At 40.3% G+C, this 72,089-nt stretch overlaps 1 protein-coding gene, 1 non-coding gene and 1 pseudogene across 2 annotated transcripts in view; 1 reads left to right on the top strand and 2 right to left on the bottom strand.

Annotated features, from left to right (window-relative positions):
* LOC119867260 overlaps positions 1-70 on the bottom strand; it is a 104-nt gene extending 34 nt beyond the window's left edge. Inside the window, exon 1 of the small nuclear RNA XR_005382995.1 lies at positions 1-70. This exon is cut by the window's left edge and continues 34 nt beyond it. This is a non-coding gene — a small nuclear RNA (U6 spliceosomal RNA).
* Positions 71-14,159: 14,089 nt separating this feature from the next.
* On the bottom strand, positions 14,160-33,674 carry LOC478441 (annotated as a pseudogene).
* An 11,510-nt stretch (positions 33,675-45,184) lies between these two features.
* On the top strand, positions 45,185-53,902 carry CCNG2 (cyclin G2). Its single transcript, XM_038582356.1, has 8 exons — positions 45,185-45,315; positions 45,989-46,126; positions 46,946-47,083; positions 48,160-48,410; positions 48,585-48,663; positions 48,749-48,847; positions 51,047-51,252; positions 52,478-53,902. Exons 2-8 carry the CDS (start codon positions 45,989-45,991, stop codon positions 52,596-52,598), a joined length of 1,032 nt encoding a protein of 343 aa, XP_038438284.1. The 5' UTR covers positions 45,185-45,315; the 3' UTR covers positions 52,599-53,902.
* Positions 53,903-72,089: the final 18,187 nt, after the last annotated feature.

The raw sequence follows: 72,089 nt of genomic DNA, 5'->3' as shown, positions 1-72,089 counted from the left end.
TCCTTGTGCAGAAGGCATGTTAATCTCTGTATTGTTCCAATTTTAGTACATGGGCTGCTGAAACGAGCACTAGAATTGTTGAATCACTATATTGGACACCAAAACTAATATAACACTCTATGTTAACGTATTGGAATTAAAATAAAAACTAAAATTTTTTTTAAAGATTCTACCCATCCCATTTGACAGAGAGAGAGAGAGAGAGAGAGAGCAAGTGAGCACAAGCAGGGGGAGTAGCAGAGGGAGAGGGAGAAGCAGGTCCCCCACTGAGCAGGGAATCTGACATGGGGCTTGATCTCAGAACCCTGAGATCATGACCCAAGCTGAAGGCAGATGCTTTACTGAGCCACCCAGGTGCCCCAAAACAGAATTTTTAAAAAAGGAAATTTTCTCCTTTATTGGCTCTTCTTGCATACTTTAACTCCAGATGTTTCCAAATTTTGATGTCCCAAAATTTTTTTGAAAGAAGAAAACTTATCAATTTGTACTTCTTTGTCACTTTCATTCAGATAATTTTTCAAATATATACTTGCTTTCCTATTTGTTTAACTAAACTCTGGTACTCTCCAATCAAACTTTAAATAATTTACATGGATTTCCAATTATTTCCTCAAATGTAATATCATTTCATCCTTCCTCTCACCTTCCCCTCGGTTGGATTTTCTTCCATTTCCTATATCTGTTTCTAATGGTTTTTATATTCTTTTGGGCTCAAGAGTTTAAAATATTCTTGTGCCCCTCAACTGCAGTTACTTCCTAAATTCTATGTTTTTTTCTTTTTCTTTTTCTTTTTTTTTTTTAAGATTTTATTTATTTATTCATGATAGACATAGAGAGAGAGCGAGGCAGAGACACAGGCAGAGGGAGAAGCAGGCTCCATGCAGGGAGCCCAATGCCGGACTTGATCCCGGGTCTCCAGGATTACACCCTGGGCCGAAGGCAGGCGCTAAACCGCTGAGCCACCCACGGATCCCCTATGTTTTTTTTCTTAAACTAATTTCTCAGAGTTTGTTTTTTTCACTCTCACTGTTCTATTCAATGTCTTTTATATTTTAGGCCAAAATTATTTCAATAGTCACCTAACTTGCCTTCAAATTCCAGGTTCTCCCATTCCTACACAGAATTAATATTTCTAGAATATTGCTAATGTCGTGAGGTGTTATAATATGATTGCAGTTAATAATTACACCGAAAACTAACTGAGTACTCGCTAGGTGCCGCCCACTGCACTAAATTCTTTTTATTTTAATCCTCAGAGGAATCCTATAAATATATAATTATACAGTTGGAAGATGTATTTGTTTATTTATCTCTACAATTCAAATTTATTAGATCTGTCCACAGTCAGCCATGATGATCTTCTTACTAATCTTGCCATTTCTGGACCCAAAGCACTCCATGGCTTCCCCAGTATTCATGCTTTCTTTCACCTTGCCAAAGACTCATCCAAACACTCAGTCTCAGTACAGATGAAAAGTTGGTTTGGCTTGGGTTCAGCATTTGCCATGTACAAGATCAAGACCAGTGTGATTCAGGATGAAATTCTATTCATCAAATTTCTCCCAATAGAGGGGCTTACTTCCAGTGCCATTATGAAATGAAGTCACCACCTGGCACATAAAACCCAGAATTTTGTTTCTGTCAAAAAAAAAAATTCTTTCTCCCCAGTGCTCACGACATGAAAGTTTTCTATCTTTGGAAATTCGTTTGCAAATGACCAGAAGGAGATACAGCCCCAGAGCTCGCCATCGATGCCGCATCAGAGAACGTGGTAGGGTTGAGCACGGCTGGATGGCACAGGCACCCCAGGAGTGATAGCAGAAAGAATTTTAGAACATTTCTGTAAGGCAGGAAGAATTTTAGAACATTTAGAAAACTCCCAGGTCACCCAACTACTGGTGGTTCTGGGATGGGAACTCCACATGAAACTAGAAGTCTACTCTTAACCTTTTTTTCTATGCTATCCACATTCCTCAACATGATTTCTAAAGCATGCCACAAATTGCTCTCACTCTTCTGAGCCAATGTCAGCTTTTATTTCAATATTACACTGAATTCACTAATACACTCTAAGCACAGCATGTTCATTTCAATTGTTTGCCTTTACTTTTGCACCTGTAGCTTTTCTCTTGACATCAAATCAAATCTCTTCTTGAGTTAAGGTCTCACTCCAGAGCACAATGAAGTCTTCACAAATGCTATAGTGCATCTGGATCTTTTCTTGGAACCTCTAAAACCACTTATTGTCTGCAACATTAATTTTCACATTCGGTTATGGAGCACCTTACATTTTTATTTAACTGATATATGTACCGTTACTATTTATTCATCCTGGAAGAAAATACTGAGCCCTTGTTATTTGCCAGGTACTGTGTAAAGGATGGAATACAAAGATGGGTAAGATTCAGTCTCTGAAGGAGTTTAATCCAGGGGAGCAGTAGTTATGTTAGCTAAAATATTACAATACAATCTAAGTGATAATATTGGAGCATTGTGTTGCATAATGATCTAGCACATGAGTTTCAGAGTTGTCCAGATATATGTACTACATTTCCCAGCTCTGCTCTTCAATAGCTAAGTGAGATTTACGTAGCCTCCGTAAGCTTTTGTTTCCTCATTTGCAAAATGGAGATACTAATAGTACTTATGTTCTTTTTTTTTAATAAGCTTTTTTTAAATTTTTATTTATTTATGTATGATAGTCACTGAGAGAGAGAGAGAGGCAGAGACACAGGCAGAGGGAGAAGCAGGCTCCATGCAGAGAGCCCGATGTGGGATTCGATCCTGGGTCTCCAGGATCACACCCTGAGCTGAAGGCGGCGCTAAACCACTGAGCCACCCGGGTTGCCCCAATCAGTATTTTCTAAGGTAAATGCAAACTAAAGGTAAAATTAATCTAGAAAACATAAAATTTGGAATATAAATGGCCTGTTATAAAACCATTCTAATATATGGTGTACTTCTAAAAAAATACTTATTTGTAGATCATTCTTATCTTTTTTACTCTGTTATGTTGACAGATTCATCTAATTCTCTCAAATTTGTTTTCATTTTATGTAATTTGAAGCTATGGTAATAATGTTATGTTACTGGTGAAGTGAATTTTTCAAGTGTCTCTTTTATTTCTAATATTGCTTTTTAATCCTAAAGTCTATTTCAGTATAGTGACATCAGCTTTTTTTTGTTGTTGTTATTTGCATGCTATACCATTTTCAGCCTTTTGTTTTCAGCCTTTCAGTGTTACTATGTTTTAGGTGTGTCTCCTATTGTGAGTCAGGATTCTGATAGGAAATAAATGGACAATGCACTCAAAATGTTCACTGAAGAGAGTTTAATAAGAAATTCTTTATTTTTTAATTTTTATTTATTTATGATAGTCACACACACAGAGAGAGAGAGGCAGAGACATAGGCAGAGGGAGAAGCAGGCTCCATGCACCGGGAGCCCGATGTGGGATTCGATCCCGGGTCTCCAGGATCGCGCCCTGGGCCAAAGGCAGGCGCCAAACCGCTGCACCACCCAGGGATCCCCAAGAAATTCTTTAGAGAGGTATAGACAGCATTAAGAGAGCCAACAAGAGATGGTGAAATACTCAGACATTAGAAACAGGGAAAAACATTTACACCCTACCTCTGAAGGGTCAAAGAGAGTGAACATTGTTAGTAGAACCCAACATAAGCTGTTGCTGGTAAAGGGGGCACCTGCAGGATCTGTGATCTTTAGTAGAGATAACACAACCACTAAAAACTTTGGCCCAGCAGTGAGGGAAACTGGGGGAATTAACACCCCTATTTCTCTATCCTCCCACCCCATGATCTCCTGCCACTATCAGCTACTGGCCAAACGCAACCAGAAGTTAGAGAGCAAAGGAGTTTGGGAATGCAGAGCATAGAGCTAGGACTTGAGCCAGATAGAGAAGAGTAGAGAAGAGCCAGCACACATGTAAACCAGTCTAATAGTTTTCTTTTTAATGGCGCATTTAGTTAATTTACTTATATTTATTGAGATTACTTGTGTAATTTATTTTTAAGATTTTATGTCCCACATTATCTGTTTCTTTTCTTCTGCCATGATTACTTTTTGATTATTTGAGCGTTTTTTCTCATTTCATGCATTCCATCTCTTTATTTTAGTGGTTACTTTAGAAATTTATACTATCTTTAACTTCCTCCTAAACAATAGGGAGATCTTTGGAACACTTTTTGCTCTGATTATCTCTCTCTTGACTTATATACAATTGTTGAATTTTTTTAACCCAATAACACATTATTATTATTTTCTGTCTGTATATGTTAAATTTAGATTTAACATAACTATATATTTATAATATGTTTAAATATATAGTTACATTTGTTTATAACATATAGTCAATATTTATTTAGATTTATCCACTTTCTTTGCTCATCATTCATCTTTGTATTCTAGAATTTCCACCTTGAATCACTTTCCTTCTTTTAGTCTTTTGGAACATTCTTTTTTAAGATCTATTGGTGATAAACTCTGCATTTTCTTGTTTCTGAAAATATCTTAATTTCACCCTTTGCTAGATATATAAATTTAGGTTGACATATTTGAGGGTATTATTCTATTGACTTAGGGTTTTCATATATCTGTTGAATATCTGTTAAGAAGTCTGATGGCAGCATAATTGTCATTCCTTGGAAGGATATATTTTAAAATATTTTTTTTGTTTGTGAATTGCAGTTTCTTTCTTTTTAAAGATTTTATTTATTTATTCATGAACAACACAGAGAGAGGCAGAGACATAGGCAGAGGGAGAAGCAGGTTCCTTACAGAAAGCCTGATGCGGGACTCCATCCTAGGACCCCAGGATCACAACCTGAACCAAAGGCAGATGCTCAACTACTGAGCCACCTAGGTTCCCTGTGAATTGCAGTTTCATTATAGTATGTCTAGGTGTGGATTTCCTCATATACATCCTGCTTAGGATTCATAGATAACTCTAAAGCTGTTGATTGGTGTCTTTCATTGGTTTATAAAATTATCAGATTTTATCACTTCAAATACTGCTTCTACCTTATTCTCTCCTTTTTGAATAGGTATATATATTAGAGCTTTTCCTCTATCCTTCATGTTGATCTCTCTTTTATATTTCACATCCATTACTTTAACTCTTTGTGCTACATTCTCCATAGTTTCCTCAAATCTGTTTTCCAGTTTATGATTTTTTTAATGGTGGCTAATTTGATGTTTAACTTGCCCATTGAGTTTTAAATTCTAATCCTCATATTTTTCATTTTTAGAAATTCTCATTGGCTCCTTTTCAAATCTGCTTTGTCACTTTAAATGGTATTTTCTTCCATTTTCATATTTTATAATCTTTCTTTTATTCCTTTGAACACATTAAACATATTTTACTTCCTGTGTCTAATAACTCCAGTATACGACAGTTTGTGGGTCTGATTCTTCTGTTGGTTGTTTCTGCTAGCTCTTGCATAAAATGCCTTTTTAAATAAATTTTATGTATTTTGTGGTTCTGGTCCTGCTATTCTTTGGAACTTTATCTAGAGAAATACTTTAAATTCTGAGTTGAAAAATGCTCTTCTGGAAAGAATTTGCATATACTTTTGGACAATGGATTGTATGTTCCAAAGATGGTATGACAATAGTATCTTGCATCCCACGTACTCTTCTTACAATGTGACATTGACATTCCTCCCATTGAGAAGCAGGGTCTATGTTCTCGCTCTTTGAACCTGGGAGATCTTGTGACTAGAGTGGAAGTGATTTTCTGGAAATTCCAAAGGTGGGAGATAAAAGGCAAGACAGGTTCCCTCTGGTTCTCTTGGGAGGCTTTGCCCTTGGAACCAGCAACCATGCTATGAGAGAGCCCATGTAGTCACATGGAAAGGCCATATGCAGTATTCTTACTGATACCCTTAGCTGAAGTCCTAGCCAACAGGCTGCATCTGCCACCAGACAGGAGAGTAAACTAGTTTACTAATTCCAGGTTCCAGCCCCTGAATGACCTCCTGATCTCAAAGTCTTCTCAGGTAGGTTCCAGACACAATGGAGCAAATACAAGTTGTCCCTGTTGTGCACTTTCCAAATTCTTGATCCACAGAATCCATGAGTATAATACTAAATTTGGAGGAGTGCGGGTTCTTCTTATTCATCAGCCATCAATGACCAGAATAATTCTGCCGGATACCTGGGGACAAGACTAATATAAGACATTAACTTAAATTCTAAGCTTTAGAATTTTTTGGGCAACACAAATAGTGTAATCTGGCTACAAAACTGCTTGAGGATGGTAGAAGAGATATTTCCCCCTCTGCTCAATATCATGGTTCAAGAGTGGCAGCTTCCATGTGGTTCCATCCATGATTTAATGGTATAGGTAGGGAACAGATTTATTTCTAGCTCACCCTTACACTGAATGCTTACGCCTTTGGTTTAAGGGAGCTTTTATTAGGTTTCTCATTCTGGGTAGGTCTTGTGTTTCATTTCCTGTTCTCTGCTCTTGTAAATTAAAAAAATTAAATTGTAAATTAAAAAACAAAAACAAAAAACTGACACATTCACCAGGTTTTGGCAAGTGCTCTCAAAGTGAATCCAGTTTCACTGCTCCCTTTATTTACCTAGTTTCCCACTTTAGTTTTTGGCCTGTGTGTTTAAATATCTATTTTTTCTCTCAGCTCCTTGATGCATATGAAAGGATGCTTTGCATATTATAAATGGAATTTTTGGTGGTTTTCAGCAGGTGGCTTGCTTGGAACTTCGTTATAAATTTTGTGGGGGACACAGTTCAGCTCATATGTTGAAGTCCTAATCCCCAGTAACTCAAAACATGACTGTAATTGAAAATAGAGTCTTTAAATAGGTGACTAAGTTAAGATGAACCATTAGAATGGGTTCTAATTCAACATGACTAGTGCCCTTTTAAGAAGAGGAAGTTAGAACTACAATGAAATATCACCTCACACCTGTCAGAATGACTAAAATAAAAAACATGAGAAACAACAAGTGTTGGTGAGGGTGTTAGGAAAAAAAACTCTCTTGCGCTTTTGGTAAGAATGTAAACTGGTGTAGCCACTCTGGAAAACAGTATGGAGGTTCCTCAAAAAGTTAATAAGAGAAATACCCTACAATCTAGCAATCACACTACTGGGTATTTATCCAAAGGATACCAAAACAATAATTCAAAGGGATACATGTACCCCTGTTTACTGCAGCATTATTTACAATAGCCAAACTGTGGAAGCAGCCCAGGTGTCCATGGATAGATGAATGTATAAAGAAGATATCACACACACATGCATACACACACACACTCACACACACTCACACACACACACACACACGCACTGGAATATTACTCAGCCCATTAAAAAGATGACATCTTGCCATTTGCAATGATAATGGAGTTCAGTATAGTGCTGAACAAAGTAAGTTCAATCAGGAAAAGCAAAGGAAAAAAAGGGAGACAAACCCAGAAATAGACTCTTAACTATAGAGAACAAACTGGTGATTAGTAAAGGGGAGATGAGTAAGAGGATGGGTGCAATAGGTGAGGGAGATTAAGAGTACACTTATCACGATGAGCACTGAGTGATGTATAGAATTGTTGAATCATCATATTGTACACCTGAAACTAACATAACGCTGTGTGTTAACTAGAATTAGAAATAAAAACTTAATTAAAAAAGTAAAGAAAATTAGGACACAGAGATGTACAGCGGGAAGACGATATAAAGACACAAGGAGAAGACAGCCATCTACAAGGCAAAAGAGAGGCCTCAAGAAGAAACCAACCCTGCCAACACTTTGATCTCAGACTTCTAACCTCCAGAACTGTGAGAAAAGAAAATCTTGCTTGAGCCATCTAGTCTGTCGTACTTTGCTGTTGCTGCCCTAGCAGACTAAGACAGGAACTACTCCCCATTCATTTATTTAATCAATAGTTGAGAGCACCATGATTTATTGAGTGACTGATTATTGAATTTGGGTTTTTTTTGAAACTTCAGTGTTTCTTCTGATTTCTCCTCTGCTGTCTCCCTTTTGACCATTTCATTGCTCTTCAACACTCACCTGTACCATATAAGAGGAAAACAGAGGCAAGAAAACCCCACTTCTTCTGTTGTATTTTCCAGTTCACATCTTAGGCTATTAGTGTGATGTTGGGGGGCAGGGAGAAAATTTTAGGCCAGGTCAAGTTTTTTACATAAGTCTACTATTCGGTGTGACTCCACATATTTTAATAATACAGCCTCTTGTTCTGTTCATTATAAATGACACTACATAGGTCAATGTGTAATCTATGAAAAAACAAAATTCAGTTGAGTAAATTTTAAAAATCAAACTGAAACTGCTTAAAAGCATAAAGTTGAACGAAAATCAAAAATCAAATCACTGATGCTTGATTTTAAAGTAACCCTTTTCCTCTCTTCCACAAACCTCCCCTTCTCCCTTCTTAGCCAGGAACCCCATTTCACCCTGAAAATGACCGACCAGGCTGGCAACACATACATAATTCCTTTAGAAACCAGCTAGATCCTGTATTTCCCTACAAAACCTGTCAGCCCATTCCTCTGGGTGGGCTTGCAATTTTTGAAGGCATAGCCTACTACAGCCTCCTTTGCCCAGCAAAGCAATAAAGCTATTGTTCCTCTTTATCCCAAACTCAGTCGAGTTTTATTTTGGCTCTGAAACAGAGGTCAGTTTTCAAACATTATTGGCTTTATTTAATAATTCATAAATTGAGCAGCAACCAGAAAGGAGCTCTGAGGAGCTCTACAAAATGAAAGACTTTTACAGACAGATGGGAGTTGGAACAAGGAGGTTATACTAGACAAAAAAGCTAATGGTTATGGCAAGTTCACTTTCCTTTAGGGGATGGCGGGGGTCTACCAGGCAGATTACCTAACAAGTGATTTCTAATTGATTGGTTTAAGATTCTATTTCTGGGAGAGCTAAAACTCTAAGGGTCAGTTTGGTGAATGAGGCTTGGCATTAAGTGACTCCATTCTGGGCCTATTGTCTTGTTTTTAACATCTACAGTATATTGTATATTGCCCAAGATTCATAGGTTTTAAGCTACTCAAATAATATAGCAAAGTAAAGTTGCAACAGGGAAACCATCAGGGTGGTTATAACAAGTAGTTATATTTTTCAGATATTTTAAATTAAAAAAAAAAAACACCCATTAGTCCATCTAATTTTTAGAATTTTAGTTCCAAAAATAAATACTTAGAAAATTTAAAGAATCATTTATTACTTAAATTAGTTCAAATTTTATAACACAGGCAATGAATGGATTTTCCTCCATGGAACTCTTTTTTTTTTAATTTTTATTTATTTATGATAGTCACACACAGAGAGAGACAGGCAGAGGGAGAAACAGGCTCCACACACCGGAAGCCCGACGTGGGATTCGATCCCGGGTCTCCAGGATCACTCCTTGGGCCAAAGGCAGGCGCCAAACCACTGCACCACCCAGGGATCCCTCTCCGTGGAAATCTTATGCAGGCTTTTCTAAAAATTTTATATTATTTTTTAGAGATAATAAGACATAACACAGAAACAGATGAAGAATCAAAAGCAAATACTTGTTTTAGCAAAGTAAGTTGGAATGGGGTTTAAGTACCAAGTGAGTCACAGTATCTGTTCTTTCAGACCAGTTTAACTTCATTATAATTATTCAGGCTTAATGAAATAGTAGTCTTCACCACATGTGTGTAATACTATGACTTATAAGAAATATATTTTGGTCATCTGAATAACCAAAATATATTTCTTTTTTTCTTTTTTTTTTTTAAAGGTTTTATTTATTTTTTCATGAGAGACACAGAGAAAGAGGCAGAGACATAGAGGGAGAAGCAGGCTCCATGTAGGGAGCCTGAAGTGGGACTTGATCCACAGACTCCAGGATCACCCCTGGGCCAAGGGCAGGCACTCAACCTCTGAGCCACCCAGGCATCCCCAAAATATATTTCTTATATCTGTTTGGTCTTCCATAGTTCTTGGCTCCTGCAATTGCCTAAACCCTTGTCAGTTCCTCAGTGTTGAGAAGGATCAGGGTGACTTTTATTATGTTAATGAAGCGTCTTCTGGAAAGTATTGAAGGAAAAAGGTACATTGCCAGGAGAAGCAGCCATATGATTAGACGCATAAAACTTTCAGTCCCCTGACGCCTGGCTGGCTCAGCGGTTGAGTGGTTGAGTCTGCCTTTGGCTCAGGGCGTGATCCTGGAGTCGGGGGATCGAGTCCCACATCGGGCTCCCTGCATGGAGCCTACTTCTCCCTCGGCCTGTGTCTCTGCCTCTCTCTGTGTGTCTCTCATAAATAAATAAAATCTTAAAATAAAATTTATTTAAAAAGCTCCCACAAACCTTTCAGTCCCATGCCCTGACCACCAGGAGAGCAGCTGGAAGTTGAATCAATCCAATGGCTAATGATTTAATTAGTTGCACTTACATATGGAAGCCTCTATAAAAACCCAAAAGGATGGGGTTCAAAGGGCTTCTGGGTTGATGAACACACAGGTATTTGGGGAGAGCATTGTGCTTGGAGAGGGCGTGTATGTTCTGTCTCCTTTCCCCACACTTTGCCCTTTGCATCTCTTTCATCTGGCTAATCCTGGGTTACATCTTTTTACAACAAACCTGTGATCTAGTAAATAAAATTTTCCTCTGAATTTCGTGAACCACTCTAGCAAATTAATGGAACTCAAGGGGAGGATTGTGGGAACCTCCAATCTGTAGCCAATGGATCTGAATTACAGGTAATTACCTAGGCTTGCAGTTGGCACATGTGTGGGAAGGGTAGTCTCAGAGGACTTGGAATCTGATGCTGTCTCCAGGTAGGTAGGGCAAAATTGCTTGTTGGCATGTGGGGAACCCACACACATTGAAATTGGTACCAGGACCAATTTTAATGTGAAAAAGATGTGATGACACATGTACACACTTGTTTCGGGAATTTTGAGATTCTAGGCCCTCTAATAATGGATTCTCAAATGAGGCTTTAAAAAATATAACAATCTGGGACAGCTGGGGTTGGCTCAGTGGTTTAGTGCTGCCTTCAGCCTACGGCCTGATCCTGGAGTCCAGGATCAATTCCCACATCAGGCTCCCTGCATGGAGCCTGCTTCTCCCTCTGCCTGTCTCTCTGCCTCTCTCTCTCTCTCTTTCTGTCTCTCATGAATAAATAAATAAAATCTTAAAAAATATATAACAATCTCATTCTTCTATATTCTTAGTAATTTAGGACATTTCTTTATTAAGTCAGAGCATTCCAAAATTTCAGAAAAGAGAAATTTCAGGAAATATATAATAAAATATTTCCAAAATGAAAATAAAATCAGATTTCCTAGAAAAAGTAAACTGCATCTCAGTTCTTAAGAACATAGGAAGGAGACATGTTAACATTTGGAAATAGGGAAGGCAGTGGAAACTCCTGCTCAGCCAGCAGAGAGAGGGGAGGTCCAGGAGCTAGAAGAAGGGGTGTTCTAGAGAGATCATATGAGGGTAAGGCAGGGTCCAGGGTGGGGAGATAACTTGGTTACCACTGAGGACTCCTGGGGACAGGTCTCCCAGAAGCCTATCAGATCTTCCTGTATGATATGAGAGTAGGGTGCCTTTTAAGGGGAGACTCACAGAGCTGTGATTAAAAAAAAAAAAAAGATTTATTTTATTTATTTGAGAGAGAGAAAGCTCCCATGCGTGAGTGGGGGGAGGGGCAGAGGGAAAAAGAATCTTCAAGCAGACTCCACTCTGAGAGCTCAACCAACTGAGCCATCCAGGCACTCCCAGAGCTGTGATATATATATATATATATTTATTTATTTATTTATTTATTTATTTATTTATTTATTTATTTATTTATATTTTTTATTTATTTTTATTTATTTTTTATTTATTTATTTATTTTTTTTGTGATCTTTTTTTAAACCTTCACCCCACAAACATGAAATGATCCTGATTACCTCCCATTTCTGGGCCACCCTACTAATAATCCCTTGTGATTTCATAGGCCCTTTATCCCCAAACATTCTGAATATTGATGTGTAAAAATCCCTTTAATGGGTCCCTTTAATAGCTTTATGGCTCCATATAAGTAGAGATAAAAGACTTACAGGGAAAATTCCCGGTTGTGGTAACTTGCTGAGAGAAATTTATTCCTACCTTAGTGTGAGTAGTTAATCAACTAAGGAGAAGAAATGACTGATTAGAGCAGTTGGCATAGTTTGGGGAAGATGGAATTCAGTGTAGACAGCAGAGAGGTTTAGTGGGCAGAGGTGAGGAAGGAGAGCTTCAGGGTTCACATCTCTCTGGGCCTCTGTCTCTTCAATGCTTACTGACGAATAAAAGTGTCTGTGAAGGTATTTTTACGTGAGAAACTTGGGAGCATTGCCTCTAAGCCCCACAGTGCTACCAAGGTTGGGAAGCAGAATTTATGATGCTGATGTTATTGTCTAATTCAGTTGCTAATGCCACCAACAGTATTAACACAGAAGGTCATTTTTTTTTAATTTTTATTTATTTATGATAGTCACAGAGAGAGAGAGAGAGAGAAAGAGAGAGAGAGGCAGAGACACAGGCAGAGGGAGAAGCAGGCTCCATGCACCGGGAGCCCGACGTGGGATTCGATCCCGGGTCTCCAGGATCCCGCCCTGGGCCAAAGGCAGGCGCCAAACCGCTGCGCCACCCAGGGATCCCCACAGAAGGTCATTTTCACAGGGTCCAGTGAACTGATGTCTCATGGAATACATTCAAACTAACTTCTCTAATTTCTTGGGCTTTACTCAAAAAGTAATCCTAGTTTTTTAACAACTCAGCAGTGCTTAGTAGGTACGATCTTATTTTATTTTATATCCTACCTCCTCCCACAAGGCCTTTTAGGCCGCAATCAGGAAGTACACTTTATCAATGGAAATCCTTTCATTTTGCTTAAGAAGTTTTAGGTCTCGGTGCTCATCACTGTGAGGGAACAAAAAGCCAGAGTCAACCAATGGAGTAAGTTTTCTACATCATCAACCTGCCAAATGAAGTACACCCGAGGCCCAGTGACAAATAAACCAGCTTTGTGATTCAAATCATACCAATCCAGGAACTCACTTTGTTTACGCTGCCTCACTGAGTCATTTTTTTTTTTTTAAATGGGCACTTGGTAACCCAAATAAATCTTTCTCTAAGTGGAGGAAACATTTTTGAGGGATGTGGAAGTCTTCCAAATTCCTCATTATGAAGCCTTCATAAAGTTGCCCAGAGACTTTTTTGGGTAACTTTTTATTTTTAAAGTTGCAGAGGAAGTACATTTTTACTGTAAAAATACAAAAGCAGACAGATATTGAAGCCCACCTTCACTGAAGAATTTTTATGCCTTTTCTAGAATAGAGGCCCTTTCTTTGTGGCTCTGGAAAATGGTGGAGAGAGCAGGGCTGGGTATAGATACGTCCTTGCATCTGTTTCTTCATCTTTTTCTTTTTGAGTGAGGAGAGGCTCTGACGTGTTGCAGCGATAAACAAACCCTAACCCCTCACTCAACTCACTCACTCCTGCAAACTGTACTGTAGGTCCAGTAGCTTTTCAGGGCAGCTCCCCTCCAGGTGAAGACTTAGGAATCAGGTTGCTTTTATCTTACAGCTGCTCTACCTGAAACACAAGACCTCCAGCAACACCGAAGCAGGGGATAAGCAAAAGTGAGAACACATGTGTGCTAGGAAATAACATAAGTCACTCAATTCATTGGTCAGAGCTCATGCATGGCCCCTACTTAAGTTCAAGGGAGGCTGGAAAGTGTTTCTGTATGCCCAAGACCAAGAGGGAAACTAATTATGATGAGCACTACTAAGGTTCTACCATATTTTCTCTTTTCCTAATGTCTCTTCTATCCCAGCACCCGGGCACACAACAGTGATGACCCCAAATGTCCTCAACTTGTTTGTAGCAATCTCTATACCCATTCCCGAGGACTATCCTTAAGAGGAAACTATCTGAGGCAGGTTAGAGGCTAAAGAAGGAGAGGGTTTGGACACTGGGTGTGATATATGTGAGGAACTAAATCTTTCCGTGGATCAGATTCTCATGTTTGAGAAGAGAGAAACCAGTAGAAACCAATTTTCCTTGCCCCAAACTCATTTGCCATCTAGCCCTATCATGGTATGATAATGGGGTAGTAGATTTCTCCATCTGACCCTACCACTGTGTAATGACGGAATTGTTCAGTTTTCTCCCATGAGCATCAATTTCCAGAGAGGAAAATCTGATTTCTACTTGGTCTGTGAGAGGACAATAGACAACCGTATAGGAAACTTTTTGAAATGCTTAGAGATGTAAGAACTTTGTTTTCTTGCTTGCAAAGTACCCTATTTCTATTTACCCCTAACTCCACAAACCTAGCTTTCCCTCTGACTTCACAATGCAGTTATTTACACTTGCAGTAAAAACACACACAATATGCAGAGTCAACTTCAGAAATTCTCTCTCTAAATCAGTTTCCAAAGCCTTCCGTGTTTCTACCCGCAAGTCCTCAGCCCTGGTGAAGCCAGATGATGATTTTTGAGTTAAATATTTGGCATAATTTGTGGTTATAGAAGCCTTTATTAATTCATAATTGTGTAATTTATGAGCAAACATTTTAATTAGGCTATTCCATTAGCATTTGGGTTTATATATCTTATGCAATAAGATTTTGTACTTTTCTGATTGGCCTTTATTCCCTAATTTTCTCTGATTTAAGGCCTTCAGTTACATAATTTCTGTACAATATTTTGCCCAACCTATTTCCATTCCCTCAAAAAATTAGGACTTTCTTGAATGTGATCTGGCCCCCCCACTCTGTAGGCATGCATAGTCAGATGATTATAGAAAGGGAGAAAGTGATCACCAGACAGTTTCTATAGGTCTAAGAAAGAGGATGGACAAAACCCAAAGCATAGTCTAAGAGGCCCGGTGCTCTTGCTAGTGAGGGAACAATGCCTCCTTGGCAGTAACCTCATCAGATTCACGACTCCGATCTCTCTGCCTGCCCTCTACATATATACATACAGAATGAAGCCAGTTTGTCCATGTGCATTAAGGTGGATAAGCAAAGACAAGCTCATCTTAGCTCTTCTCTATCCACAACAGAGAACACATAAGATATTTTAAGTTTCCAGGGATGTGTTTTCTAAACATTAGAGCTTCTAGACTCCTCTCTTCTGTAGAAAGGTGTTTAAAATAGTTCTCATTCATGGTGTATAACATAAAAAGGGTTAACAAAAAAGGGACATTCGAAAGATGTAGTTAATCTGAAGTAAAACAGATCATTTTAAGGATTTATTACTCTCCCTTCCCAAAACTGGAGGTTTTGAGAGGTTCATCAACTTCACTAAGACATCCAATAAAAGAGAGGCAATGCTAGAATCTCTGGGTTCTCAAGTTACTCTTCCAACCACAAGACCACATTTCCTTCCTCTCTTACTGATATGTAGAGAACAATGTGAAATGTCAGCAGCTGGGGTGGTAACAAGGACATGAAGGAAACACCACAATGTTACTTAGCAAGTGTGCAAAATAAAATCTGAATTTAAATGACTTTTTTAAGACATTGCTTTATAAATTCGATAGGCTACTCTCACTATATAATTTAAATCAATGAAACAATTTATTAAAAACCTTCCATAGTTAAGCACTGTGATAAGTACCAGGGATACAAAGCAGGCACAAAATGAAGCCCCTTACTGTCATGTGCTACAAACCGTCACTGAAGAACAGTGAGGTAGGGATCCCTGGGTGGTGCAGTGGTTTGGCGCCTGCCTTTGGCCCAGGGCGCGATCCTGGAGACCCGGGATCGAATCCCACGTCAGGCTGCTGGTGCATGGAGCCTGCTTCTCCCTCTGCCTATGTCTCTGTCTCTCTGTGTGTGTGTGTGTGTGTGTGTGTGTGACTATCATAAATAAATAAAAAATTTAAAAAAAAAAAGAAGAACAGTGAGGTAGATGTTCCCAGCCCAGATCCCCCCCCCTTTTTTTTTAAGATTTTATTTATTTATTCATGAGAGACACAGAGAGAGAGGGAGAGGCAGAGACATAGGCAGAGGGAGAAGCAGGCTCCCTGTGGGGAGACTGATGTGGGACTCGATCCCAGGGCCCTGGGATCATGACCTGAGCCAAAGGCAGACACTCAACCATGGAGCCACCTAGATGCCCCCAGTTCCCCTTTTTATAGGCTGGGGCAGCCATCCTTCAACTGTGAGTGCCTTGGCCAACAGCTTATAGCTGTGACTTTCTCCAGAGACTTGACCTGTGCTAAGTAGGACTATTTTACTGGAGACTCCTGAGAAGTTATACCCTCCCTTCTCCAAGGGTAATCAAAGACTGACTCATTTTCACTCTTTCATACTTTTCCTAGATTTAACCTGGCACCACAGTCTTATTCAGGTCTTTTCTATGCTGCTTCTTCCCCTCCTTACATTCAGGTTTTTCCTAAAGAGTATCCACTCAATAAACTATACATATCAGAACCCCTTCTCAGGGTGTGCATCTACAAAACCCAAGGTGTTTTAGGTACTGAATAGTTTCCTAGATGCATTGTCTAGGGTAGGATTAGTGACATTATGTAGGTCTGTAAAAGTTTTAATAGAGACCCCAAAATTTAACATGCTGCCTCATATCCCCTCTATTTTTCTTCTAAAGACTAAACAGTCTAGTTTTTCAATGTGACCTTTTAATATTTTTTGGCACTTCGAGATATTCCTTGGGGAGTGATCTAACAGAACAGTAAATATGTATGTATCTACCTGAATGATATGTGTTTTAGCACTTTCCCACAATTGTGTGGTCATTAAAAGCCATTCAGTCAAGAAATATTTTTCCATGCTCCTTACAGAATAATAGAATAGAGCCTCTCTAGGGGGAAACTGGTAGCCTTCCTACTGAGGCAATCATCTTTAGAAAACTTCTAACAAGGTATTGAGGAATTTAGCTATTGTATTCCTTATTCATGCATCTCAAACAAGTGAGTTTGTGACCATAATAAAGAACAGTATCAATGGAAACTTTATTAAAATTAAAATTATTTTTATTTTGCCAGTTTTTTCTGGTGTAGGTAATTCCTTCTGTCCATTCTCCTAACTCTCACAGGCTGGTCCCTATAAGCAATCACACACTCCTTTTCAAGTTTCTATGTAGTTAAGGTATAACCATTGCACTACTAAATCCTAAATGTTAACAAGTTGGGTTAAATTATCAGAGACAAATGAAATTAGAGGCATTTTGGAAATGTGTCTCTTCTCCCACATTGCACAAAGATGATTGATTATTTAAAGACAAAAACAGGATGCTGTTAAGGAAAAAAACTCTTCCTGACACTTGTTAGAGACAGGAAGGTAGATTTTACCTAAGTGGGAGTGACCTCAGTGGAGGTCTGTAGTAGAGGAGATAGATCTGACTCAACTCTGACTCCATTAAGGACAAGCCAAGGAAGGTGAAGGAGTCAGTAGGTGGCAAATTATGGGTTAAGTAGGAGTCTTGCTAGCAGGTTCAATAGAATTCTTGCTACAGCCAGGCCCAGGAAATAAGGTATCGGTATGAGATTTAGCAGAATTCTTGTTCAAACTGGATTCTTCTACAAGGACAAAGAGGGAAACCAAGGTCTGGCCCAGCAGAGAACTTATAGAAAGCTGGTTAAAATTAGGTCAAGGAGTCTTCATCAGCAGTAACCGAGTCAGTGGAGGTTATACAGTTAGTGCAATAGTAACCCTTAGTATGGCCAATGCTATTCTAAGAGCTTCATAATGTTAATTAATCTTTACAATAATCATGAGTGGATAGTGTTATTATTCCCATTTTTCAGGTGAGGAAACTGAGGCACAGAAAGTTTAAGTAACTTTCCCTAAGCCTCCCAACTATTGACTGAAGGGTTTAAGTCTAGGAAGCCTGATTATGAGTCCATGGTCCAACCAATAAGACATACTGTCTTTTTGTGCTAGAAATAAATAGAATTGAAGTCTACGATCTGCAAATAGATTTTATAGTTGACAGAATGAGCTGGAAGCTCTGACAGAGTAATGTATAATCTCCTTTCATTGGTTACTGTATTAAAGTTACAGACAGAATTTTAGATTAAGTAGATCAGTTTCTAAGATGATTTATAGCCCCTTAAGTGAGAAGGATGCTGAAAGTATGGATAATACTTATTAAAATGCATGTAAACACCAATGTCTCTTTTTAAAAAACCAGTTCTTACTGGACCTTTGTATATTTGCATTTTAAGAGGACAAACTGCAAATTTTGGAAAACTCCTATCTTTGAAAACTCTCTTAGGGCTCATTAAAAACTGAATTTGTTCATTCCTTATGATGTTAGAAGGTATTACACAGACACAGATTCCTTGGGACTTTGCATGCAGTGCCTCTGGTTTATAATATTATTTATCCTGTAGAGAACACAGTGTGATGGCTAAGATGTGCAAACACAGACACAACAATTACAAAGTAGGTCTAGAAAACAAGACTACTGTTTGGAATGCAAACAGAAGGAAAGGTCAAGATCCACATTTTAGGAAAAAGGGGTTGCATTATAAGTAGCACATTGATGGGCTTCCTTTCTTAATGTTTCCTTTTTTTTTAAAATTGGCCCAGGTTGTTGCTACTGTCAGAACCACTTCTCTAAAATGAGAAATTACATATATCTAATAAGCATTCATCCTATTTAGAATGCTTAACAGTACAGACCATTAAAATCTGACACTGGTTACTTTTCCAGCTGTTATATGGAGCAAAAGGCTGCAATATGGAACAGATAGGTAATACTTGGGTGAAAGGAATTAAAAGAACAGGTCTGGAATGTGGCATATTGCATGGGGGATGGTCAGCCCAGGTCTAGTGAAGCATAAGCAAATGAGTTGGGTAGGGGGTTCTGCAAAGGGACAGTTCTCAAATCATATTTTGACATTATTGCTGGGTGTCAGAAAGTGGGTTTTTGTTGTTATAGTTTGTTTTTTGAGGGTGGAAGATCTGGAATGGCCTTTTCCAAATCCATGTGATGGGGCCTCATCAATTTGGAATCACTTAAGAGTTGTTTTGCTTATGTGGTGGTGATGTATAGTTCATCATTTGTAGTGGACATCGGCTGGAATCAGCCAACTCATAACAAGCATCACGTCTCACCTAGTTGCCACATGTGGTGGTCCATGGTGATAAAACCAAACAGTCCCCAACCCCATGTTATTCCACTATCTAATCATTTTGTGGAAGGTGGTTCCTTGACTCTGCCAGTCAGTTGCAGTTCATTGAACCAGTGATGAATATTTGACCCTAGCTAACCAATCAGAGTACTTTTTCTCTAAATTTAGAATTGAGGCGGATGAAGAGTAGAAGGAATGAAGAAGGCAAGGAAGGAGGAAATGGATTCAATTTCCCTGGGAAGTAGACTGTGATCTGCCAACTCAGGAGTTGTGGCTAGCCTTACTCTGCCAGAGAGATGGGGAGATAGGAAGGTAGGGTGCCTGGACAGAGACTGCAGTGTTTACACATAGAGAAATAGGATGGGGATGCAGAAGAAATCCAGGTGTGGCTCTTTCTGAGGCGGAGCATTTCTCTAAGCTTACGTGAGATACTCCTGCAGTTTATAACAAATTCTTCCTATTTGCTTAATTTAATTCAACTGGATTTGTTGTTTTTGTTTTTGTTTTCGGTAACAAAGAATCCCAACTAGTTATTTACCCTCTTGTCTTATTACCCTAGTGGTAAGCCAATCAATTGTTTTTCTTTTTTTGAACTAGGAGGAAAAAGCAACAAATTCTCCAACTACACAGTTCCCTCTGGCTTTATAGCCTCTGTATTTTATGTATTTCATGGCTTGTGGAAATGAAAATCATGTCAACTTTATTTGTTCCCATTGCACCTGATGTGTGGGAGTATTGCTGTTATATACGTTTAAACAGAGAAATAGGACTTAAATTGAGATAATGATGGGAAAACACCTAGCATGATGCCTTCCCCAGGAGTTAGAAGTTAATTGGGCTCCAACAGTTACAGGGAACACTCAAGGTATTAAAAAAAATAAACCAACAAAACAAAACCCAACAGTAGGTTGGACAAAAGGAATTTCAGCTAAGAACTGAGGCCTGGCACAGCAACTCTTAGAAATGGATTTTCTAGTTAGCCTTTCAATAGCAGGAGTTTGTTGCCCTCTACCATCATGGAGACCTGGTTCTTGTCTTTTATGGCTTCTGTCCACTCACCCTCTCTTCAGCCCCGTTTCTCTACCTCATCCCTTTTCCTCCCCTTTTGTCTCTTTTCTTGTAGCTTCAGCTTATTATAGCTTTTATATGCTTGTAACATATTACACCCTGACACCCCATTTAAAAAAAGATTTTATATATTTATTTGAGAGAGAGTACCAGTGTGGGTGGGGGCGGGGGGCAGAGGGAGAGGAGAAGGAGAAGCACGCTCCCCAAAAAGCAGGGAGCCTGATGCAGGGCTTGATCCCAGGACCCTGAGATCAAGACCTGAGTCAAAGGCAGATACTTAACCAACTGAACCCAGGTGCTCCCTGACTATTCCATTTCTGATCTGAGTATATTTTTCCCTTCTCAGCTTCTATATCATCTGTACTTACTGATTCTTTTTTTTCTCTAGTTATATTTTTCTTCTTTTAAGTTTCTATTTAAATTCCAGTTAACATACAGTGTTACCTTAGTTTCAGGTGTACAAGATAGTGATTCATCACTTCCATACAATACCCAGTGCTCATCACAAGTTCATTTCTTAATCTGCATCACCTCCTTACCCGCCCATCCTCTACCCACCTCCTTCCTAGTAACTATCAGTTTGTTTTCCATAGTTAAGAATCTGTTTCTTGGTTTGCCTTCCTCTCTTTTTTCCTTTTGCTCCTTTCTTTTCTTTTTTTAAAATATTTAATTTATTTATTCATGAGAGACACAGAGAGGCAGAGACATAGACAGAGGGAGAAGCAGGCTCCTCATGGGGAGCCCGACGTGGAACTCAATCCCAGGATGCTGGGATCACACCCTGAGCCCAAGGCTGATGCTCAACCACTGAGCTCCAGGCATCCCTGTTTTGTTTCTTAAATTCTACATATGCAGGAAATCATATGGTACTTGTCTTTAACTCATTTCACTTAACATAATACTCTCCAGGTGCATCCATGTCATTACAAATGGCAAGATTTCATTCTTTTTTATGGCCGAGTAATATTCCATTGCATATATAAATATACCACAGCTTCCTTATCCATTCATCAGTCAATGGGCACTTGAGCTGTTTCCATTATTTGCCTATTGTTTCCATATTGCTGCTATAAACATCGGGGTGCATATATTCCTTTGAATTAGTATTTTTGTTTTCTTTCTTTCTTTATTATTTATTTTTTTAGTATTTTTGTATTCTTTGGGTAAATAGCTAGTAGTGCAATGGCTGGATTGTAGGGTAGTTCTATTTTTAACTTTTTGAGGAACCTCCACACTGCTTTCCAAAGTGGCACCACTAATTTGTATTCTCACTAACAGTGCAAGAGTTTCTTTTTTCTCTAAATCCTCACTAACACCTATTGTTTGTGCTGTTGATTTTAGCCATTCTGAAAAGCAATATCTCATTGTAGTTTTGATATGTATTTCCCTGATATTGAGTGATGTTGAGCATCTTTTCATGTATCTGTTGGCCATCTATATGTCTTCTTTGGAAAAATATCTATTTATGTCTTCTGCCCATTTTTTAATTGGATTATGCATTTTTGCAGTATTGAGTTTTGTAAGTTCTTTATATATTTTGGATGTTAACCTTTATCAGATATGTCATTTTGTAAATATCTTCTCCTATTCCATCGGTTACCTTTTAGTTTTTTTTTTTTTTTTTTAGATTTGATTTATTTATTCATGAGAGAGAGAGAGAGAGGCAAAGACACAGGCAGAGGGAGAAGCAGGCTCCATGCAGGGAGCCCTACATGGGACTCGATCCCGGGACTCCAGGATCACACCCTGGGCTGAAGGGAGGCGCTAAACCGCTGAGCCACCCAGGGATCCCCTCCCTGCCTTTTAGTTTTGTTGATTGCTTCCTTCATTGTGCAGAAGCTTTTTATTTTGATGTAGCCTCAATAGTTTCTTTTTGCTTTTGTTTCCTTATTTCAGGAGACAGCTCTAGAAAGAAGTTGCTATGGCTGATGCCAAAGAAGTTACTGTCTGTGTTCCCTTCTAGGATTTTTATGCTTTTGGGTCTCATATTTAGATCTTTCGTGCATTTTAAATTTATTTTTGTGTATGGTGTAAGAAAGTGGTCCAGTGTCATTCATTTGTATGTTGCTGTCCAGTTTTCCCAATTTGTTGAAGAGATATTCTTTTCCCCATTGGGTATTCTTTCCTGCTTGGCAAAGATTAATCAACCACATAGTTGTGGGTTTATTTCTGGGTTTTCTATTCTGTTCTATTGGTATATGTGTCTATTTTTTGTGATTATTTTTTTAAAATTTCTACTTTGACATTTTGGAGAGAAGAAGTCTAATATCTCTAGTTAATCTCTGCTTCAGAAGAGCCTTTGCATTAATGTCTTTATTTATTTATTTTTATTACTTTTTTAGGCACCAAAATTTTTATTTACCCTCCTTTCCACTCTCTTTGAACATTATAAACAATTAAACATTATAAACCAAACTAATCTTTTTGATTCAGGGTTGTGATAAGAACCATCATGTTACAAAGAGGTGGCCAGATCTATGTCTGCTTTTATGATTCTCTGGCCCTTCTCAACCTCTGGCTGTCACTTCTCTTGTCCTTTCTGGCTGCCCCTTAACAGTCTATTCTAACCTCTGTAAAATAAAAACTGAAAGTACTAATCTCATTGTTCTGTGAAACCTCTTCAAGAGAATGCCCAGCACTAAGCCAGGCTATCTGGGGCATTCAAACTCTCAGAAGTTCCTCCCTTCTTTTTGATATAATTCATTCTCATCTGTCATGGGCTGAGGGACCAGTGAACCAGTAACTAAGAACATGGGTAGAAAGTTCATAGGCCAAGTGAAGGCCTAGATGGTAAAGTGTATGGGCTTTGTGACCACCACTGCTGACTTCCAAACTAAGTAAGGACTGACTGAGCAGTTCCAAAACCCCTGAGCTCAGGGTTCCTTGTGGGTTTCTCCTATGTACTTCTATTATGACCAGGGCTTGAGAAGGGGCTTCTCAATTCCCTCTGCCACATCTAGAACAGTATGAGGGATGCAGCAAAGGCCAAAGACTGAGTGACCAGCCCTGGGAAGTTAGTGGGGGACATTAACAAACCTGTCTCAAAGTTGGTGCCATTTGTTCTTGGGGAAGAGAGGTGGGACCCCAGCAAGGCCAGCAGTTACTTTTTTTTTTTAATTTTTATTTATTTATGATAGTCACACACAGAGAGAGAGAGAGAGAGAGAGAGGCAGAGACACAGGCAGAGGGAGAAGCAGGCTCCATGCACCGGGAGCCTGATGTGGGATTCGATCCCAGGTCTCCAGGATCGCGCCCTGGGCCAAAGACAGGTGCCAAACCGCTGCGCCACCCAGGGATCCCAAGGCCAGCAGTTATAAGGCAAACAATAGGCCTGGTTCTTATAAGGCAAACAAAAGGCCTGGTTATAAGGCAAACAATAGCGGTAATGATCGGGCTTGAAGGGGCCATCACGGGACAAGCCCAGGTACTGGGCTTGCTCCTCAGTCAGCTTGGTCAGCTTCACATTCAGCTTACCCAGGTGAGCTTCAGCCACTGCTTCATCCACCTTTTTGGGCAGGAAGTGAACCCCAACAGAGTACTTGTCTGGGTGGGTCCACAATTCTATCTGTGCCAGCACTTGATTGGTGAATGAGTGGCTCATCACAAAGCTGGGATGGCCCATGGCACAGCCCAGGTTGACCAGCCGGCCCTCAGCCAACAGGATGATACGGCACCCATTTTTCAGCTGGTAGCGGTCCACCTGGGGCTTGATATTCACTTTCTCTATGGCATTTTCGCTCAGCCATTTGACCTCAATCTCCACGTCAAAGTGTCTGATGTTACACACGATGGCATCATTTTTCATCTGTTCAAAGTGCTGGCCAAGGATGATGTCAACATAGCCTGTGGTGGTGACAAATATATTGCCATCCTGACAGGCCTCATCCATAGTGGTCACCTCATAGCCCTCCATGGCAGCCTGCAGTGCATTGATGGGGTCGATCTCCGTGATGATGATGTGGGCCCCAAAACCCCGCAGGGCCTGGGCACAACCTTTGTCCACATCGCCATAGCCTGCTACCACTGCCACCTTGCCTGCAATCATCACATCCGTAGCCCACTTGATGCCATCTATAAGAGACTCCCGGCAGCCATACAGGTTGTCAAACTTGCTTTTGGTGACAGAGTCGTTCACATTGATGGCAGGCACCTTCAGCTCCCCATTGGCCATCATCTTGTATAGATTATGAACCCCTGTTGTGGTCTCTTCAGAAATGCCTTGGATGCCTGATAGGAACTGTGGGTACTTGGTGTGGATGAGATTGGTAAAGGTCACCTCCGTCATCCAGAATCGTGTTGAGGGTCCTGTCCTTGAAGTAGTGTCTGCTAAATGCACCACAGGTACTCCTCATCCGTTTCACCCTTCCAGGCGTACACTGGAATGCCAGCCTTGGCAATGGCAGCAGCTGCATGGTTCTGGGTGGAGAAGATGTTGCCCCTGGACCACTGCACCTCAGCACCCAGGGCTATGAGGGTCTCAACGAGGACAGCTGTCTCCACGGTCATGTGTAGGCAGCGCGATGCGGGCACCCTTCAGTGGTTTGGAGGCCGAGTACATCTCCCTCATGCGCATCAGGCCCAGCATCTCATTCTCCGCGATGTCCAGGCCTCGCGTCCCCAGGAGGCCAGGCTGATGTCAGCGACTTTGTAGGGCAGTTTGTCCGATGTGCTGGCAGCGCTTCCGCACAGAGTGATGGACACTGGCGAAGGGAGCCAGCCTTAGGGGTAGGACCTGACACAGGAAGGGCAGCGCTGGGCAGAGAGCTAATGTCTTTATTTTTTTTTTTTTTAAGATTTCATTTGGGCAGCCTGGGTGGCTCAGCGGTTTAGCACCGCCGTTAGCCCAGGGTGTGATCCTGGAGACCCGGGATCGAGTCCCACCTCAGCCTCCCTGTGCAGAGCCTGCTTCTCCCTCTGCCTGTGTCTCTCTTTCCCTCTGTGAATGTGAATGTGAAGATTTTAAAATCTTTAAAAATTGTATTTATTTATTCATGAGACCACTGAGAGAGAGAGGCAGAAATATAGGCAGAGGGAGAAGCAGCCTAATGCAGGACTTGATCCCTGGCCCCTGAGATCACAACCTGAGCCAAAGGCAGATGTTCAACCACTGGGCCACCCAGGTGCCCTGCATTAGTGTCCTTAAACATTCTGGTTGCTATGAGACTCTATATTTGGTGCCCTCAGTCCGAAGTTATAGCAAGGTAATAGTCGGGATGCCAGATGTTATGAAAGAGCTGTATGGTCTTATGGTACATCACGACAGCCTAGAGATATTCTCTCTCAGAAGAGACTGTGGACATGATTCATTTGTTTCATATAGCTCTCAATAAGATCATTCTTTTCTTTTCTCTTTTTCTCTCCTTCTTGTATAATGACTGGGGAAACATCTTTCCAGAAATGCTCAATCTTTCACATTTGTATGGTCTTTATAATATGCAAACTTCCCAGAGGATGAATTGTGGGTAAATGTTTTTTTCAGTTGTCTTGTGCAATACTTCTCAAAGTGTGGTCAATGTGATCAATCTCTGGGGAGATCCTCTCTGGAGTCCGTAAGGTCTAAATTATTTTTTATCATAATATTAAGATGGTACAATCTTATAATACTGTTTCTCTGTGTCAGCATTAACACTAATGATATCAAGCAATGGTGGTTAAAACTGCTAGCATCTCACCAAAGGCAGTGGCACCAAATTGTACTAGGAGTCATTGTATTTTCTCACTGCCATGCACTCAAAGTAAAAAACCAAAGAAAGAAAGAAAGAAACAAAGAAAGAGAGAAAGAAAGAAAGCAAAACAAGCAAGCAAGCAAGTGAGCGAGTCTTCCTTAAGAATGTCCTTGATGGAATAGTAAAATAAATTGTATTTAATCTTGGCACTTGGCTATGTATTCTTTAATATGCTATGTAAAAAATGGGAAATATGCATAAAGCATTTCTGTACAGAGAAGAGTACAATAGTTGCCTTGAGTAAAAGCACTTGTGCAACTATTTGAGGTGCAATCTGAACTAGTTGCTCTTGAAAAAAATGGCTGACAGAAAACGATGGTTATTTAGACTTGGGCATTGGCAGACATTTTATTTAAAAAATGCAGGAAGTGAAGCTGTCCCTTACAGAAAAACAACCGATGGTGATTTTTGCCAATGAGAAAAACAGGACTGAAAATTAGAATTTTGGGAAACTTGTCTCTACCACAGTGAGCTTGATAGTTTCCCAGTAATGTAAAAACTTTACTAATGAGATTAGTGAAAATAATTTTTGACATTATATAATGAAATATGGCAACATTTGGAAGATCAGCATAACTCAGGGAAGCAATACTTTTCAAATAACCAATGTTTTATTTTACAAAATTATGCTGGGTAAAAGATTCACTCAACATGCAAGATAGACCAATGGATATTCTTGTAATAGAGTTTAAAAATTTGTTGTGTGGTTTCAGATTCTGCATTATAACTAACCTCAAAGAAACTACCACTTTTTGAGTCTTAGTATATTATCAAAGAATAATGACCTCAGTTATCTGAAATGGCTATTACAATATACACTCTTCCTCCTTTTTCAAATAACATATGTGTGGTACTATATTTTCTTCATATATTTAAAAAAACATAATCACAACAGAATGAGTGTTGAAGGAGATGTGAGAATCCAGTTATCGTCTCATAATTCTTACATTAAGAGATTTGCCAAAATGCAAAACAATTTGATCACCTTCTAATTGTTTTTTGCTTTGAAAAGTATAGTTATATTTCATAAAAATGTTATTTATGTTAACAAGTAGTGGGATTATTGTTATTTTTAATAGAGCTAAGAAATAAGAATTTTAAGAATTTCTCAGTTCTAATTTCTAAACACAATAAATTTTTGTAGATATAATTTACATGAACCAAAGTTCTTTAAGGTCCTCATTACATTTAAAAGTGTGTTGGAGCTGGCTGGCACTGGTTCATGAGAACCAGTTGTGTGGATCTCCTTCCAGCTCTGTGTTCAATGACATCATGTTGATAGCTTGAAATTGGCCATGGAGGAAGTGCTTATAAAACAAATATCAGCAAATGCTACAAAATAGCATTTCTTTCTTTTTTTTTTTTTTAAACACCATTTATTCAACATTTACTAGTATATTACTCTCCAAATGAATCCTGAGATCAAAATCTTAGTGAGCTACTGGTCTGGTGGTTACTCTCTCTCTCCTTTGTCATCTTCCTATGGGGAAACGTTCTACTTTATTCTTTTACTCATTTAATAAATATTCATAGAATATCCCTATTTACTAGGCATTGTCTTGAGAAATGGAGATGCCAAGATGAATAATTTGAAATATAGAGTTCCCCATTTAGCAAGGATATAAGAAAACAGATATCCACAAAATTATATGACAATTGTTGTGCCAGGAGTTGTTAATGGTAGTACAATGAGGGAAATTTCCGGCCTAGAGTAGGGGATGGGAGGAGGTGAGGGAATCCTGGGAAGGTGTCTGTATGAGTCAGCATCCAGTCAGAAGATAAAAACCACACCAAAATTTAACACAAGGAATCATTAACCAGGTACACAATTGTTAACTAGGGAACCAAAAAGACAGAAGGAAAACACTAAATTATAAGGGAAGCGACTATTGCTGGGAGCAGCTACCACTCCAAAGATGATGGAATAGAGACGTTAGAATTATTAAAACTTAGAAGATTAGGTGGGGCCCCATGATGCTGAAATTCAGATATCAGACCCTGAGGTATTGCTCAGTGGGTGCTGGTAGCTCTCAAGTTTAGAAGAGGAGTCCTTTGGGCTGGAAGCCAGATCTCTGAGGAAGAGATGCCCGCTGACTGCTATTGTCTCTAAGTGGAGCAAAATGAGGATGTTGCTACAAGAATAGGAAAAATTGCAAATGGAGTTAAGCTGCTGATCTAGGAGGAAAAGAAATGGTGCTGCTAAGGTGAAGAAATGATGCTAGGGCAATGTTCCCAGGCACAGAAAGCAGGCAGAAAGAAATCATGTAGCAAGTCCCCTCATCCTCCTCCAGCTTTGCCGTGTCCTAGAATACCTTATTGGCTGAGTCTAATAGGAAGCCAGCCGGCAAAGCAGAAATGTGGGAGTTCCCGTACCAGCATCATGAAACAAGAGTATGGATGGGTACATTTGCAGCTGAGATAGAATAGCTTGCTGACTGACACAGTTTATCCTTGGCTCACAGCATCCATACTTACCTTGTTACTCCATCTGACAGCGAAAAGAAGGATTTCCACTTAGCAAGACTCAACTGTTCTTTGTATGAATGAAGACACTTTTCCCTTCTTGTCAAATTGAGGAGACACACAGTACTAATAATCATTGAATCAGTTTCTGGGAGTTGGTCAACCACCTATGCCTGGAACATGTCAAGTTTTCCTCAAATTCAGTAAAAGTCTCACCTGAATGTTCTTCTACCGAAGACTAACTTGTAGAGTTAACCTCCAGCAAGACTTGTGTAAAATAGTAAGGGAAAGAAGGACAGAGAATGAAACTGATTTTTTTCTCTCTCTCTGTATATACACATATGCACACATTCGTAATAAGCAAGGCAGAAAATGTACAAAGCTGCCACAGTCTTTATTTCTAAAACTGGTCACAGGACCATAGTTGGTTTTTAAATAATTTCTCTCTTCCTTTCTATTTCTCATTTGTCCTCAGGTAGGACCTCAGCTGATGTGACTTCTTTGCTTGATAGTATAATCTAAACTTCTAGTCCTGAAGCATCGGAATATTCAGTTGTCCTGACTTTGTTTTATGGCTGACATTTTCCATTAATTTGAAGCAGTGAGAGGCTCCTCAAAGAACTCCCTGGGCTCTAGACACAGTACCCACCTCCCCATGTCCATTGTGCAACCAGCAATTCAGTTGTACCTCAGTACTCAGAATGTATCATTCCAATAGTCTAAAGTATACTCTCAGCCAGTAGTAAAAAGAGTCCCAAAGAGTCAGATGTCGATCTCAACTTCTAATTCACTGGAATCATTGTTGTATCTTCTGGCAAAAATATTCTGCCCTTTGCAACCAAGATCTCCAAAGCAACAGAACTGAAAATTACAAAGAGGGGTAGCAGAACTTCTGGGAGTGGTCTTTAATTGTAATATTGAGGGGGTGCATTTTCACTTCCTCCTTGATTCCTGAACCTACGTATTTTGGTTATGGGAAGGACAGCACTATGTACTAGTTGCTGATTTAAGGTATTTTTTATCTTGTATGCTAGAGCCCCATCCCTTAGTAGACATCGTGAATGCAGGAGGCTATTCCATCATTCCTGGAAGCTAATTGCTTCTGAGTGGTAGTTGTGTGGTAAGACCAGTGAATTCCATGGGCAGACCCATTGCTGGACTTCTTTGGTTGTGAAATTAATTCTTTGACCAAGAGCAACATTGTACAGAATGCCATGATGGCCAATAAAACATTCAGAAAGTCCACAAATGGTAATACTTGCAAAAGCATTACAACCAGGGAAGGCAAATCTATATCCAAAATACATGTCTATTTTAGTGGGAACAAATCTCTGCCTCTTCCATAATGTAGGGAACCACTGTAATTAGTCTGCATCTGGTAGCTGGCTGGTCTCCTGGGGAATGGTGCTGTATTGGGCGCTCAGTGTTCATCCCTTATATTGGCCAATTACACATTCATCATTAACAGTGGTTAGATCAGTCCATGTTGTTAAGTCCACAAATAGCCTCCATTCTTACCTCTGTGACCATGTTCTACTTGGGCCCAGTGAGCAAGCCCTGCAATGGCTGGTGAAAGAAGCTGATGGATATATACAGACTGTTATTTTTTCCTACCTACTTGATTACTGAAAGCCTCTTCTGTGATGGATACTCTTTGGAGGGTATCCACAAATAACTTCATACTCTGGGCCTATTAGGAGAGATCCATTCACACATCTTTTCCACAGACCCCTTCTTGTCATTATTCCAATTTTTTTTTAACCAACACCCTAAACATCTAGCCAAACTGTTTTTTTTTTTTTTTTCTAGCCAAACTGTTATCAATCACCCATGAACCAAGCTAAATCCATACTTCTGGCCATCTCTCTGTTCAGAAAAAGTGGACAACCAAATGTATTATTCGAAGTTCCACCTTTGGAGTGCATTTTCCTTTACCCCTGAGTAGAATATAATGCTGCAATTATCTATTCCAGTTTGTCCCATTATATTGTCTTGCTATCTGTAAATCAGGACTGAGCTTCTTCCTCCTCATTCAACTGGTGATAAGAAACTCCCCTATGTGGCTATAGATATGGATTGAGGAAGAGCCAGAAGTTGATATTGAAGGAATAGAAGCCAACTGCTTGGGCAACTTAATTGTGCTCTCTGGATCTGCTTGGGCTCAATCTCTTCCATACTATTTCCATTTGATGATGATTGCTTCAGTGTATACCTAACCTTATGGCTAGGAAGGTCACCTAGTTCATAATAGGAAATGAAGAATATATGTAAGACATTCAGTGACAATATCACACTAGATGCTGTTTCTAAAGACTTTTATCTGCAGAAGTGGTATGGATTTGCTTCCAAACCTTTGTTCTACACTTGATTCTCCAATTATTGCTTGACAGAGACTTCATGCACCTCCCATCTGCCACAGACAGTCCAAGTATCATTGAGTCTGCTGGCTTACAAAGAAGAGCCTCTTCTCCTCAGCCTGCAGTTAGTTGCTCTGGTCTCCCTCAGAACTGGAAGCTTTGCAGATTACTTGTAAGTAGGACCTAACCAGCCCACTCCAATATGGCATATATTACCTCTGAAATCCAAAAAAAGTCTACCTTGTGCCTCTTCTTTAGAGATAGACTGTGCAAGATGCAGCAGTTATCTTCTACTTTGAAGTATATATTGAGACGTTCTGTACCATTTGATTCCCAGGAACTTCCCATATGTAGTGAGCCCCTGACTTTTTGTAGGGTTTATCTCCAATTCTCTGACCCACCTATGTCTGTCTAAATCATAGAAAATAACTGCTACTTCCTCTTCATTTTTTTAAAGATTTATTTATTTATTTATTTATGATAGACATAGAGAGAAAGAGAGGCAGAGATACAGGAGGAGGGAGAAGCAGGCTCCATGCCGGGAGCCTGACGCGGGACTCGATCCCGGGACTCCAGGATCGCGCCCTGGGCCAAAGTCAGGCGCCAAACCGCTGAGCCACCCAGGGATCCCCCTTCCTCTTCATTTTTTTAAAAAGATTTTTATTTACTTATTCATGAGAGACAGAGAGACAGAGAGAGAGGCAGAGACACAGAGCAGAGAGAGAAGCAGACTCCATGCAGGGAGCCCGATGTGGGACTCAATCCCGGGACTCCAGGATCACACCCTGGGCCAAAGGTAGGCACTAAACCGCTGAGCCACCCAGGGATCCCCTGCTACTTCCTCTTCAGATCCTGATCAGGTGCAACCAATATAATGCCGTCAATTCAGTAGACCAGTATGATTTCATGTAGACTGTCAAGATAATCACAATCTTTGCTGACCATATTATGGCAGAGAGCAGGAAAGTTGATATAGTACTGAGGCAACATCAGGTAAAAGCAAACAGCTTCTGGTGGCTGGTACAAATTGATATGGGAAAAGAAGTATTTTCAAATCAATAGCTACACATCAGGTGCCAGAGACTCATCTAAATAGCAGCTACAATTGAAGGTCCCTGACTAAGTCTGCCACACTGCACGGTCACCTGCAGGCATCCATCCAACTTCCCTATAGGTCAAACAAGGTATAGTACATGGGGATTCTATAGGTCCCATTACACCTACTCTTTGTCAGATCTTTGATAGTAAGCTAATCTCTGAAGTTTCATCAAGGATGAGGCATTGCTTTTAGATTACAATCCCACTAAGGATGGGAATTTTCAGGGCCTTCCACTTGATTCATTTTTACCATAATCATCCTCACTGTGTAGAGATTCAATGGGACCATTGAGAAATATCCCATCTCTGAGCTATCCTACCTGTGTTATGTATCCACCTGCTCAGTCATTGGTTGAGGGTTGTTCTTCAGTACAGCCTGAGCCAACTCTGAAGGCCAGAGAAAATGAACAGGGCACCTGCAGCTTCTGCTACAAAGTTACTTGAATGGGACAATCTCTGAGTTCTGTTTTGAACATGTTGAGAAGTTAATGATATCCAGTAGGCTGTTGGATTAGGGAGTCAGAAATTCAGAAGAAGATTTTAGCTCCTTCTCTGTGCTTCCATGGTCCTGTGCTCACCTGTATTATAGCATTTACTATATTTTATTTGAATGGCCTATCTATGTGCCTGCCTTTTGACCAAACTATGAAGGGTGTATCTCTTTTTTTTCTAGTGCCTTTTGTGGTACCTGGTGCACAGTAGTTGCTCATTAAGTACTCATTGAGCTGGAGTTGAATGTTTTCTTCATCAATTTTTTTTGTGCTATTTTAGAAAACTCTTCCAGAAGTAGCAGAATAGCAACTAGTATATAACCAAGAGAATATCAAGTGCATTTTGGATACTGGTACCATTCCTAGCAGGGTCTAGTCAAGTTCTCTTTGGGCAATGGAGAAAACCTTCTTCTGAAAGAAAATTGAAGTGGTCAGAGTCTATAACTAATTTATAGTGTGTATGCTAATATATTTCCAATATTAGGATATGATGTGATATAAGTGCATTTAATTGATTGTCTTGTACCCCAAAATCATGCTAAGTCATTTATTGACACCATATACAATTTTTTTAAGATTGTATTTATTTATTTGGCAGAAAGAGAGAGAGCACAAGTAGGCAGAGAGGCAGAGAGAGGGAGAGGGAGAGGAAGAAGCAGGTTCAGCTGGGAGCCTGATGCAGGGCCCCATTCCAGGACTCTGGGATTATGACCTGAGCTGAAGGCAGATTCTTAATCAGCTGAGCCACCCAGGTGCCCCCTCCCCCATATACAATTCTTAAAAACTGGCCGATAATATTCATAAAAAAATTATTGTTTCCTGAGAACAGGAGTGAGGCAAATATATGAATCACACTATTTTTTTTCAAATAAATTATCGTAACAAACACTTATATGAAAGGAAATATGGCCCTCTGCCATGTCTCTGCCTCTCTCTCTTTCTGTGACTATCATAAATAAAAATAAATAAATAAAAAATAAAAATTTAAAAAAAAAGGGGATCCCTGGGTGGCGCAGCGGTTTGGCACCTGCCTTTGGCCCAGGGCACGATCCTGGAGACCCGGGATCGAATCCCACGTCGGGCTCCCGGTGCATGGAGCCTGCTTCTCCCTCTGCCTATGTCTCTGCCTCTCTCTCTCTCTCTCTCTGTGACTATCATAAATAAAAAAATTAAAAAAAAAAAGAAAGGAAATATGGTGTTTGGTCTGGAATAGAATGCGTATGTATACTTTAGAGTCATTGAAACCCAATGATCAAGTTCCTTCAGTTGCATTAACAAATAAACAGGTGTTTGTTTCCCGGTACCTGTACAACTGGTTGAGATAAGATCAGAAGTGACCATGATTCAGTGGCTTCTGGGAACACACCATGCTATATATCTATGGAGAAATAAAACAATATCTACTTGGGTATATTGCTGTTATTCTATTTGCTGCATAACACAATACATCCAAAGTTTTATACTTTTTAATTGTATATCACTTTAGGGGTTGTTTCTGGTTTTGTTTTTAATGGAATTACATAAAAGTTTAGCATCATTTGCAAGCAGAATTGTCCCCGACAGCTGTCTGCTTTCCCTAGCACATTGCTAATCTGAATTTGGGTCATAATCTTCTTGGAGATATCTGACCTCAAGGGCTGTAGGGGAAAGTGAATTAAGCCTGTGAGAAGTAGCACATGGCTTTTCTCCACGGTTATCCACTTTGTCCACCTCTCAAAAAACATGAAAAAACGACAGCTGGTTGTAGAAACAGCCATTTGGTTGTAGAAATGGGCAATAAGGAAGGACAGAGTACAGATTTGTATCCTGAATAAGAAAGAAATAGGTCATGATTGAATTGTCCTTATATGAAATAAGCAAGCAATATTAATTCTTATCCAAACATTTTATGAGTATAATGGTCATCAATTATAGTGATGTTGATCCTTGGGCTTTGCAACAATATTCTTTGCACATGAAATTTGTTTATATAGTTTGTGTCCTGGCTGCTTCACCCAGTTAACTAATAAGAGCAAAGGTCAGTTTCCATATGGCTAGTTAGTGCTATAGAGAGAAAAGATCTATTCCTTTGCTATAGCTTGGGTGCTGTCCAATTTAGGTCTCTTTCAAGTGCAGGTCATTGATCATGTGGACAGTTCAGTATAATCTATTGCAATTATTGGAAGAATGACTCAAAGCAATTTTTCTCCTGATTGGGTAATAAGTTACAATAAGAAATAATAGTTACCCTTGTTAAGTTCTCACCATCCACTCTGTGCTTAAGCTTTCCTATGTGTTATCTCATTTAATCCTCATAAAACTGATTTTTCAAATAGGAAAAAAGGCTTTAAAAGTTAAGTCACTTGCTGTATAAGTCATAGAGATAATAATAAAGCTGTAGTTTGAGGCCAAAATAATAATAATAATGATAACTTACATTTGTTTGGCATTTTATGGTTTACTAAGGCATTTATATCTATTCTTTCACCTAATCTCCCCAGACAGGGAGATAGTTAGGAGTTATTTTATTTTTACAAATGTGGGAATGGAGACTTTGAGAGGCCACTCAGCTAGTTGGTGTCAATGACAATATACAAAGCTAAGTGTGCTGGTTCCAGGTTTCAGAATCTTTCTTTCTCTTTCTCTCTTTCTTTTGGATTTATTTATTTATTTGAGAGAGAGAGAGGGTAAGAGAGAGAGAGAGATGTGTGCACACGTGTACATATCAGAGGAGGGGCAGAGGGAGAGAATCTTTAAGCAAATTCCCCCACTGAGCATGGAGCCAGATGGGGGGGCTTATATTCTATATTTATAAATTTGAGTGGTGGATATATAATTACTTGTTTTATCAATGGTCTTAATTGTGTGTAAACTATATATTCTTTCTTGTATGTTTATTTCACAGTACAATTAAAAAAAACATGTCAGAAAAGAGACTAACAGATTTTATGTCACCACAGTAACATTAGTTATGTTGGTATAGGTGATCCCTTTTTCTTTTTTTTTTTTTTTTAATTTTTATTTATTTATGATAGTCACAGAGAGAGAGAGAGAGAGGCAGAGACACAGGCAGAGGGAGAAGCAGGCTCCATGCACCGGGAGCCCGATGTGGGATTCGATCCTGGGTCTCCAGGATCACACCCTAGGCCAAAGGCAGGCGCCAAACCGCTGCGCCACCTAGGGATCCCGGTGATCCCTTTTTCTACACTTTCTGAATTGTGTTTTTGTTATCTTCATAATTAAAATACATTAAAGGAATCCATTTATAGGCAAATGGCAATATTCTGACTTAGCCTAAATAAATCATAAAATGCAACTTGAAGTAGTTTTAATTAAGATAATGAATTTCACAAATATTTGAGAAACATCAGTGTTAAAAGAACACCCTGAAGGTGGAATTTCTACTAACATGTACACTTGAGTAGTTCGGCTGCTGCTAATCTGTTCTTAGGAAAAAAGCATCTCAGTTTTTATTTTTTTATTTTTAATTTTTTAAAATTTATTTATGATAGAGAGAGAGAGAGAGAGAGATAGGCAGAGACATAGGCAGAGGGAGAAGCAGGCTCCATGCACCGGGAGCCCGACGTGGGATTCAATCCCTGGTCTCCAGGATTGCGCCCTGGGCCAAAGGCAGGCGCTAAACTGCTGCGCCACCCAGGGATCCCGCAGCTCAGTTTTAAAAAATGAATATAGCATTTTGGGGTGAAGGAAGAAGATATAGTCACATAGCAGATGCAACTTTTTTGGAAGCAACCAAATAGCCCCTCCTCTGTACAGATTTATCTAATCTCCCTTCCTCCTCTTGATACAACTTCTTTCTTTCTGGGTCTTGCTGTTATACTTTGTACATAGTCCTAGAGTTGTACAAATCACATAGTAATATTGTTCTTTATAGACTTGGCTTTCCCCTCCTAGGCTCTGACCTTCTTGTGAGAAGTGTCTAATCATAGTCACTTTTTATCTTTTATTTCCACCACTGTGCCTCCAATAGAGCAGCTGCCTGATTGATGTTTATTAAAATGAACAAAGAAGCAGCAAAAATTTAAAATGCAGTGTGGACTGCATTTATAAAACACATGGCTACAAAACCTGAATATTCTAGTAAGCTAATTTTCATGCAGGATGAGTCGATAAATTTCCATAAAGTTTAAATATAAGATCTATAGATAATATTATTATGCCTATCATAAAACGTACAAACATTGCACAATACAATAAGCACAATAAATTGGTAACCTCTGGGTTCAGGTCAAAAGGAGTATCTTCCACATATTGTATTTGTGCTACCCTTTCCTGTCTCCACCTTCCTTCTGTCCTGCACAGGCTATAAGGCTCAAAACTGCTATTTTTAGCACTTAATGATCAGAGAGCTTAACTTCCATATGCAGATTCTGAAAATAGGCAAGCATAACCAACCACGGTAGGGTAATCAGAGTATTTGCTGATTACAATCTATTGTTATAAAGACAAAAAAATACTTATATGTTATAAGATGGAAAACAGCCCAAATGTCTGCAAATAGCCCCTTATTAGGACCAATAGAAACACAGCAGTAATGTCCCTCTAGCACCTAAGCATTTGCCAACTATTGATATGACATACTAATATGATGTCTCAAGTCTTTCAGACACCTCCCTGCAATGTCTAAAGAAAGAAAAGAAAGAACACCTTTTTTCTTCTCTTATTAGCTTTCCTGGGATTTGAGTAGTAGGACTGTACTCAAAACAGTTGGCCTGCTTTGTTAGAAGCACATTAATCCAAAACCCCAGGGTAGAGGGTTAATCCTGGTAGGCCTGGTCTCTATTTGGACAATTTCTTTTCAGATTAGTTTGGTAAAGAAATATCAGATTTCTCTTGCTATTTACGAAAAAAGACATCAACAAAAGGGAAACATATTATGTAAGTATGCAGGTGAATAATTTACCGATTAATTATCCTAATAAAACATCCAAATCCAAAATGCCTTGGTTTAGGCTAACCTAAGCTACTGATGCAACCATTATTTATGAATTTAACAAGCAATACACTAAATAGGGTGCCTGGATGGCTTAGTTGGTTAAACTTCAGCCTTCGGCTCAGGTCATGATCCCAAGGTCCTGTGTCAGGCTCCCTGCTTCTCCCTCTCCCTCTGCCCCTCAATCCCACTCATGTTCTATCTCTCTCTCTCAGATACATAAATAAATAAATAAAATATTTTTAAAAAAAGGAAATACAGTAAATGGAGCAAGCTTATGTCCAATTTGGAGTTTTAGTCTCCATTTTCCTGATACCAGAATCACTATGTAAAATAGTAGTTAAGAGTATGGGTCACAGAGTGCTCACTTCAGCAACACATATACTAAGAGAGTGTGGGTCATAGGAATGTCTGGGTGGCTCAGCGATTGGGCATCTGCCTTCGGCTCAGGATGTGGTCCCAGAGTTCCGGGATCGAGTCCCACATTGGGCTCCTGCATGGACCCTGCTTATCCTCCCTCTGCCCATGTCCCTGCCTCTCTCTGTGTTGCTCATGAATAAATAAATAAAATCTTAAAAAAAAAAAAAGAATGTGGGTCATGGGGATGCCTAGGTAGCTCAATGGTTGAACATCTGGCTTCAGCTCAGGGCATGATCCTGGAGTCCCAGGATAGTGTCTTGCATCTGGCTGCCTGCAGGGAGCCTGCTTCTCCCTCTGCCTATGTCTCTGCCTCTCTATGTCTTAAATAAATAAATAAATAAATAAATAAATAAATAAATAAATAAATAAATAAAATCTTAAAAAAAGAGCGTGGGTCATGGATTCAGATTGCTTGCTAGTAAACACTGAATCTACCACTGTCTAGCTTGGGATCAAATTACTCTCTATCTCTGCATCTGAGTGTGTTATAGGCATTAAAATTATAAAATATATACAAATATAAAATATATATAAATCACTTAGTATAATGCTTGACAGGTAATTATTGATTACCAAGTGTGGATTTATTATGAAGCTAATGAAATGTAGCTTTAGGGTATCTCACTTGCACAGGCTCTTTCTGAGGTCTCAAGATGGGCTGTAGCAGAATGTTCACATACATTATTTTTTAGTTTTGCAAAAGTAAGATATTTTAACTGTAGTCAGTTGAGGCTGCTGTCTCTCTCCATGTCAAATTCTACTCTACCATTTTCTACTGTGTTTGGAAGTACTTGAGTATCTACCCATATTTTGAGATCTGGCTAAAGGGAAATTGATCTGGGGACGTACCATTTTAATTGAAATTTGGAAACATGCAAATATTATACGTTAGGATTGATGTCTTACTTAAGAAAAGCTTTATCCAATCTTTTCATATGTTATGATACCCATAATGAGTTGTAAAACTGAAAGAAATGTTTTAAGGTACCAACAATTTTTTAAAATAAGCCATGTTAAAGGAAAGACTAAATTTTAAGAAATTACATAGGAAATTATATTACAATATTGTAATCTTGTGAAGACATAATCAGAGAATTTAAAGCCATTAACTTCGGCAAAAAATTTTACAACCATGCATTGTTTATTAATAAAAATTTCTTGCTTATTTGATATAAAATATTGACCTTAACAAAGACAACATAAAACTCAAATATGCTTCTGAAATAAGGAAACAGACAAGCTAATTAAGGAGTATGGCCAGTTTCCAATGATGTCAAGTTTTACAGCTCATACTATGAATGAGAAAGATCACAAAGATCTTTTTAAGTGGAAAAGGAAGGTAGAAGAGTCAGAGTTGAAAAAGATTTGAAAATTCTACGATGCTGGCTTTGAAGATAAAGAAAGGGGCCCTGAGCCAAGGAATGTGGTGTTCTCAAGAAGCTGGAAAATGCAAGGAAATGTATCTTCCATAGAATATCCAGAAGGAATGTAGCCCTGCCAACACTTTGATTTGAGCCTAGTAGGACCCATTTCAAAAATTTGGCCCCTAGAAATATAAGATAATAAATCTGTGTTGTTTTGAGCCACTAAATTTGTGGTAATTTGTTATAGTAGCAATTTGGAACTAGTATAGAAATTATGTGATCGCCAAGGATAGTTCATGAAAGGAGATGCAGTGTTTACCTAGATTTCTTCAAACTTTGTCATCATGCCATGAGGAAGTAGAAAGACCACATAGAGAGATCACATGCGTGGGCCTTCTGGCCACCAGCGTCAGCTGAGGTCCCAGTCCGCAGTCAGCACCAACTCCGGACATGTGAGTAAGCAAGCCACAAGATGACTCCACCCCAGGTACCATCTCAATGCAACTTCATGAGAGACCCTGAGAAAGGACTGCCTTGCTGAGCTCAGCCAATCCTAGAGCTGTGAGCGATGATAATAAAATGATTGTCATTTTAAGTCACTAAGTTTTAGGGTGATTTACCTCACAGTGATAAATAATTGGAACAGTATATGTCAACTTTTAAAAATTTACAATTTTTCTTGTTTTGCTTCATGTTAAATAAATATTCACTTTCCTATCTGATTTCGTATTTGTTAATTCTACTCTTTTTGCTAGAGAGAACTCCTCTCAATTATAAAGCTTTAACCCCTCCTTAAAAATCTGGTTCTGTTCTTGCACGTAGCCAGAATTTCTTATTCAGAATGTGGTTAAATAGCATACTAATAAATGCAATTAGGCAGACCCACGGATCTTTGAAATAATGCAGTCTTTCTTTTTAGAAATTGAAAAAAGCCCTTCATTTTGAAGACACTTTAAAATATTAACAAAAGAAAAATTTAAGCTTATATTACTTATTCATCTCACTTTAAATGCCAATTGCCTTTTCATTGGAGATCAAAACAAGAGATAATTACTTTCACAGAAAATGAAAACTTCCTTTAGGATTAAAATGATATATTCAGCAGATGTCTCCTAAATGATTCTTCCCATAGCACTGTGATGGCAAGAAAAGACAGGAAATATCTGACTTAGGTTAATGGTTCTCAGAACATATCATAAAAGAAGAATGTGTTATGTAAATAACCATGTACAATGTCTCAAAATGCAGCCTGGGTCACTTAAAATATATTTGCTTCGGGACAGACCCACCATTTTGAGATAATTGGCTCTGATTTCAAGAACTGTCATATTATCTGTTGCATATTCCTTTAGCAGCCTCTTGATGCCATGTCAAAGTCACTCCATTTATTTCAGTTAACTTTTAGCATAACAGAAAGAGTTGTCAATTCTAAAGTAATGAATTGGAACACTGATGTCAAATGCACTAAGTTCAAGGGTTTCAGAGATAGTTTGTATAAGGCTCACTCACTTGCAGGCTAATAGAACCGGGAGGGCCTAACCTGGCTGGCTGGAAAACCTGCTGTGCTCATTCAGAAGGTCTCTATGGGTAAGTCCCACAATTACAAGGCGAAGCACATCACTATCTGGGAATTAATTGTGTTATGAAGATCACTAGCCCTTGCACAGATAAACACTCCCTTGGAAAGATACAACATACTTCATCATTGACAACACCAATAACAAGCTACCTATGTAGTAAACAGATTGTAAAGGTTGAATTTGCCAATTTCAGATTTGGAGTTTGTCCATGAGAAAGTCACAAAGCAGAATATAGAAAATGTTCACTCATTTATTCTGCTGATCGCTTGAAGAAAAGGATTAATTGTCTGCATATAAATCATCTCATTCTTTCAAGTTCAGAAAAAAAAATTAAAAAGCTGAATCACTTCAAGATGGCATCCCAGGTTAGTTTATGCTCGCCCTGTTCCTTTCCCTCCAGCAAGCATTCCTGTCCCCTTTGCCAGGTTCTGCTAGCAAGGTTAATCTAAACAAACTTTGGTCTGCAAAACACCTCAATGATGGAAAATAACCAAGGCATGGAGCCAGATAGTGAATGGAGGGGAAGAGGGAATGTAGCACTATGTCAGTCCTCAGGTTCTTTCCTTTCAGGGCTGCACTCTACCAAATTCCCTTGATAAAGTTAGAGATGGTCCCTCTTTTTTCCTCAAGCAGTCACAGCATTATGCAAGTCCTAAGAGCAAAGGTATAAATAGTAAAAATGCTTTTACAAATGTTTATATTTAAATTTTAAAAGACTTTATTTATTAATTAGAGACACAGGAAGAGAGAGAGAGAGAGAGAGAGAGAGAGAGAGAGAGAGGCGGAGGGAGAAGCAGGATCCATGCAGGGAACCAGACTTGGGACTCGAACGCCCCGGGCGGCGCTAAACTGCTAAGCCACTGGGGCTGCCCACAAATGTTTATATTTAATCTTTGCATATGAAGAAGAAACAATGACCTCCTGGTGATTATCACCTCCCATTTGTTTTTTGGATTAGAAAACTGAGGTTCAGGACAATTCATATATTTCAAGGTATTTTAGGTGCTATTTCTAGTAAGTAAGAAAGCTGGGACTCAAAGTCAGGGCTAGAGCTTTTGCCCTAACACCTCAGATGTACCAGGACATATTCTGAGACTGTGTTTTATTTACCTATTTTTGTATCCCTGAGGCCTAGTATCATGCCTGGCATCTAGTATATATTCATTATATAAAAAGTTAGGATTTAGGGACACCTGGGTGGCTCAGCAGTTGAGCGTCTCCCTTTGGCCCAGAGTGTGATCCTGGGGTCCCTGGATGGAATTGCACATTGGGCTCCCTGCATGGAGCCTGCTTCTCTCTCTGCCTGTGTCTCTGCCTCTGTGTGTGTGAGTCTTTCATGAATAAATAAATAAAATCTAAAAAAAAAAATAAATAAACGGACATTAAAAAAAAGTTGTAAGGGAATTTGATGCCTTATGAAGTTTAGAGAAGTCCAAGTATAAAGTATTAAGGGAAGCAGTGTGGCAGCTGCTTGCTGATACTCTATTTTCTTTCCAAGGGAGAAGCTGAAGTGTGGAGTGGTTTGAAGGACACTCATCAGAAGTCAAGGATTCATTGAATGAAGGCATTATTTCTCTGGGTGTGCTACTACTTATTTCCTGCTCTGTGCCTACCTTCTAGTTTCATAGTCTCAGATGTCACTGAGGACAAGCTCTCTGTCTGTCCTTAAAGAGGTTACTGGGGAGAGGATATCATCCAATCCCACTCCACCCCTCTCACTGTGCTGGAGATCCAATGTCTTATAATGAATCCCCTCAAAGTCCTTCTTGGGGACTGCCAGATTTCTGATTCCCTATTTTGTATGTGTGCCTGATACAAGAAAGTCACCCCCAATAAAGCTTAGGAAGGACAGAAAGGTAGTTGACAGGTACCTAAGGGAGAATGTCCTTTAAGTAAGTAAGATCTACAGCTGCAACAAAGTCAACTGAAATGATAAGAAAGACAAATAGAGCCTGGAGAAAGACTGTCATTTAAAACAAATTTAAAATTAAAAAATAAAAGCCATATTAACAAACAACAACAACAGAAATCAGTAGAACAAAAAGGGAAAACTTGTATCATTTTCTACCCCAGAGTATCATCATTAAAAGGAAGTGTTTTGAAAAAAAGGATGATGGTCAAGTAGTTATACTTGACTAATATATTTTAGTGATTGCTATTTCCTTTATCTTAAAAGGTAAGTGGACTGAAGTGGATAAATGGCTCCATATTGGGCAATTTGATCAGTCTTTTCTCTGGTACTGGACAGGGCCTGCCAAGACCAGGAAATTGAACACCACTTAGCAAGCTTTCTTGTCTTACTCTTAAAGAGCTGCTCATTATTCAAAAGGTTGCCTGATAAAAGATACACACACACACACACACACAAAACAGTCATGAATGTACATTTTGTATAACTTTCTGTCAGTGATCTAAGTCATGGACAATTTCTTGATCTGTCTTATACCATCTCTATTTAAAAATCTTCTACCACATAATTTTACATTTCCTCTTTCACATCATTTATTTTATATCTTATGTTCCTTTTCTACCTTTGCCCTGCTACTTGAAAAAAATCCCCAATCTCTTTTATGTTTTGGCCACAAACTCTTCTTTTTCTCATGGTGCTTGTTTTCTGTCCATCTGCTTTCTCTCTCTCTCTCTGGAGCCTCTTTATAACTGCGATGAGCTGTCATCTATGTAATTCTAATCTTAGCTTTATTTTCCATGTTAGTTGCATACCCTCATTTATGTTTTTCAGCATAGATTTCCAGCGGAGATTTATATCAAATAAAAAACAAGTTATAATAATGTTTAAAAGAGCACACAAGTATTGCACAAAATTATGCAACCTGTAAATCATATAAAAGTAATCTGTATATATAATTTTCTTTCTTTCCCAAAACCCTGAACAAGGCCACATCTCCCTGAAATGGAAGGATTTGCTCTTTGAGTCCCCTTTTCCCAGGTTGCTCTGGGCTCCCATGCCTAGTCCAAGCTGATATGTAAAGGGATCTATTTCTAAAATTTTTCAGTTGTTCTGGAAAGAAGAGAAAGCTGCGTCTAAAGCTGTGTTGTGTGCCTTTTCATATTTTACAAGTAACAAAACAGTTCACAGAAAACATACAGAAGAACAGAAAAGAGAAATCTGTTCCTTGGGTTTGATCATTCTATTTACTGATTTGTGTATTTGGCTGACAGTGGCAGGGGATTGAAGAGGGAGAAAGTAAAGAAATAAACCATAAATATTAGAGGGGAGTCTCTTACATCCCCCAGAGAACTCCTCTGTTAAGGTTTCTCTGGCCTAAGGCACCCTTTGTTCTGCTTTTTGCTTTGCTTCAAAAGAGGTGTCACCTCTTAACAATAAAGTTAATTATAATGGACAGTAAATGATAACTTATGGGTGACTGAGGGCCAAGAAGCCTCTGGGAGTTTTGATTAACACAACATCAGAACTGTAACCTCTGGAGGCACATTATAATTATTAAACGTTTACATGTCCTCATCAGTATGAGCAGGTTAGGTTTTCCCCTTGAAGTTCCTCCTTAGACATTTATTTTCATTAGCAAACATTTCAAGGCACATCAAATCAAAACTAATAGTCTTATAACGAAAACGCACCCATTAAAGTCTTAACCTTTTCTCCAACTCATTTCACCTATTAATATCTATCTGCATTTTTTTCCCTTTTGGTAGGAAACACTTCAAATACGAGAGATGAGAGCATTTTATTCATAAATATTTCAGTAAGCACCCCAGCAATTTTATAATGACTTGACTGGTTATCACAAAGTGGGCCCCGAGAACAGAAGGAAGGTTTTCCAGCTATTCCAGCTCCCCGGAGGTGGAGGTCGGAGCAGAGCTGGAAGGCCTGGGGCCCAGGGTCAGCTCTGGAAACGCCGTCGGAACACCGGGCATGCGCACTCCAAGCCTCCAGAGTTGCTAAGGCCCCAAGGAAGATAGAGGCGCCGGCTAAGCTGAAAGCCAATCAGAGGGCTCGGAGGCTGATCGGCCAGCCAATCCGCGCTCGAGGCTGCCTCGGGGCCAGCATCCAATCGGAGAGCTTGCTGCTTTGGGCGGACTTTTCAAAACAGTGAACACAAAACAAACGGGGACCTTTAAAAGGCTGCAACGCGGCCCGACACCGTCTCCTTCCGCCTCTACCATCGGTCCCTCCTTTTCCTCTTCAATCCCGAAGGCGGATTCCCAGATCCCACCCTCCGCCCTGGCGCCGAGGGCGGGGGCTCGGCACAGGGAGGCGAAGGGAGGAGGGCCCGAGGCCTGCGGCGGGCGGAGGGCGGCGGGACTCTTTTTCAAAGCCGCTTCGGCAGCCTCGGATCCCTCCGCGGGGAGTCACGTGCCCCGCCCCTTGGGGGCGTCGGAGACTCAAAACAAAAACAAGGGGTTGGCGGCGGCCTCCAGCGTGGCGGCGGCGGCGGCGGCGGGGCTCGGAGCGCGGGGCTCGGGGGTGCGGGGCCGGGCTGCGCCCCAGCCGCAGGGGTGGGCGCTCGGGCGCGGGATGCGGCTCGGGCCGTGAGGCGGCGGCGGAGGCGGAGGCGCGGCAGGGGGCAGGCGCCGATGCCGGTCCGGGGGCACCGCTGAGGCGGCGGGGCCGCGGCCTCGGAGACGGGTTGGGACGCCCCCGCCGCGCCCAGTCCTGGCCGGGCCGTGACGCCGCGGGCCGGCGGGAGGCGCGTCTCGGCGAGGTACGTGCGCCCGCCCGGGGCCGCGGGGTCCTTTGTTCGCAGCTGGGCCTCGGCGGCGGCGGCGGGGGACCGCGTCCTCGGCCGGGAGTGTGCGCTGCAGGGGGGGGGCGTTGAGGGAGTCTGGGGGCTCCGGGAGCCGAGCGGGAGGCGGTGCCCCCCCCCCCCTGCCCCTGCCCCTGCCCCTGCCCCGGGGGTCGCTGGGGCGGCGCCGCCTGCATCGACGGCCCCAGGCCCCGCGCCCCTGGATGGACGCGCGTCGGTGGGCACCGGGTGCTGGGCGCGCCGCCCCCCTGCCCTCGCCCCCCGCCCCGCGGGTGCAGTCTCGGCGGAGCCGGCGGTGCGGCAGCGCGAGGGGCTGCTGGGGCTCGGCTCCCGGGAGGGCGGGGCTCGGCCGCCTCCCTCCAGCCCTTTGTTCGGTCGCGACGCCTCGCACCCCCCTCCCCTGCCGTGCGCGGCCCCGGGTGCTCGCGGCCGGCAGCAGCCCCTCCCCCAGCGGCCTCAGCTGCGGCGGCCCGGCCGGGGCCTCCCGGTGTGACCCTCCTGCCGCGCCCCTCCCTTCCCCCCTCCCCTCCCCTCCCCTCCCGCGCGCCCCTCCGGAGGCCCCGGCACCCACCGGCTCGCCCCTCCCCCCCCCCGGGGGACACCTTCCGACGGCGTCGTGTCTTTGCCGCAGATGAAGGATTTGGGGGCAGAGTATTCGGCAGGTCGTGAAGGGGTCCAGCTCTTCGGATTGCTGAGCCTCTATCTAGAGCAGGAACCGAGATTCCAACCTCGAGAGAAAGGGCTGAGCCTGATCGAGGCCACCCCGGAGGTGAGCTCCCAGGGAAGGGATCTTGTTCACGAGCTGGTAGGCCTTGGAGAAGGAGGACTGTGGTTGTGGTTGTGGTTGTTGTGGTTGTTGTTGTTGTTTTTTGCCCCCAGTTGAATCAAGATTAAAGGCTCTAAGTTTCTTAGCACCAAAATGTGTCTTCTCGAGTACTGAATTTTTACAGGGTTACGCAAGAACGAAAATGATGCTGACTGTAGAGAAGTACTCCTAAGTGGCACCCCCAGCCTGCAGCCTCTGGGTGGATTATGGAAATACCCTCTGCCCATGAAATACTTTATTTATTTATGTATTTATTTATTTATTTTTATGATAGTCAGAGAGAGAGAGAGAGAGAGGCAGAGACACAGGCAGAGGGAGAAGCAGGCTCCATGCACCGGGAGCCCGACGTGGGATTCGATCCCGGGTCTCCAGGGTCGCGCCCTGGGCCAAAGGCAGGCGCCAAACCGATGCGCCACCCAGGGATCCCCTGAAATGCTTTATTCAAAAAAAGAAATCTAAGAGCCTGCTATAAAGAAAACAAACTGTCTCCATTATGGGGGAATTAGATTTGCTACAATCCTCCGGAAGTGTGGCAACAGTTCACTTTATATCGGATTGCTAAAGCTCTTTTATGCTATGTATTTTTAAAAAGCCATGATATCTATACGTATCTTGTATCTGAAAAAGTGTGTGTTTAATGATACCACTCTTTCTTCCGTACTCTCGAAGATTAAGAAAAAAATTACCTTATTTGAATATACTTGTGTGCCATCTATCCAATTTTTAGAAAGTCACAGCTTTGGCTCTTGGTTTTTATTGCAGGATGATAACACTTTGTGTCCAAGATTGAGAAATGCTAAAGTAGAAGATTTAAGGAGTTTAACCAACTTTTTTGGGTCTTGCACTGAGACTTTTGTCTTGGCTGTCAATATTCTGGACAGATTCTTGGCTCTTATGAAGGTATTTAAACATTTTTGTGTATGCATCTTTTATTTTTAAACCTAGTGCCCAGCACAGTGCCTGACATAACAAGGGTTTGAGAAATGTTGGACAACTGAAAGGAACTATGTCATTACACAGAAACATTTTTAATTGGAAATTGTGATCTTTAGTGCCAGATTAAGAGACTACAGAATTAACTGTGTTGTATTTTAAGTTGGTTTTACTATTACCTTTTATATACCTTCTCTTTGAAGATGTTACAAAACGAAGGTAACACCGTTTTTAGGTATTCCCTGTATATGTATACAGTCCTCAAAATAAGGTTTTCATATTTTTGTCTTCCATCGTATTTCTCTTGGAATTTAGTTGTTTTTAGTGCCGAAACATGTTAAAGGTGACCTACTGCTTTCCCTGTGAAAAGTCTTTTCAAAGCAGGGAGCCATAGTCTTATTAACCAGCAACTGTTAGAAAAATGTGGTGATTCTTCTGCCAATAGGATTGCTGTCAGCTGCTGGGTCAGTTTTCGGGGCACTGCAAAGAAAAGGGCAGCCATCTGTCCATGGCAGCTTTTACATATGCTCCACTCTGCACAACTGATGCAGTATTTCTCTTGGGCAAATTTGCATTGAAATGTGGGATGATACTTAAAAATAAATAGAGAAGAAGATTAAAAAAAAGATGAGTTGCATGTATTATTTTTATGTCCAAAGAAGTATATGTTGTCTTGGTGTTGAAAGGCTTAGTTTACTTTGGGGGAGACTGTACTATTATGATTTCATATTTGAAATACAAAGTATAATTCATTGTTGGAAACTTACCTTTTGAATTTGCATTTAAATTACGTAATTTAAATGCTTAACGTGTTTTTTATTTATTTTATTTTTTTAACATGTGTTTTTTAAAATGGGAAATTAAGTCTGTTTAAAATGAAAAAATGATTAAGTATAAATGTGAATTAAGGATAAGTACATGAAGCAGCTAGATTGTGTTCTGTCTTAAGAGTTAGGGACATCATTATAATATTCTTTCAAGTATCTGCTTTGCTACGTCAGAGTGACAGTTGTTAGAAGAAGCCTTTGTTCTTTGTTTTTCAGGTGAAACCTAAACATCTGTCTTGCATTGGAGTCTGTTGTTTTTTGCTGGCTGCTAGAATAGTTGAAGAAGAATGCAATATTCCATCCACTCATGATGTAATCCGGATTAGTCAATGTAAATGTACTGCTTCTGACATAAAACGGATGGAAAAAATAATTTCAGAAAAATTGCACTATGAATTGGAAGCAACTACTGCCTTAAACTTTTTGCACTTATACCATACTATTGTACTTTGTCATACATCAGAAAGGTCAGTGGGATTACAAATAAAGATTTTGTACTTAAGCTAACAGTTACAGTGCCAGTGAAATTTGTATTTTTACTCTTCTAAAACTTTTAATTTGGACTTTTAACAGCAGTTTCTTAAAATTATTTATTAAATTTCCAAAGATTTAAATGTTTGTCCTATTTTTTCATTGTATAGGAAAGAAATACTAAGTCTAGATAAACTAGAAGCTCAACTGAAAGCTTGCAACTGCCGACTCACCTTTTCAAAAGCAAAAGTAAGTTAATTTCTTGCTTACATATGTCTCACTGTTTCTGTTTTAAATTTATAAAAAATACTTATCCCCCCCCCCTTTTTTTTAGCCATCTGTGTTAGCTTTGTGCCTTCTCAATTTGGAAGTAGAAACTTTGAAATCCATTGAATTACTGGAAATTCTTCTGCTTGTTAAAAAACATTCCAAGGTAAATTATCTTCAGTTCTTATTCTTTTTTTTTTTTTTTTTTTTTTCAGTTCTTATTCTTTAAAGCAGATTTCTAGTGTTTCATCCTCTCTCCTCCCCCACCCCCATGGTGATTCAAACATTAAATAATACTTTATGGGGCTCTTGACTTTTACACTTTTATCTTGTAGCTCAAGTGTTGAAGTTCTCAAAATGCAGATTTGACCCAGACAATGTTAAGCTGGAAGGGAACCTGATCACTTAGTCTAGCTTCTTTCTGTGTTCAGATGTTGTCCCTTCTATAGTATTCTCACCGGTTGGTAACACAGCGGTCCACATTGCTACTTGCACGTTGTTCTAAAATACATGTGAGGAAGTAGACTTAGTAAATAAACTAATGGCAGTCCATTACATCCTTAGGGTTGGATCATCATCCCATTAGTAGCATTACCAAAATACCTTCTGCCATCTTTTTCTTTTTAAACCTCTTAGTCTGGCCAGCCCAATAAGTTTTGCAGTAACAGGTGTTAGCACTAATAGGGACTGCTTTGGGAGCTTCATTAGCACCAAATAGGGCAGACTGTGAGAGGCACGATGTCTGATATTCTGGTTGGACCAGAAGAATCTTAGACAATCGGTAACAAAGGCTTGTGGCCAGGAAGTTGGTGGACTAAAAGGGCTTGGGAATCATTTAACGTAGGCTTGTAGTTAGAATGTCTAGGTGATAGTCACAAGCAGAAGTAATACGAGTATCCAACTTAAATAGTGGTTTTGGAAGCCAAGCATGGATATGAGACACGGAGTCACAATGACCAAGATTTGAACCTAATGATGGGGAGAAGAGAATATTGATGCCACTGAGGGAAGTTTGAGAGAAACCAGTTTGTGATCAAAGAAATACGATTTTAGGTACATGTATATCTTTCAGGTGGGTAGGTATTTAGAAGATATTTGGCAACCTGGAATAAAAATTCAGAAGATAACTTGTAGCTGGAGATTTGAGATTTTAAATTTCTCATGAAGAAATAGTAGTAGAAACCATACCAAACTTGTGGGAGTTCTTTGCTTAGGGATCAGTTAAAACTCTGGGTTTTCATTGTTGGTGGTTTCCCCCTTAGGCAAGGGAAGGGAGGGTACATTAGTCAAGTGCACTGTTGGGTTGGAAAAAGGTTTTCAAGAAGTATTCCCAAATCAGGAGTATTGAATTTTGATGAGAGACTCAGTGTAAAAAAGAATTGAGGGAGGCTATTAGATACCTAGGAGATGTCTGTAGAACAAGAAGGGATTCCAGCCATATTGCAAGGGGATTAAGATGGAGCTAGATTAGGTGGTAATGGAGACCATGATGATAAAAAGTTATCTTCTGTTTGTGATGAAAATGCCTTTTTTATGAAGCATTTTGTTTTTAACAGATAACTTCTAGCTTTCATTTATTTTATTTTTTTAATTTTCATTTATTTATGATAGTCACAGAGAGAGAGAGAGAGAGAGAGAGAGGCAGAGACACAGGCAGAGGGAGAAGCAGGCTCCATGCACCGGGAGCCCGACGTGGGATTCGATCCCAGGTCTCCAGGATCGCGCCCTGGGCCAAAGGCAGGCACCAAACCGCTGCGCCACCCAGGGATCCCTCTAGCTTTCATTTAAATCATAAATTTATTAGTTTTAATTTAAACCTTCTGTAATAATATCTGCAAATATCTTAAGTGAAAATTTGTTAGTTGAAATAAATTGGGGCACTCCCCAGTGGTGGAGAAACTGTGCTCTTTGGGAAGTTCCTCTTCTGTCTTATTGCTAACTTCTCCATTAGTGTATATCTAGTGTCTTAATGTAAATGCATAATTTTAGCAGTCCATTCAATGCTGTGTTATAGAGGGCTAAATTATGTTAAATTCCTTTCATTGAGACTATTAAAGAATATACTTAATAATTGATCGGTTTAACAAATCTAATGTTTTTAGGTCAGTGTTTTTTCTTAAAATAGGCAGAGCTTTTTATTAGGTTCTATGTAAATTATTTATACCTATGGTGCTCCTCCTTTAAACCAGTGCTTACTGGATTTTGACCGCCCGTTAGAATTGCAGAGCTTTAAAAAATCTTTTTGCCCAGGTCATATCCCATATCAAATAAGAATATCCGGTGGTGGGAGCCAGGCATCAGTATAATTTAAGCATTTTAGGGTGATTGTAGGGTAGTTAACCTCTTCATTAACATTTTTTTCCAGGTTAATGACACCGAGTTCATTTATTGGAGGGAGTTAGTTTCTAAATGCCTCGCCGAATATTCTTCTCCTGAATGTTGCAAACCAGATCATAAGAAATTGGTTTGGATTGTTTCAAGGCGCACAGCCCAGAGCCTCCACAACAGCTACTACAGTGTTCCTGAGCTGCCAACGATACCAGAGGGGGGTTGTTTTGATGAAAGTGAAAGGTAAGCAGGTTCCTTGACTAATTAGACTTTCCCATAGTAAATAATACTGATTTTATACTCAAAATGGAACCTGGGAATATTACAGGGTATTAGAGAAAGCTCCTACTCCAATAGCATCATTGCTTCAGGTGAGAAAATTAGCTAGAGGTAGTTTTATTAAAGTAGGTGATGATTTAGAAGTATGTTCTTCTCCTCCCCCCTTTTCATTCTTTATTTAAAAACAAAAAAATAAAAATAAAAATAAAAACAAACCATGATGCTCTGCATTACATCCCCAAGACTTGTAACTGGAATTTTGTACCTGTTGAGCATTTTCACCTGCTTCATTCCCTGCCTCTAGCAACCACCAGTCTGGTTCTCTGTATCTATGAGTTCTGATTTTTATTTTTTGTTTATTCTTAGATTCCACATATAAGATCATACGGTATTTGTCCTCCCTCTCTCTGGACTTTTTTCATTTCTTCCCTTTGTGAAAACTGGTTGTATCACATCTCCTTTGCTCTTTGAAATATAGTTTAGTTTAAAAACAAAACCTGAAATGGCATTCTGGGCTTTTCAGGGTTAGTATGAATTCCTAATATGGTGCCGTGGGAAGAGGCTGTGGGTTAAATGATTGGAACGTAAAGGAAACCACCACCCCTAACATGGCAGACTGCTTTAGATATTTTTACCATTTTGGCAAATGGCATTGTCTTGTTCAGAGTTAATTTTTGTTCATAAAATGAATGATTTTATTAAATTTGGTTATTTTATGCTATAAAGAATGAGAAGTTTAGTTTTTATAGCTTACTGGTTTCTTGGTTTGAGAATATCAGGGATACAATTATTAATGCAAGAAAGACATCAAAACCATGTGATGGGAGATTCGTTGTCCTTTGTCTCCATTTATTGGATTTGAAATGCTTAGAGTTGTATAGTTAGTTGTTGATATTTATTAACTGGTACAAGAATAATAGTTTGGCAGATAGTAATTTGTCTAAACATCTTAAAACCTATATTTTCTAAGGAGATTACAATTCATTTTAGGAAGTCCTAATAAGTTAAATTTTGTCTCTATAAAGCTTAAATTTTGAATATAAAAATCCTGAGACTAGAGATATGTGCTTAGTAGTTTTATTTGGCTTATAAAATCTTTTAAGTATTTTCTAAATAATGATCTCTCATGAATAAATAAAATATTTAAAAAAATAATGGAATCTTCTTTGTCTCTTTTCCTCCCTTTTAGTGAGGACTCTTGTGAAGATATGAGTTGTGAAGAGAGTCTCAGCAGCTCTCCTTCCAGTGATCAAGAGTGCACTTTTTTTTTCAACTTCAAAGTGGCACAGACACTGTGCTTTCCATCTTAGAAATCTAATTGTTCTGTCAGAATTTAAAGTGTATGTACAGGTTTCAAAGCAATAAATGGGGGAGTAGGTAGTTTTCTGGTCCATCCCCCATCTAGGCAGAAATTGCATAGACTGGAACACCTACCTTCTATTTATTATTCAGATCAGATCTGGCCTATTTTCATATTTAATCCTAAGCCATCAAATGGGTTAGTGCCTCTTAAACAAGTAACAATGTTTTACACATTGGCACTTTATTTTTCTCATTGATCTTTAGCTACTTGGGGAAGAGGGAAGGTGCTGATACCTTCAATTTGTTACTTTTCAAAGAGATTTTTAAAGATGAATAGTGTAGCTTAAACTTTTTATAAAGCTTTCACGTGTCTTTATTTAAACAGATTGGGAGTGTACAAGTGCTTCCTCAACAGGGACAGTGGATAACCTTTTAATGGTTTATCATATATCTCCCCTACTCTCCAGTCACAGAACAGAGAATATACTCCAATGTCAAACCCCTTTTTTGTTGTTTTGTTGTTTTTTAAGTGATCATGTACTCTCTGATGCAGACTCTATAAACTTAGGAATTATAATATTGACATTTCTGTGAATTTTAGTATATAATGTGTTAATTGAAGTTTCTGCTAAAGCAGAAATACTTGACAGGTTATGGTTGTTAGATAGTTGCATTTCTAATGCCTAAGTATTGTCAGACTATAGTATTATGTTACTAATACAATCCATAATCCGTTAGTTATGCATGCACCTGTATGAAAGCAGTGCAGGAAGTTGAAAAGAACTAGGTAACTGTGGAAGTGATAAATGATGATCCTAGTAGCACATTTTTTTTCATTTTCTTATATTAAAAAAGTCTGCATGATTATGTTTATTTTCTTTGTAATTCACATTTTAAAAATAATGATATTAGTATATGGGTGCCAAGACTGAACATGAAGTAAAAAAAAAAAAAAAGTTAAGTGTTTGTAGTATTCTAGTTTTAAGCATATGTGTGCTGGTACAGCCATAAGAATAGGGATTTACAAACTCTGTGCACATGAGATTTTGTACAGAGAATCTTTTTAATTTTATATATTGTATATGAAAATGTAAATTTAAAAAATGTACATAAAAATACTGTATTTTTTTACTGTGTGCGTGGTAGTCTAGTCATTGCATGTAAATATAATTTATTGTGTATTCTGTACTATAAATCATACATTGGTGACTTACTTTTTTAATGTAAGTCAACATCCATTGGATGTTTTCTGAAGTGGATCTTTTTGAAGTAATCATAGATTACAACTCGAAATAAAAATATTAATAAGTTATATTCTTTGTTTGCGATTGTATCTTAATTTTTTGGTTCAAAAGAAAAAGTGCTTGCTGTATTTCCATGGGAAAGCTTGAAGTGAGGCTGGAGTGCCTCCAAGATAAGCTCTCTTATCTGGTTACCAGAAGTTCTCTAGGTAGTATTTCTTCATCACAGTTTGGCCCTCAGCCTTGCGAGATACTGAAAGCAAATCTGTCACTTGAGAATTGACCTCTCTCTGGACTTAAATGAAACAAAAGAGGGATGTATTGACCCAGATGCCTATTAATTTATAGTGAAAGGCCACAGGTATCAAGTACACCAGAATGCTCCAGCTGGAAGATCGATACAGTTTCTTTCTGCAGACAGGCCAATTTCTAATTGGAAGGTTGCTTGGCAAATAAACACAATGAGGGTACTGTGACTGACCCTGCCAGCCTCTGGCTTTTTGGACCTTCTTTTTCCAAGACTTAGGCTTGTTTTATAAGTCATGGTGGGGTTTTTGGGGGGCAGAGGGGCATATATTTTCCCTCTGGCTTAATTTTGTAGACCTTTGTTTTCTCTAGTTGGTTGGAAAATCATACTGAAAGTGGTTTTAATGTAATTCTGGTACGTCTTCTACCTTAGAGATCGGCCACTTTTTCCTAACCCTCCTAGTGGAGATTTGTGACTTGAAGATGACCCTCCCCTTCCTACTAAGTAGTTTGGGTAAGTAGTGGACAGGATATTCCGCTTTCCGATTTTGATTTGTTGAGATGTAAAGTCACTTGTGGCTTTCCAAATCTTAAAACCCTCTTCAGTTCCTCCAGGGTTTGATTGCTTTTCTGACTAGATGCTCTTACTATGTGAATCTGCACACATGGTTTCATTTGTTGCCCTTTATGGTTTTCAGCATATTTCGTCTAGCCATCCTTACGGAGCTTCCCACGTGTTTATTCACAAGGGCTACCCCACTTGGAGGTCTCTGATCCCCAAACCTGCTCTTCCTGTGCGTCTACCCCACGGAGTAGCTATTCTGTTTATTCAAGTTGGAGACCTATGTGATATCCGCATCTCCTCCCACCTGCCCACCAGGCATTTCCGTTTATCATTTACACGATTTCATCTATACTGTAGGCTCTACTCTGTCTCTTCTGCTGCTGGCTTGGTTCGGTCCTGTACTCTTATCAGCAGGGTCCCAGCAGTATCCTTGTCATTTCCTAGCTGTGGCGTGCACACTTTGTCGCTTCTGCTGTTCTGCTTGCTGTAGTATCACTGCCTGGTCCCTGGGTCTCCAGCCATTTGACCCTCAGGAAGTGAGTTTGGGCAAATAACATGTTTTAATCACCTGTCACACTCCGTTTAATACTCTGGTCAACTGTGGCTGCGTTAGTGGAATAACACTTCTTAAGACAGTTTTAACCATGTTCTTTGTCAAGGATGTGACCTTTCCTTTTATTTCAACACTAGGTTCTACCATGTTTCCCCTGCCTCCTACCCTCCCCTCTGCACAGACAACATGCCAGCTTATTTTAGGTGACCTATTTTTATTAGATTATTAGATGGACGAAGGCCATGTACTTTGCATTTGTCTTTTTTGAACTGAGTTTTTCTAATTATTTGTACCAGAAATTGGTCAACAACCTACTAGCAAGTCAGGTTGTGTGGTAGATAGTTTCCCAATAGCTAATGGGTCTTCCCATATACACACTACTCTTCCCATCAAGAAAGAGGTGAATGGACTCTGTTCCCCTTGAATTTCAGCTGGCCTTGTGCCTGGTTTTGCTTACTAAAGTGCAATGGCAGAAGTTCAGGGTATGTCCAACTCTAGGCTTTATGAAGACTGGCAGCTTCCCTTTTATCCTTGGAGGCAAGCCACCATGCTGCAAAGAAGCTCAGGTTGGATTACTGAAAGATGAGAGGCCAGGTGGAGAGAGGCTCTTTGGAGGATGAGAGATCATCTTGGATGTTCTAGTGCCAGCTAAGTTCCCAGCTGGCGGCAGCTTGCAATGAGGTATCCTCAGCTACACAGAGCTGAGGAACCACCTAGCTCACCCCACTCAACCCACAGACTCATGAAAATAATCAATTGTTCTAAGCCAGTAGGTTTTAGGGTGGTTTGTTATGCAGCAATGGTTAATTGAGCCAGGCTGTTTGTTATTTATAGTCCAATGGTGGTTATCTCTCAATGATAAGATTACAGGTGATTTTTTTTCCCCTAAATGCTTCTCTGTAGTTTCCATTTTTTTTCCTTTAAACATGGATTTGAATTATTAGTGAATTCACAGAGTAAAGAATAAATTCATAAAACAGACCCTGATTATATCCTTTCTTTGATGAAAATCCTTAATGGCTTCACACTGCTCCTTAGCATCAAGTTCAAACTCCTTACCGTGGCTTTCAAGACCCTGCTTGATTTGATCTCTGTTTAAGCCTCATCCCTCATGGCATCCACATACACCTTTCTAGCCTAATTGCATTGCAGCTCCTCGCATTCACTGTGCTTTCGCTCACCTCAGAAACTTCATGCACACTCTTTCATCTGCCTGGAACACCTTTCCTATCATCCTCACCTAGCAAACTCCTCCTACTTTCCACCTTACAAGTCATTTCATTTATCCCTCAGATATTTGGGTGCCTCTTATGTACCAGGCACTACAATAGGAATTTGATATATAAAACCAAACACAACATACAATGTCTCTGCCCTCATGCAACTTACATTGTAGTGGTTGAAACCAAGTAATTCACAGCAAAGAATATAATTTTTAAAGGTAATGGTAATAATTTCTTCCAAGGAATCTTTCTGAAACTCCTTTACTTTCCTCTCTTTCTCAGTGCTACATGTTTCCATAAAACTGTATTTCTATTATCCTAGCAGTTAAAGCCTTGCTTATCTGTCTCCCTTTTGTACTTACCTTACCTGTCTGACCCCAGAAGACAGGGACTGTTTGTCTTATTCATTGTTGAATCCCCAGCACCCAGCATTGTATCTGGTCCAAACTCCTCCTCTAGCTGTTACTCATAACAAGTAACTTACTGACCATTTAATATGTTTCAGACACCTTGCAAGAATTATTTAATTTTTTAAAAGATTTTATTTATTTATTCATGAGAGACATAGAGAGGCAGAGGGAGAAGCAGGCTCTATGTGGGGAGCCCGATGCAGGACTCGATTCCAGAACCTCGGAATTACAGCTTGAACCAAAGGCAGACCCTCAACCACTGAGCCGCCCAGGTGCCCCAAGAATTATTTAATTTTTACCACAATCTATTAGACAAATACTGCTATTGGTCCCATTTTACAAGGAAAGAAAGTAAGGATTACAGAAGTACTTGGCCATAGATCTGCTAAGGAGCAGGGCTGAAATTCAAACCAAGTCTGTCTGCCAAACCTATGCTCTTTGTTAATCATGATACTAAACAACTACCCAAAATGTTGATGGTGCTCATTAAACAGTTATTGAGTGAATGAAATAAAAGTTCTTATAAAGAAAATCCTTCTCATTATACCAGTAAGATAAGCCACAGTATTCTTCTCTTCCATATTTAAGTGCTCTCACCCATATAAAGAAAAAGTGGCTAAGATTTAGAGGTAAAATATCTTTAATTGCCCAGGAGCCAAAAGTAGTAATATAAAAATTCAAGACAGTATAGTGGTAGAGAAAATGAGGTCTCATCAAAAGCTGGGGATTTTGGGCAGCCCGGGGGGCTGAGCGGTTTAGCACCTGCCTTCAGCCCAGGGCGTGATCCTGGAGACCTGGGACCGAGTCCCGTGTCGGGCTCCCTGCATGGAACCTGCTTCTCCCTCTGCCTGTGTCTCTGCCTCTCTCTCTCTCTCTCTCTCTCTCTCATGAATAAATAAATAAAATCTTAAAAAAAACAAAAAACAAAAAAGCTGGGTTTTTTTTTTTTTTTAATTTTTATTTATTTATGATAGTCACACAGAGAGAGAGAGGCAGAGACACAGGCAGAGGGAGAAGCAGGCTCCATGCACTGGGAGCCTGACGTGGGATTCGATCCCGGGTCTCCAGGATCACGCCCTGGGCCAAAGGCAGGCGCTAAACCGCTGCACCACCCAGGGATCCCAAAAGCTGGGGGTTTTAATTTGTCCTGGAAACTTCTTTGTGCTCAGGCATGTGGGTCCTTTCCTGTCCCTAGTTCCTTTTTACACTTTGGTTATAGTTTATACTTTATCAATACCTCGGGTTCCAAGGCCCACAGTCATTCAGTGTTAAAGGGAGTGGAACCTTGTGTTAATAAAAGACTTTTGTTAAAGGCTTGCTTGCCCTTTGCCTGTCTTACTGTTATCCAATATAGTAATCATTTCCCACTTACTCATTTATGTTCTGGGATTTTTCCAGTAATTATTTCATGTGTCTATGGTTTATCCCTTTGCCTAAACTCTAAGCTTCTCATGAGAAGAGACCATGTTCCTTCCTTTTTATCATTCATGCTTCCTTTTTATCATTCATGGTGCCTAATATGATGTTGGGTAAAACATGTCAACATTTTTCTACGTGTGTCCCACCTGATGGTGCCTTTTTGATTCCTGATTGCAGTGATTCAGTTTGTAAAGATGAAAACTTCCATGCACGCAGGGATGCATTCACCCTCTCCAAAATTAGGATTTCCCATCGTTAGTAAGGCCTGCAGAGGGCCATAGCCCACTGCTACAGTGTGCACCTTAGTGGCCACTGAGTATGTGACCCGATTGGCTGTTACCTAAAGTGTTTGTGCCTCAGTTTCTCTATTTGTATAAAAGGTCAATAACATTTCTTACTTGTGCTTGGTACAGAAATGTGCTGCCTAGATGGGAGTGCTTTGGGCACAAAACTTTCAGCTAACAATCCCTTTGAGGCAACAGACTCAGAGAGCAGCCTGACCCAAGGTCATGCCCTGCCTGGGACGGCCCACATCTATCTATGACAGATTAAGGTGAGAGGAGGTGTAAAGGCATGGTCACTTTGGTCCAACACAGGACAACCTGATTGGATCATTTTGGTCTCAGAGCTCCCCTTGGGATTGGCTGAGGTTGTCATTGGGCCCTCATTGTGGCTCACTTCCCTGTACCCAGACTTGCTTCCTTTCCCTCTCTGCCATGGATGTGAATCCCAAAAGTGCTTCCCAATGAACAACCTGTGCCCAAAGTCTGTGCCCTCAGACTTTGTCTCAGAGTCCGCTTCCTGAATATCACCACCAGCAACACTGCCTTGTGGAGTTACTGCGTATATGGAATGACATGATAACACATGATGAAGAATTTGAAACAGTGCCTGATATACATCCAGTAACTATTGGCTATAATAATATTACCCACTTTTCCCCTACCTTCTTCCCTAAGATAAGACTCAATAATTTATTCAACAATTATCAAGCTACTATGATACACTGATTTTTGTTATAGGTACTGAGGATGCAAAAAGGAATAAAAAGGTTGAAATAGAGCTACCCTACAACGCATAAATTGCACTACTAAGTATTTACTCAAAGGATACAAACATAGTGATTTGAAGGGGCACCTATACCCCAATGTTTATAGCAGCAATGTCCACAACAGCCAAACTATGGGCAGATGAATGGATAAAGAAGATGTGGTATGTATATACAATGGAATATTACTCAGCCATCCGAAAAAAGAAATCTTACCATTTGCAATGACATGGATAGAACTAAAGGGTATGATGCTAAGTGAAACAAGACAGAGAAAGACAGTTATCATAAATCTCACTCTTATGTGGAATTTAAGAAACAACACAGAGGATCATAGGAGAAAGGAGGGAAAAATGAAACATGAAATCAGGGAAACAAACCATAAGAGACTCTTAACTCTGGGAAACACACTGAGGGCTGCTGGAGGGGAAGGACGTGGAGGATTGGGTAACTGGGTGATGGGCATTAAGGAGGGCACATGATGTGATGTGCCCTGGGTGCTATATGCAACTGATGAATCACTAAACTCTACCTCTGAAACTAAAGACAAAACAACGGACGTCTTTCCACTGAGAAGCTCCTACTCTGAGGGGAGAGGCAGATGTATCTATTACTATGCAAAGTAAGAAGCACAATAATAGAAATATGTTTAAGACGCAGTGTGGCATCCTAGCCTTGCCTCTGAATGGATCCTCTAATCTTCTGGATGGAACTAAAGATCACTTGGTGGGATTCCAGTCATTCTAGGGGGGCCTGGATGGTGCATCCTCTTTCCCGTGCCCCTGACGTCGCTGTTCTTTCTGTAGTGCATTCGGTCATTCTTACTTTTAGAAAATCTTTCCTTTGGCTAAAGATTCTGAGTCTGATAAAAATACCTCCAACAGGGTTTATACTTTAATAGGATTCAGAAACGATGGTTTGAGTACCCGTTCCCTGTGAGTCTAGTTTTGGACAAGAGTATGTATGAGTTTGGATTCCTGAGGAAGCAGATGTTGAGATGAAGTCCCAAGTGCAGGGGGTTTGTTTGTGGGTGGTGCCTGTGAACAGGAACGTGGGAGGAGGGCGGGTTAGCAGGGAGAGCCAGAGGCTGGGACACACACCTGACAGAGACTTGCCCAACCTGGGCCTTTGGAACACAAGTTGCCCATTGGAACAGCTTCATGTTGATGGAAATGACCAGGGTTGGCACGCCCGGTGCTGGTCACTGACCACCGTCTGTTCCCAGAGAGCATGGCTTCAGCTTGAATTCTCAGGTGGCTCCTGAAGGGGCTGCAGCCGGAACCTGTCTGCAGCTGGCCTCCTTGCAGCAGCATGGCAAGTTCTTTCTGGAGGGAGATCCAGATGGTGCATCTTTAAGGGGCTATAGCACATACCTTCTCTGTGCACGTTTTTTGATCTGAAAAGGGGAGATACTAAGTGGCAAAAATTCTTGACAAAACCACTCCATTCAAACTCCTGCACTAAGAGACTTGAGCAAATTTTAACAGGCTTCTAGCAGCTTAAGGCTATGTCCCTGGGACCACCCTGCCCCCATGGCTGACAGGAGAACTTACCGTCTGTGCCAGCCATCACCTGACCTCCCATTGCTTCGGCACTTACTAAAAAGAGCTGACAAATGAGAATCCTTTTTCTATCCCTTTGATAAGTGCTCGGGAGTGTCTTTCTCACCTATCTGAAAGCCATTCCTCTGTGATGTAGTCATTAGGAAGGGTAGGGCTTCTGTCTCCCAGCCTCTGTGGGAGGATAGCCTCCGAACTGCCACTGCCGTAACTGCTGGATGGTGGACAGAGCTGGCCCAACCACATTTACACTCACCAACTCTGGGATTTTTCATTGAGCCTCCGATCAGCTTTTTATCCGCCTGGTGTCTCTTTTCAGTGCTTTGGTTAATGTCTACTTATGCATATCTTTTTATTAACTTATTTTATTTAAATTCAATTAGTTAACTATAGTGTTATCATTAGTTTCAGACGTAGAGTTCAGTGATTCATCAGTTGCACATAACACCCAGTGCTCATCACATCATCTGCCCTCCTTCATGCCCGTAATCCAGTTACCCCATCCCCTCACCACACCCCATCCAACAACCTTCAGTTTGTTTTCTGTTATTTTTGCTTATCTTTGACAATACTAAGATCTGCTTTTCCTACCTAACAGTGCTGCGAGGACTGGACAAGTTAATGGAGAAAATAAAAGGATTTTGTAAACTGTAAAGCTCTTCACGAATACAAGTGATTGTCAATGTGAAAGCATTGCATATATTTTCCTGAGAGACAATTTTTAAAAAATACATCAAAATATTTTTTATTAATATATCTCCTTTCTGAAAATGTAAACTGTATAGAGAAAAATGTATAGAGAAAGTGGTAATTCCTACAATGCCGTCCCTCACAGATACTGTCAACAAAATGATTTTTATCATTTTATTTTTATGCAAGCATAAACATATAAACTTAATTTTTTTTTAATATATGTAAGATTCTACTCTGAAACCCACTTTTCTCAATGTGTTAGGGCGTATGTCAGTGTTTTTTTTGTTTTTGTTTTTTTTTTTAATTTTTATTTATTTATGATAGTCACACAGGGAGAGAGAGAGGCAGAGACACAGGCAAAGGGAGAAGCAGGCTCCATGCACCGGGAGCCCGACGTGGGATTCGATCCCGGGTCTCCAGGATCGCGCCCTGGGCCAAAGGCAGGCGCCAGACCGCTGCGCCACCCAGGGATCCCCGTATGTCAGTGTTAATTGATATCCTTCCTTATTTTTTAATGGCTCTGAAGTGTTTCTTTGTATGCTTATGGGACAACTTATTTCAGATCCTCTTCTTTTTTTTTTTCTTTCTTTTTTTTTTTCCAGATCCTCTTCTAACGGATACTTACTTGGTTTCCAGTTCAGTATTTTTAATAAAGCAACAATAAACATTCTTATCCATACATTTCTGTTTTCCTATATAATTTCTTTAGTATACATTAAAATTTAAGTTTATTTATTATTTTTAGTAATCTCCACACCTACTGTGGGGCTCAAACTTAAAACCCTAAGGTCAAGTGTTGTGTGCTCTTCTGACTGAGCCAGTCTAGATACCTCTCTGTAGGATACATTTCTAGAAGTGAAATTCCTGGGTGTATTCTAAAGGAATATATATTTTAAACTTTCTATCTTGTCAACCTGTTCTCCTGAAAGGTTGTATGGAATTATTCTCCCATCAATGAACATGTCAATGACTTTCCTTACTTCAGCACCAGAGGATTTTGATGGGGATGAGGGAGGGAGAGGTCAGAAAAAGTGAATGGGATCATACCTTTTTTTTTTTTTTTTTAAGATTTTTAAATTATTTATTTATTCATCAAGGACAGAGAGAGAGAGAGAGAGGCAGAGACATAGGCAGAGGGAGAAGTAGGCTCCCTCCGGGGGGAGCCCCATGTGGATCCTGCCCTGAGCTGAAGGCAGATTCTCAACCACTGAGCCACTCAGGCATCCCGGGAACATTAGATTCCTAAAGGGCTCAGAGGGAGGTGTCACTGTAGAAGGGATGGGGGAGGGGAGGTAAGCACTGACCCCTACAAAAGCTGGACCTAGCAAACAACCTGCTGCCTGCTTTCCATTTGGTTCCAAGTCCCCACTTGCCTGATATTGGGCAACACACATGCCAGGCCACCAGAATGGCAGGACTCCTTTTCATAGGATGTGGCAGGCAGACAACTGTAAGGGGCTCGTCCTGGGCCTGGGCAGGCTAAAGCCTTTCTGCACAGTGTTCAAGAAAGCCCTGCCTGCAGCTATACCTGCCTGGCTCAAGCTCTTGTCCCATCTTGTACATTAAAGAGGAACAAGGTTGACGTGTCCCACAAAGGAGAGCTGATCAAAGGCTAGACAAGGTGCCAACTCTCAGAAGTGGTGCTGTGCCTGAACTTGGAGCCTGCCCTCAGGAACAGACATTTATCTTGGTTGCTCCAGTGAAGCCTTTCATGCTATTTTTGGGTGGGGTATCTGGGCTGAAGAAGGAGGAAGAGGATGACAGGGAGTCACATTTTACCTGTTTCCATCTTATGTTGTACCAGCTACCAGGGTTCTTCCCTTACCCCTCCACCTTTCTTTCCTTATTAATTTCTCTTAAGTTGAAAAGATTTGAATGCATAACTCATGGAAAAACCAAAACACAAATCTAAAGGTCATCCATTATGCATCTATTCTAATGCCATGAATGTCTTCATGATGTATATTAACTGCCAGCTGTTGTCTCAGGGGTTAGTATTTTTCATGTAGGTTCAGAGTTCCTTTTTCGTTTGCATCTTAAACTAAGCAGCTTTAGGGCTGCATGGCACAGCTGCTTAACAGCTGTTGTCTAGACTTAGGGCAGGACTCCTGTTTGAGATTCAGTGACTTAGCTCCTGTATGCAGTTTCCAGGGCTCTGAGATTTTGGAAATGGCCCAGGGCTGCTCAAGGCAAGACGTGAAATGGTCCTACAAGAGGTGCTTCTCATTTGGGTAACAGAGAACTGTGCTTGCTCACCTGTGGTCAGTCCCAGCACATCTTGGGAATGTTTTCCCTTCCTTTATTGATGCTATTGGAAGAATACCAAAAAAGATGGCACAGAGATATACAGACCTGATTATTCATTTCTTCAAATCATTAGTACTCACTGTTCCTGGTTTGTTTACATCAATGAGATTGTTCATGTTTGAAGCACATGTAACTTACCATAACCAAAGTTGTGCAATCATGTGCAGTAGATATTTGTTAATTTATCAAGTTGCAGAGGCTAGAAAGGGCCCCAAAATGCTAACAAGGGAATCTGGCCATGCTCAGGGTGACATCACTTTTATGGGGTCACCAGAGGTCAAGGTCAGAATATCAGCTCTGTAGGCCCAGAGCTAGAGTCTAACACATGGAGCACAACAGCCTTTTAGTGAAAGGAAGTGAGGGTACCAACTAGTTAATTAATTAATTAATTAATTAATTATTTTAACTAGTTAATTTATATTAAAAGATTTCCCTTCCTGGGATCTAGAATGTTAATGCCTGCCATCAAAAACACACCCATTCTGCTAGCAGAATACCCAGGAAATTGAAGCAGGGAACAATGGGTTTGGTTCTGTGCATCATGTCATGCAGACTTGATGAAATTTGATGCATCAGTTGCCTCCAAGCAGCTTTCTACAGTTAATGTGATGGGACTTAGTTCTTTTGTTGTTTGTTTTAAAGATTTTATTTATTTATTTATGAGAGACACAGAGGAAAAAGTCCCTGCAGGGAGCCTGATGCAGGATTCCATCCCACGGACCCAGGATCATGACCTGAGTTGAAGGCAGAGGCTCAGCCACTGAGCCACCCAGGTACCCCTGTTTTTATTGTTTGTGAAACTCTTCTCAGTCATTCGTGTCTATTGCTGTATGAAGAATTAATATCATCCATTACATTTTGATCTGATAATATTACAGAAGATTGTAATTCCCCTACAGGAACTTTATATCTTTTCTTGAAGGACTGAGGGCCCCATGCAATCATTTCAAAACCTACTCTGCTATCCCAGAAGTCCTTTAGTATTAAGCCCCGGGAATTAAGTAGCATGATTTTCCCAGTAGACTTTCTAGTATATTTGTAGAATTGTAATTTTAAAGATAGTTTAGAATTTCCATATACATCAGGTTTTCCTTTTTTAAAAAAAGTACTAAATATAGAGAATACAGAGATAGACACATGTGTTGATTTTCTTCCTTCACTGATCCCCAAAACAGAAAAAAACTCAAAAGGTTCAGGAATAGGAAACACACAGGACTGACAGGAATGTAAAGGATCCTGTGGAGGGGGAAGCAAAAGAGAAGGAGAGAAAACTGCAGATGATAAAAGATGAAAGGAAGGGGAGGGTGCAGTGAGGATTAAAATATGGAAAAAAAGCAGAATTAGCTGTGGAAGCCAATGCAGCCAGGCAAACTCAGTGTGGACAGCTGTTGGAAAGAGCCTGGCTGGAGTGAGGAATCTTGGGTTTTAGTCTTGTATCTGTCAAGCTGTCTGAACTAAGCCAGTTACTCTTCTATTCTGGAGCAAATTTTCCTCTTTATAAAGTGAAGAGATTGGGCTAGGTGACTTTCTGAAGTCCATGTAGCTTTGTCATTCTCATTCCAAAACTTAAGAATAAAATGCTAAAGCAACTTCATATTCTTGTCTTCTGAGAGAGGGTTTCTCAGAGATCCTAGACTAGAGGACTATCATTATTTCTAGTTGTAATCTTTTTTAAGATTTTATCCAGTCTGTGATCCAGTCAAGTCTGTCTTGAGCTTTGTTAATTTTTACTTAGAAAGATAGAACTGATAAATGATTACATAAATAATTATGGTGGGAAATGGAATGATAAACATTAATAAATGGAAATGAGCACATTCAGGACAAATACAACCTGAAACTAAGACAAGAATAAATGCCTTAACACAGACATACTTGGGAATGTGCTGCAAATGTGCCTGGTGCATAAATAGTCCCCATTTAGGCAGCTCCATTATTTTTCAAGCCCTGGTGAGAAAGAAGTCATCTTAGGCAGGCAGCTATCAGCAGAGGTGATCTAAAGGTGGCAGATGTGACAAGCAGCATAGATTGGCAGAAAATAAGCCACATCCATATATAATATCCAGTGCGTGTAGAAAGGCTTATTGCTCCGAAAATCTCTGAAGTTGTGTCTCATAGAGGATAGAAAACTTAAAATATTGAGGTTGTAGAAAAGCTCTGATTGAGTGATTCACTCTTCTTTTGGCTTACATCTCATCTCTTTGGACATTCCCCCTAGTTTTGTATAACTTAAAAACAGCTTCTGTGAGCTTCCTGGGAGAATACTCGCGTCTTCCTCTTTGTTGTATGCTCAGCACCTGCTAGAGGGCCTATCACATCACAGCTGCTTAATAAGTGAAGGTTGAATGAACAAATAAACAAAGGAAGCTACTTGAGGGTTCCTCAGAGGAAATTGTGCTTTAGAACTGAAGCTGTTTGAAAGGCCTGCAGCAGAACTGTGTAAGAAGTAAGAGGGAGTGGCAGTGAGACTTCTTCAGAACCCAGAGGACTGAAATTATAAAGCCAACACATAATGGAAGAGAACAAATTTTTGGAGAATTATCCTTAAAGGAATAACAGACTAAGTAAACAAATGAACAAAAGAAAAAATAGAATGTCCAGTCCCAAGGTGGTGAAAACAGGGTGTGGCTGCAGCATTCCATGTTGGAATCAACATTGCTAAGAAATAAAAAGCCAACAGAACAGGGATGATTTGGATGGAAACAGAAGCACAGGAATCAGAGAATCAGATATCAACTTAGCCAGTGTTCACCAGTATAGGCTGGGAGCCTGGATGTCTTTGCTGAAACACAAGAAAGGAGTCCCTACCTTAGGAATATCCTCACCATGAAAACGGATTAGTCAGAGGAGGCTAGTTTGTTCTGATTCTATACTCTCTTCGCACGAATATTATTGGATTTCCATGGAGATTTTCTTTTAGGGGACAATTCTGTTGATGTAGCCCTTTGCTTTCATTCAGTTCAGCTCCTATAGGAAGCACTTGCTGAGAGAGTTAGGAATACAGACATGTATTTGGGGGGTAATGACCGTGAACGATAAGGGGAGAGGAAACAGAATTGTGCAGGCAGAGCTTCAGACTGTGATGTGGATCTGAAAAAGTCTCTGCCAGCTCAGTAGGGAGCTCTGGAACAAAGATGAGAGGAGTCTTGCATTGGGTGGACAGGACCATATCCTAGCACTCCTAGGTTGTACAGTACTGACTGGGACTGCCCAGGAACCGAGTGGCCTTGGCTTGGACACGAGGCATATCCTGAAGGTACTGCAGCTAGAAGCTGTCAGCCACCTGTCCTCTCAAAGCTAAACAGTTAGCTCTGTTGAGGGGAGGTCTGAGCAGCACCCCTCCCCAACTGCTACACTCTCCAAGGCCATTTCCAAATCTTCTATTTGGTGCTGACTCTTATCACTACATAGTGGCTGTAGAGTTAGATGCTTGCTTTCTTAGCCTCCCTGACAATTGGAATGACTGTGGGACTTCTGGAAAGCCGACTGGATTAGAAGACAAATCCTTATGCAAAGAAACCATTTTCCTTCTCCTCCAATCAGCTGTTTGTTTTCTGATTTTGTTTTTTTAATTTTTTTTTTTTTATTTATGATAGTCACACAGAGACAGAGAGAGAGAGAGGCAGAGACACAGGCAGAGGGAGAAGCAGGCTCCATGCACCAGGAGCCCGATGTGGGATTCGATCCCAGGTCTCCAGGATCGCGTCCTGGGCCAAAGGCAGGCGCTAAACCGCTGCGCCACCCAGGGATCCCTGTTTTCTGATTTTGAATGCAGTATTGATGTCTGGGGCAGCAGCCATCTTGTAGCCATGAGGCCATAAGCAAACATGCTTAAATGGTATCATTTCTTGGTGACATTGATGAAACTGCTCAACTTTCTTATTATCATGTCCTTATGGTTTAATTCATTGTTTTTTTAGTTTGTTTTTCTTCCTGTTACTTGCAGGTGACACTTATTTGCCCATTTCCCATAACATAGCATATATGAAATTCCCATATCACCTCAATTTAAATTGTAAGTTGGCATTCTGCTTTACATATCAATTTCTTATTCCTTTGGTTAGAGTGAGTCAGTCCTTGTGAAATCAATATTCACTAAGTATGTTGAGAAAATTAGTTTTGAGGCCTGAAAAGCTAACCCTTGAAAAGAGTGACAATGTATATTCACTCAGCATCTTCCCTTAGTTTGAGCTTCCCAATCTTAGCAAAGGGAAACACCATTATTAAGACCTTAGGATAAAATAAGGCTATATGTCCTACTCAGCAACAAATTTTAAAGCTTTAAGAACTTGAAATCTGTGACCTATTGGGTTGGTTACCCTGTAGTGAAGAAATGAAACAGAAGAGGCTTGTTAGAGGATCTGTGACCTCAGTTGAGGGGACACAGCTCATCCTCCTTCTTGCACCTGATCTCTGCAAGGGTTCCCTGTTGGCCCCCATCAGAAGCCAGAGAGCAGGAGAGCTCTGTTATCCAGCCAAAAAATCTTGTTTCCTTGGTAGAAAACACAATGGAGAAGAGCTGAAAGGGGATCTGAAAGACAAAGAGAAGATACCCAGTCCTTTCCTTTGTCTCCTGGCATAGATGATGCTAAACATCTTTAGGACTAAAGCAACAAAGAGAAAGATAGAGACAAAGTTGGATCATCTGCAGAGAGGTATGAGTTGTTCCTCAAAAGCTGAGAGATTCTGAAAACACAAATAGATACAAATTTCAGGCTTTCAAGCAAGACTCGGATTCAGCAGGCTCTCCAGGGGTTTGCTGAGGAGGTTGTTTGTAAATGTACCTTTGGCTTGTATCAAAGGAAGAAGAGTTCTCGTTTCAACTAGTTAACTAGTAATTTCATCCATGAAATGTGGTAATGAAAATCCATATGGAAATGAATATTCAAGTGTTGAAAAAATAAAAAGTGGAGCCAAGTAGGAAGGAGGGATAGCAGGGTGAGGGGGTGGGGGCTGGTGGCACTTGCTGATGGAAGCTAAGTTTTCCAGAAACTCTCAGTTTGTGACTCATTGCTTTGTCACACTGGTAGTGGGCACCCCTAGCTGTGAGAGAGCCTGGAGAAGCCAGTGTTTCTACCTGGCACAGTGATGCTCTGAACAAGTCAGCTTTATGGTAGAACACACAAAGGAGTAAACACTGGGCAGGTAACTAGCACTGTTGACCTTTCTTTTTTTTTTTTTTTTTTTAAATATTTTTATTTATTTATTCATAGAGACACACACAGAGAGAGGCGCAGACACACACAGGCAGAGGAAGAAGCAGGCACCATGCAGAGAGCCTGACGTGGGACTCGATCTCGGGTCTCCAGGATCACGCCCTGGGCCGCAGGCGGCGCTAAACGGCTGCGCCACCGGGGCTGCCCAGCACTGTTGACCATTTTACAGAAAACTAAAGCTCACAGATATGAAGAGATTTATCCCCAAACTCAGAGATGGATCTGGGATTCAAATTCTGCTTTTTGACTCCTAAGCAAATGCTTTTGTCCACTGGGCTATGGAATTGTAATGGAAGGTTGGTGCTGGCCTTTTTCCTTAAGGGGTATCATGAAACAACTGCTACTTGTTAGATACTTATTACATATTACATACTTACTAGATCCAGGTATCTATTAAAGGGGTGGTATATTTTTTTAAGATTTTTTTTTTTTTTTCATGAGAGACACAAAGAGACACACACACAGGCAGAGGGAGAAGCATGCTTCCTGCAGGGAGCCTGATGCATACCTCGATCCCAGGACCCTGGGATCATGACCTGAGCCAAAGGCAGGTGCTCAACCACTGAGCCACCTGGGCATTCCCTGGTATTTATTCTATAGGTAATAGAGGCTTTGGACATACAAGAAGGAAAAGCAGGACATTTTAAGGAGATGAACTAATCTCATCTGGAGTCAGGAACACTGGATATGGGTCCCAGTTTTGCCACTGACTTATGGTATAGTAAGCCACTTACTTTTTGGTGTGATATTTTTTGTCTATGAAATGAAAGTAACAATACCATCTCAAGACTCAGATGATTTGAAATGTAATTTAATTTAAAATTTAATGAATATGAAATATTAAATATTAAACTCCATGAATAGAGTGTTTTAAAGATTTATTTTAGAGAGAGGGAGAGCAGGAGCACACGTGCATGTGCAAGTGAGTGTGGAGGTGAGGGGCAGAGGGAGAAGGAAAGAGAAACTCAAGCTGATTCTGCACTGAGCATAGAGCTAACATGGGCTTGATCTCACAACCTGAAATCACCACTCTGAGATAGGGACCTGAGCTGAAACCAAGAGTCAGATGCTTAATTGGCTGTGCCCCCCAGGCACCCCCATAGATTGAGTGTTTAAAAAAAAAAGTCTAAGACATGTCAAATCAGCATGTTTGACCATAGTACTCATCAAGAACATCCCAGATGAAGACAGAATACCACTCCTATTGGATGAAGTAACAGTGGGATTAAGTACTACCAAACTCTAATAAGCCCTTGGAGATTTACTGTTAGGAACATGAACCACAGGGAATAGCAACGCTTCCTCTTCCTTTTCTTTTTTTGAAAGAACCCATCCACTTTTTTGAGCTCCTGGATCTGAAGCAGGCCTGCAGGGAGGAGATGACTTGCTGTGGAGGTCACCGTAGGGAACCTCCTCTAACATATGGGGTCTTGAGGGAGCTCTGTGGGATTCCAAAGTTGCCACCTGTAGCCTTATTTCAAAGACATTATGTGAAAAATACAACTGTGGCAGCTACTGTGATATGCAAGATAGCTGGAATTGGGGCTAAAAATCAAGGAGACTCTTGATAACAGATCCATAGTATTTTGAGCTGGTGGCAACCCAACTCCAAAAAAACACTTTTATTAGTAGGTTTTCATTTAAAAGGGTATAAATGCTCCCTTTAATAATGCTGAAAGTGAGTGAAAGTCTTCACAGCTGTTGAGATGATCTACAAACACAGATGGGCAGAGTTGGAGTGCTGAATTCTAAGTCTGCACTTAGGGAAAGTTGCTTCATCCTTCCAATGTATTTCCACATCAGTAAAATGGGATAGTACTAGAAGCTCTCCTGGGTTACTTTGATTAGACAACATTACCCATATAAAGCTCTTGACACACAGTATATCCCCCATAAATTCTAGCTCTTAATTAGTATATATCTGTAAGCCATAAGAAGTACATAGCCATGGTTCCTGTGTCTTCTCACTTACCCGAAGAGACACAATGGAAGGAGGCAGATTGACAGGGGAAAATACCCCCAAATTCGAGCCAGACATCCCAGGTTTGGGTTCTGCTTTGCCTCCTCTAATTCTGTGCTCTTCACTCAGTCTCTTTACTTCTCAGAACCCCAGTCCCTTCTCTGTTTGACTAAGAAAGGTGTTTTTCCTCTTGGACCCTTGTCTTCGGCAGCTTGGTACCAATCTTAATGTGAATAAACTCAATCTTTCCATTAACTTCCACAAACAACCCATGCACAGTGAACATATAATGATTTAAAATAAATTCTTACTGTGGGTTCATAATGACCACAGAAGGATACCTTGCTGCACAAAGTACCCACAATTTCACTTGGAAAAATCTCCATTAGCTTGACTTATTCTCCTAACTCTTTCTTCATGGTCCTCAGCCATGTCCCCACTTCCTCTTAACCTTGCCCCAAGAATGCATTCAACTCCATTCTCCCTCCCTTTTTATCCTTTATTACCCATAGGAAGGTGCTTCTTCTGCAAGAAACCTGGGTGCTAGCCCTTTGCTCTATTCTTTATAACAACTGGCTTATTCAAGTGTTTCTCTCGCCTTAGAAGCAATTCTCTTACCAGCTACAAAGAAGATAAATTTTTCTCTGATTATTATTCTTGAACTTAACCTTTAGGATGCAAAGATTCTGTTCTTGGAAAGAAACTGTGTTGGATCTTTTCCATTTGCTCTTCTAGATCTCCTCCCCTCCCTGCTCTGTGCGTTGGGAGTTGACCCATGCTAATTACATCATAGGTTCCCTTGCCCTCTGCTTCTGGTAGATTTGGCCAGTGAGAGGCAGTAACAGAAGATTGGAGGATGGGAAGAGAGTGCCTTCAGAGCACTTACTCTCTCAGCTCATATCATGCCAAGTCACTACAGGTTGGATGCATTCTTTACTGAAGACACTGCTGAACTTACCCCCTGTCCATTGATCCTTCCTTGCAGTGATTTGGATTCTCCTTGTAACTTCAGACTTAGAGATGGTCCCAGCTCCTGCTGTAGCTGGCCCCAGGGATACT

The sequence above is a fragment of the Canis lupus genome, chromosome 32 (assembly GCF_011100685.1).
Source record: "Canis lupus familiaris isolate Mischka breed German Shepherd chromosome 32, alternate assembly UU_Cfam_GSD_1.0, whole genome shotgun sequence".
NCBI lineage: Eukaryota > Metazoa > Chordata > Mammalia > Carnivora > Canidae > Canis > Canis lupus.
Note: the sequence above shows the minus strand (reverse complement) of the source record. Positions and strands in the feature narration are given on the sequence as shown.

Excerpts from the sequence above, each read along its gene's own strand:
- CCNG2 (XM_038582356.1), top strand. The coding sequence starts at position 45,989 with ATGAAGGATTTGGGGGCAGAGTATTCGGCAGGTCGTGAAGGGGTCCAG. Across the intron at positions 48,411-48,584 it reads CTTTGTCATACATCAGAAAG|GAAAGAAATACTAAGTCTAG; the intron begins GTCAGTGGGATT and ends TTCATTGTATAG. Across the intron at positions 48,664-48,748 it reads TCACCTTTTCAAAAGCAAAA|CCATCTGTGTTAGCTTTGTG; the intron begins GTAAGTTAATTT and ends CCTTTTTTTTAG.